This window comes from Pleurodeles waltl, chromosome 3_1 (genome assembly GCF_031143425.1).
Source record: "Pleurodeles waltl isolate 20211129_DDA chromosome 3_1, aPleWal1.hap1.20221129, whole genome shotgun sequence".
NCBI classification, from domain to species: Eukaryota; Metazoa; Chordata; class Amphibia; order Caudata; family Salamandridae; genus Pleurodeles; species Pleurodeles waltl.
Genome location: NC_090440.1, coordinates 572,305,448 through 572,377,536, shown reverse-complemented (window position 1 = coordinate 572,377,536; position 72,089 = coordinate 572,305,448).

Below are 72,089 nucleotides of genomic sequence, written 5' to 3'. Positions count from 1 at the left end.
GCAGACAACACACACTCACACACGCACACACAACCCCCCACCCTCCCAATCCCTCCCCTGTCGGACGATCAACTTACCTGGTCCAGGAAGTAGGTCATCCGGCAGGGAACGGGAGCTTCCACCTCCCACAGCGCCATGCCATCAGGACACTGCCAGGCCGTATTATTGCACAAAATACGGCGGGCGGGGTCCTTCTGGTGGGGCGGTCCGGTGATAGAACTGCCCCAGTGCCTCCGCCCTCCAGCACGACTACTGCTGGATTTTCACCATAAATGTGGTGGAAATCCATCAGTACCGGTATTATGGTGGGTGGAAGACCGCGAGCACTGGTGGTCTTCTTGTACCATGGCTTTTGCGGTCTTCAAGGAAGACTGCCAAAGTCATACCGAGGGCCATAGTATGCTTCTGAGAAAAGGCCTCTTTTGTCATGGTTAGCCCCCACTTTTTACCTGGTATTTCATGCAGTCTCGAAGTTGTTAGAGCTGAGGGCCCCTGCTAACCAGGTTCCCTGGGCCAGATCTCTTTCCCTAAAACTGTTGTGATGCATTGGCACAGTTGGCAACCCCTTAAGCTGCTACTATAAGTCCCTAGTAAATGGTCCTTAGGTAACCAGGGCATGGGGTACTAAGGATAGGCCCCTGAGGGCAGGAGCACAGATTGTGCCCCCTCTAGGGCTATGCATCCAGGAGTACCCAGCAATGCCATAGGAGGCGTGTTCTGATGCAACCCTAAAAGACAAACTCAACATGGCACACAGCCTGTGGGCCCTGTCTACTACACAGTGCATACACTATAGGTAAGTCACCCCTCTGGCAGGCCTTTCAGCCCTAAGGCAGGGTGCACTATAGTATATGTGTAGGCATAGATGCATGAGCAATATGCCCCTACTGTGTTCTTGCCAAACCTGGTCCATAGTAAATGAACATGGCAGCCATTTTAATGCATGTGCTGGACATTGGTCGGTACTAGTTTTACAGCTACATGATAGATACCCTGAACCCTGGGTTGTTTGGTATCAAGCAACTCAGAATGATAAATCCAAGCTCGTACCAGTATTGTATTATAAAATGTACCTAGGGGTCACCTTAGAGGTGCACCCTGCAAAAGCTAACTACCCAGGCATGGTTGCTAGCCAGTCATAACCAACCTGCCACCACAAGACAAACTTCTGAGCCCCTGGGGTGAGAGATGTTGCTCTCCTGTACTCTGAACAAAGCCTTTCCTTGGTGGAGGTGCTAACACCCCCTCCCTCAGAAATGTGCACTGCCCTGCTAGCTAGCTTCAGAGGGCTTACCGTCCTTGAAACTTTATCCCCAGGCCTGCTGCTAGCAGCAGATGGCTACCCCTGTTGCAAACCCCCATTTTGGTGGGAGCAACGCCAGGAAACCAGACAAAGGACAGGAAAGAGTGGTCAATCCTAACTTTCACCATCCCTGATGTGTTGCGGCAAGGTGAGCTCTCCATTTCATTTCCCTCCATCTTGCATGGAAGGAAAAAGCCAATCAGGTGTAGGTCAAGACTGATTTGCATATGGCTGGGTCCAAAGTGGGGTGGCATGGTGAGCAAAAGAACAATTATTAAACCCAAATCTGTGACTGGGGGTGAGTGTTTGCATTGTTCAGCACTCCGCCCATCATCCTGTTTTGTTGTTGAAGTATACAAGGAAGCATTTGACCTGGATTCCCTCCCACCCTCCTTATGGTAAGCAGTGATCATTACACTACTTAAACTTAGCAAACCTACTCACCACTTTGAATTATATCGGCCCTTTGACTCATAAACGTAGATAATAAAATATTAGCCAAAAGTCCCAATAACCACCTGCTCCCACTGCTGCCTGACATGATCTGACCAAACCAATCCAGCTTCATCCCTGGCAGATCTACTGCTGACAGTCTCCACAACTTGATCTCGATCTCGCATCAGATAGATGTCAACTTGCCAGTAACTGCAGCTTTTCATAACACTGCCAGAGCCTTTGATTCGATTGGATGGAATTACATGGTGACTGTGATCCAGCATATGGGAGGTTGAGAGGAATTTTTAAAATGGCTAACACTACTCTACTCCAGACCTATGGCTAGGGCTAGAGTCAATTCCCACCTCCCAGAACTGTTCTCTATTAACTGGGGGAACCACGCAGGGATGCCCCCTTCCTCCCATTACTTTCACCTTAGCAATAGAATACTTAGCTGCTATTCTCCACAAGTATCACCACCAACACTTGGAACATGGCAAATATTGTTGTTTCTGAACCTAGAAGATATATCACAATTCAGTGTTTGCTCTGCACTACAAACAAACTGGGCAAATCCTTTTTGACACCCCTTACATCACATACTCAACAGCCTATGTTACACTAACCACTCCAATGGAAGTCAGATCCAGTTTGATATATGGGGATACACCACCACACTGACATCACATTCCTCACCTGAGCGAATTATGGAAGACGATTGGACTACATAACTGACATGGTGGACCACTGGATCAAACCACCGTTACCCATAGCAGCAAAGGTGGCTTTTATGAAAATGGTGATCATCCCCAAGTTACTCTACCTCATTCAGAACATACCAGTCCCGCTCACCAGAGCATTCTTTGACCAACTAAAAACGCTCATGCTGAGACTGGCATGGGCTGGCCAACAACCTAGAACTGCATGGTCGAAAATACAACTTCCAGTGGTTGCTTTTCTGCTCCCAACGTGGAACTTTATTACTTAGTGGCACAAGTGCAGTGTGTACACCACTGGCTTCATAAGAAGAGACACCCTTCCTATCTGAACGTGAAGGCCGGGTTGGTACATCCACAACACTTGCTTAGCAATACAATTAAAGCTCCCGTGATTATGGGACGAAATACACAGGGCCCAGTGCACTCTCAGGGCATGGACCAGATTAGCGGATCTTGCTGATGTTGTAGCATGGTACTCCCCACACATCCCACTATATAAGAATCCTCTGCTGCCCGTATACAGCGGAATCAGGAGTGCAGAAGTAGCTGCGTGGGCTAGCACTCCACACTATGGGAGCCCAATTCATAAATAACACTTTTCTATCATACACTGATTATCTGTGCATCAGTAGCAGTAACCACCTGCATATAATGATATAACATAGGCTACACTGTGCTATACAACACCTATATTGTTCATTTCCGTAGGAACCACTGGAATGTCAGCTGCTCACTATGCTTTTCCCATGCCCACCAAACTAGTAACCAGAATGTGATTCAGTTACATCCATTTTCCCATAGCTTTCTGTGCTTATTCAAACTAGATGGGAGCAGAGGCTCAGACACAACCTCACCAAAACACAATGGGCATACTGTTGCGAACAGAGTTAAAGGATATCCTCCAATGTCCAGTTCAGATCTATACACCTTAGATTTTGTCATCGGGCATGTTATACCCCTGTAACTATGTTTAGATACAGTCTCTCCCCTAGTGCTACTTGCTGGAGATGTGGCACTCCTAATGCAACATTCCTACACATGACCTGGACATGTCCTGATATATTTTCTTACTGGCCCAAACTCACTACCGAACAGAAGGCTATGACTGTTGAAGATCTACACATTACACCTCTGGATGCACTACTTGGGTATGTCAAAGAGGTTCCAAAACTCCACCGCAAACTTGTACCCCTGCCACTACGGTTGTGGAAACATAATATAGTCATGGAAGTACCATACCCCTCCCCCTAGATATGTTCAATGGCTGTGAGAGCTCACCACCTGTTCTGAACATGCAGAGAACTATAGCTTGCTTCCATTTGTACTTAGGGAGCCTACTCTTGTAATCAAACATCCTTCCTTAGTGAGTAGGAGTCAGGTAGCCAATTCATGTAGGACACAGGCTACAGATATATTTAAAAGGTTACAGTATATGTTACAAGTTACTTAATAAGGAACCCTCATCAGGAGCAAAATCCTCTCTGCTCAGCCCACTCTATCTAATGGTCACACTCCTCCAGTCACTTACCAACATTCCATGACTTCACACACTGGCTGAGCAAAGCAGAGAACAATGGAGGTGTGCAGAGAATGCATCACAAGCAAAGCAGATTATAACACCTACCTCAAAGTCTTTAGTGACCTGCATCAATTCCTTTAACATGGGATCACCTTGACTGTTGGAGTTGTATTCTAAGGATGCACCCTCCATCAAGAATGTTGCCTGATTATAATGCTGTACACCATGTGATTGACTGTCCCGCGAATGTGTTCCATACAGCTGTATCTACACCAACTACACTTTGTTTATGCCTGTACTGTTGTCATTAACATGAAACTAAAATTGAAAAAAGTACTATCCTGGGGTCTTGTAATCAAATTTTGTTCTTTTAAAGCAATTAGACCCAAAAGCTAAAACAGTAAGATCAGAACTAGTGGGGATCTTGTAGAGATACATACATGTAGTTCGGTCAGATTTTGAAAAATTAGATTGGCAGAAACTAACACGCTAGGTATTAGTCCCAGAATAATTCAGATGACAGAGCACAGAAAACTTAAGCATTAGAGCAGAAACGTGGAAAAAGAAAAACCAATATACCTTCTCCAATCTTAAAGGAACACATTTTCGCCAGATGCAATTTTACACCAAATGGTTATTGTATTGAGTAAAATAAAATGAATTCATAAATCCCAGTGCCACTGCTTTTAATACTCAGTGCAAGAGGAGTACAACTGGACACATATGATATGGTGTTGACATAAGTTAATGGGCTATTCGGAAGGAATACAGCAATTTTGTCAAGCTACACCACATATAGACTTCCCCATAATTTCCAAATAATTTTACTGGACTACTTGTCAGGTTCAGGATTAAGTCATAGGAAAGAGATGTATACAGACATGCTTGTAGTAAGGTCCATAACACTGCAACATTAGAAAACAACACCAATACTGACATTTTACCAATAGAGGATAAAAATGTTGAAAGTGAAAAAAATCGAAAGGCGTTTTGCATTAAGAACGGGTTCACTCAGGAAGCTTTTGACACTTTCAGATTTTTTTTTATAAAACAAGATTGTTTTGAATTTTAATTTAGAAATAATATCAGGTTAATTTAATGTGGTTTGATGTAATTTGTAAAAGTACGATTTAAATGGATAGATGATCTTTTAGGTTATGAATGTTGATGTATGTAAATTGATTCTGTGCTTCTCTTGTAATTGTAATTTGTGGAATATTGTAATGAATTGAATGGATGTGATTTTTCCCAATAAAAAAAGAGAAACACAGCTTGTCATAACAAATCATATATTTAAAAGTGGGTCGCCTGTATAATTGGTCTACAGTGTTTCGATCCTCAGCAAATACCAGGATCATCATCAGGGCTCAAACATCTGTCATGAGCCTGAGACCATCTAAGCAGGCACTGCAAACTGAAATTGAAGAAAGCCGAGCAAATAAAACAAATTATTTAGAAGTAGAGTCTGGGCTCAGAAAAGGGGGAAAGAAGGTGAGCTCATGTGAGAAGCATAATATTCCCCAGCAGATATCCATGGAGAAATAATTTGTCAGAATAGCCTGGCAATGGTCGGAATAGCAAAAAGGAAATTGAAGGGGTCAGTGTACTATGAAAGCAATAAAGTGAAAACACAACACAAGAAAAGTCCCATACCAATTTAGAAAAATGGGATGAAATGTAATAAATTATTTGACATCAAAACAACAAAAATGTGATCACTATAATGTAGCTTAATGTAAGTATAGTGCCTAAAAACACAAAGCGCCACTCGCTGTTATCTGGTCATGTCAGACTGGGTGAAATTCACAAGTTTTGCCCAGCTGTGATGGAGCGTGGCCAACTGCGATGCAGCATCTACAAATTAATCCCACTGAAAAGGTTACCTTCTAAATTCCACAGTGAAGAGTTCTATTTGCAGTCGAGGGGCTGCGAGGAGAGGGGAGAGTGTTGCAGATAGTCATCCCATTGTTGTAGTACAAAGAGCAGGTCAGGCATCAAGGACAGTCGGCGCTGTAGCTCAATGATCCAGTTGGGCATTTTGGATGGTCGTTGCTGGAGCTTCACATTGGCGGTTATTGTGGGCTGTTGATGCTGTAGAGCGAAGTCCAGATCTTGCGTTGGTGATCACTGCTGGCAGTTGTTGTGTCACAAAGGGTCAGGATCACTGGAGCTTCACTTTGGTGGTTGGAGCAGTTAGCAAATCTTGGCATGAACTTGCCCGTTTGCAATCCCAAAGGGCCCAAAACCGCAGGATTTTTCCTTTTCATTTAGGAGGAGCCCAACTGATTCCACACCAATGGTCCAGGAGCTGATGGGTACCTCTAATAGATCAGGAACTCCCTCCAGCAGAAGCCAGCAGGTGCTCAGGCAGGTACAGTTGCATGTCCAGGCAGGTCCAGTACAGCAGGTGAGCTGGGCAGTTGCAGGGAGAACTCTAGAGCTTGTTGTGTCCATGTAGCTCAGAAGAGATGATCAGTCATCTGACCCTTGTATTTACTTCAGCCTGGAATGAAAGGTGTAGGTCCAGTCTTCCTTCTCAGCCAGCAGAGCTAGCCTCAAGCAGGAGGTTAGTCCTCTGACAGTAGAACAGTCCTTCTTCTTTAGTATCCATGTGTCAAAGAGTATACCAAAGAGTGGGTCTGAGGGCCCCCTTTTTTTTTATAAGTGATGCTCTCTTATGAGGTGGAAGAAACATCTGGAGTTTTTCCCCTGTAGAAGTGTCTGGAAATGTCTGCCTCCCTGCGCTGGTCCCAGTCTGTCTGTAGGCACAATAAGCTATTGTGAAGTCCTTTGTATGTGACCTGAGGGAGTACCTTTGAAGTGTAAGTGGGACAAGTGACATCTACTTCCCCCTCATCAGGTCAAGATGGGCCTTCCTGCCAACACCCAGATGCTCAATTGTGTGGCTTTCTGGGAGGAATACACAAAGACCTACTGCCCTCTACCCATATTCATGTGACCCAGGAACAAGTTGCAGGCACCAAATTGTTAGGGCAGAAAATGCCACATATTGAAAATTGAAATTTTCAGAAGTGTGTCTTGAATTCCAACTTTACTGTTAAATAGGGTTTTAAATTACAATTCAACAGACACCAAACATGACATTCCAGCCGCATTTCGCCCAAATGTTATCACTTAAATGTAATAAGGTAACCCATATTATCTTACAGAAGAGGTAAGCCTTGCAATTGTGGAAGGCGAATTTGAGAGTTTTTCACTATTAGGACATGTAAAACTTAAAAGTAAATGTTCAACTTTTTAAATGCAATACACCCTGTCCTACTGGCTGGTTAGGGCCTACCCTATAGGTGGCTTATCTGGATTAAAAAGGAAGGATTAGGCCTGTCAAAAGGTTTATTTTGCCTGCTCAAAATGGCAAGTTATAACAGCATACACAAGTCCCTGAGTCCTCGTGGTATGCCCAAACATGAGTCCCAGGCTCACTGTGCCACTGGATTCACGTTAGCCTGGCTGATGAGGGGTGATATCCTGAAACCGGTCCCAGGATGCTTGTTTCTGGTCCAAGGAGAATCTGACTGCTAGTGCAGGCTAGACTGTTCCCATGGGGAGCAGGGTCAAGACTGATTCGCATACGGCTGGGTCCAAACTGGGGTGACATGGTGGACAAAAAGAATGGTTTCGGATGCGGCCTGAGCGATTGCCAGTGGCTGTGATTAATTCAAGCATTCCATCCATCACTTTCTTGTTTTTGCATTTGCCACCCTAAGTCTTCCTGGTATGCCCAGAAATGGTTCATGCTAGCCTGGCTGATGACGAGTGATACCCTGAAACCAGTCCCAGGATGCTTGTTTCCAGTCCAGGGAGAACCTGTCCTGTCCATAGGGAGCAGGGTTAAGACAGATTTGCATAAGGCAGGGTCAAAAATGGGATGGCATGGTGGATTGGGATGCGGCCAGATCGATTGTCAGTGGCTTTGATTAATTCAAGCATTCCTTCCATTAAGTTGTTTTTGCATTTGATACCCTAAGTCCACTTGGTATGCCCAGACATGAGTCCCAGGCGCACTGTGCCACTGGATTGATGTGTGCCTGGCTGATGAGGGGTGATACCCCAAAACCGGTCCAAGGATGCTTGTTTCTGGTCCAGGGAGATCCTGGCCTGGCCATGGGGAGTAGGGTCAAGAATGATTTGCATAAGGCTGAGTCCAAACTGGGGTGGCATGGTGGGCAAAAAAACAATGGATTGTGATGCAGCCTGAGCGCTTGCCAGTAAAGCAAAGTACTGGCTGAGATTAATTCAAGCATTCCATCCATCACAATTTGTTTTTGTATTTGACGTCGAGAATAAAATAGGGAGTATGGGACAATGGCATAGATAATATTAACAATATTGCAATTGGAAAGTGCTTAAAGTGTACTGTAATGCGATTGTGAGTAAACACTTTTGCCTCAATAATGAATTAACAGATGCTGCAACCATCACAGTTATAATGGCCCATGATGTGGGAATGCCCCAGTGGGTTTTATAGTAGGAATGGCAGCGCAAAAGAAATTATTTTTCAATTTTTTTCCTTTTTATATTCCAGGTTAAGTCCCTTGTTGTAATGTGGCATTACAACAAGGGGCTTAACCCAGAATTTAGCTCGTCGACTCTCGGAATTCTGAATAACCCCAGACTGAATGAATTTTCCGACCAGCCAATACGTATTCTACAACAATGGATTTCTCTGATGACTACTTATTAGCCTTGAAAAAGCCCTAGGCAGACCCACCAAAGGGGACAAAACACGTGTTGGCTCTCTGCTCATATGGCATACAATCTCCTGTACAAAAGAGCTTCAATAAACTACTCTGAACTGAACACTTTGATTCCATGTGATTAATTAATATTTTCTACATTACTATACGCGACAAGCTTGGTATACTCGATTTAGACGCACTCTGAGGTTTGCTGCTCTCTTCAGTTTCATAACCTTAACTGGGGCAAACTGGTCTATACCCCACTCGATAACTTACATTTGATTGAGAAAGGGCATTTTGAAGAATGACAGAGTTGGACCATATGAACAGTTTCTTGAAGGATGGGATGCGTTTAAAGTGTCTGATTCTGTCATTCAGGAATCTGTCAATGAGTGATCCATTGAATCTGTCAATGAGTGATCCAGTGAAGTAAGAAAACCTGTGGTGTCTGTGGAGAGGACTCAGATAATCGAGAGGCGGTAACCACAGAAAGACTTATTCCAATTTTATTGAGCACCAGAGACTGATTTTGATAGTGATCGGCACAACCACAAGACAGGTAGGAGCTTGGTTGAGGATAAAGGCCACGGTACTGCAAGGCAAAAATAGTTGTCTCCCAATAGCTGTGGTGCTGCGTATGAGCACCATGCACTCTTCATTCTGCAAGTGAGAGACAGCCCACATGTCAGTGACATGCATTTCCCCAACACATCAGGAGTGCCATTTTAAATTGGGGCACAACAGGAACAAGAGCACATTGGTGATGCGCACACCTCAAAGTTGCGTATTTGTCTGTGACACGCACACCTTTTAAGATTTAAAGTAGCGGCACACCTGTGAATTAAATTATGATTATATAGAGTCTAATTACAATTTTCCTTCGTGATTCACCGATGTAAAGGAACATAAAACCTACATACACAGCATAAGTAGAGAGAAGACTAAATTAAGTGTACCTGAGCAACCCAAAGGCCATGATAGTTTGGGAAATAGAATGAACTACCTTCAACTTGATATTACACAAGTACATGCATGCTAAACATGATTACGATGACTCTTTATTTGTGTTAATTAGTTATTTGTTTTTTCAAGTAAAATTGTGCATGACGACAGTGACAACTTTATTTATACTTTTTGTTGGGTGGGGACAATATTAGGTAGTTAGTAGTTTGGTACAGAGTTAGTGGTTGGTAATATTCAAACTAATATTACAACTCAGACTACCAATATTGAAGTTAGTGAGTGTGTACACTCATTATAGTGATGATGCAGTCAGTTTCTCTTACACCTATATTCTTAGCTAGTCCAAATGATGCTATAAAGTTATGGGAGCATCATGAAGTCTTTGAAACATATTTAGAATCGATGGGTGAAGATATCTTTACAAGAAAGAGAAAAGTAGCTATGTGAAAACATAGTTTAGGAGTGGAGGGTAGGAAGGTGCTGAAAACATTGCCAGCAGTAAGACATTTTGAGAATGGCGGAGAAGAGAATTCTGACATGGAAGAAGAATTAGAAGATGAGTATGTTTATATAATGAAAGTGTTAGAAGAACATTTTGGAGGTAAAGTAAGTGTGGTTGAGGAAAGAAATAAATTGTTTGCTCAAGCACAAGGTGTGAATGAGTCACTGGATCAGTATGTGCGGTACTGCGTAATTTAGCCGTTACATCCAAATTTAAAGAATTGCAGGATGAAATAATATGGAATTAATTGATAAATCGGATAAATAATATCAAAATACAAGAGAAAATATTGTGGATGAAAGAGCCAACAATAGGCAATGCTATTACAGCAGCCAAATGAGAAGAGAACACATTAAATGTGTAGAGAAATTAAAATCATATGATAATGTGTGCAGAAAAAAGGATTTGGGGTATAAGAATAGACCCAAAGAAGATGAAAAAAAACAAAGTTCCAATTAAAATCTTAGTAGAAAAACATAGTAGAGGTGCAGGAGTATAAATCACATTGCTACATAAGGTAATTGTCCAGCAGTAACGTTAAGATGCTACAAATGTAAAATGGCGGGACACTTTGAGAGAATATGCAAACGTGATGGTAGTAGTAGTAGGGTATATTCAATCAATGTAGTACATTATGATGTGGATTCTAGAAGGGATGCAGAGAAAAAATCAGACTCTGATGATGAGGTTGAAGTATTGATGGTGCAAGATTTTGTGAGTACATTGAGTTTGGAACCTAAGAGTTCCAATCATGAGTATCACCCTCCCAAGTGTCAAGTGTATATATGTGGAGTTGATGTATCGATGTGGGCAGATTCATGGCCTCCCTAAATGTTAATTGATAAAGAAATATGGGAGAGCTTAGGGAGTGTATGTTTGAGTAAAACACATATTGAGCCAGAAGGTTATTCTGGAGGCATGTTACCGATTATTGGTTGTTTCTAAACCAAATTGATGTTTAAGGGCAGAAGTGCAATATGTGTGGTGTACGTAATTTGAAATGTAAGAACAATGCTAGGATGGAAAGACAAATGTGCACTTGGTATATAAGGTTAGATCCAAATGAGAAGAAACAATAATTATTTACAGCAAATAATGATGCAGACACATGCAAACATGAATTTCTCAGACTATTTAGGCAGGAACATGGATGTTTAAAAAAAAATTGTACATAAGATAATTTTGAAGGAAAATCTTACACCAGTGGATGATAAAAGGTCCCATGGCTTTGAGAGTTCCTTTGATGGAAGGGTTAGAAAGATCATGTTAGAACAACAGTATTGAAAGTATTGAAGCGTCAGATTGGTTAAGTCCAATTGTAGAAGTACGCAAGCTGAATGGCAAAATAGGAATGTGTGTAGATTTGTGAGACTTAGAAAATAATATCTGGATTGGCTGTCATCCCTAGCTGGAGTGACTAAGGGACAGTGCTTTTCAACCATTGACTTGCCCAGTGCGTACCATCATGTAATGTTACATAATGATTCTTGGCATTTGACTTCATTTGTCACACCTGAGGGGCATTTTGTTTCATAAGGATGCCATTTGGATTAGCCTCAGACATTTTCCAATGAGTAATGCAAAACTGCTAGGAGAATTAGGACAAGTAAGATTTTTCCAAGACAATGTGTTGGTGTGGGGCATTGTCAAATGACAACATGATGAGACTTTAAGGAAAGTTTTAGAAAAGTTCAATGATGCAGGTTTGATTGTAGAATTGAACAAATGTAAATGTGTAGCACAAGAGGTGGCATATTTTGGACGTAAGCTCTCCTCTCAAGGGATCAAACCTAAACCAAAGTTAGTAGAAGCTATTGAGAAGGTCCTAAGTCCCACAGATAAAGACCAGTTATGATAATTTCTGGGAGTAGCAGAATTGCATGTAAAATATGTTGATCATTTTGCTGACAGGGTACAAACAATGAGAGAAATATTTGTGGTCAATAGAATGTCAAAACACTTTTTGTGAAATTAAGAAGTGTATAGTTAACGTGGTAGCATTGTTACCATTTGATTCACAACAAAATTCTATTGTTGTGACAGATGTAAGCATTCATGGAATGGGTGCTGTACTCATGCAGAAGAAAAAGATGGACAAGAAAGGGTGACTGCATTTGGTTCTAGAACATTGAAGGGAGCAAAATTAAACAACTCTACTATTGAGAAAAAAACTGTGGCCTTCTGATGAGTATAGAACATTTTAGGGCTTTTGTGTGGGGTGCCGAATTTGAACTATGGACCAATCACAAACCTTTAATTAACATATTTACAACTAAGGGACCAGGAAAAGCAACTCCATGTTTTGCAAAATGGTTATTTCCATTGTAAGAGTATATGTTTGCAGTTAAATATGTATCGGGAATAAAAAATGCAAATGCTGATTTGTTAGCATGGTTATCATTACAAGAAGATTGTTGTGAAGTTGAAGAGGATTGGATAGTAGCAGAGGTAGAAATTGCCACCCTTAAAGCAATTTCTGAGCAAGAGTAGAAAGCCAAAATAGAGATGGATGAAATGGGTCAGAAAATTATTGAATGGTTGCTGAATGTTTGGAATAGTGAGTGGAAAAAAATGAATGTGATTACAAATTACAAATTGTTTGGTCAGAGTCATCCTGTATAAATGGCATTTTAAGGAGAGGAGATAGATTGGTGGTGCCTATAGTTTACGCTCTAAATTACTTGCTGCATTATATAAAGGACATGGAAGTATTCAAATTACGTGTGGAATTTTGGTGGCCAAGATTAGGAAGTGGAGAGCCATGGAATATCCTGAACATGCATGGCAAAGAGTAGGCATAGATGTGAGTGGCCCATATGAAATTTTGGGAACGCACAAGAGACTTGCCGTAGTATTAATGGACTATCATTGTAAATGAACGGAAATTACTTTTGTTAGAAAAGTTAAAGCCAGTCTGGTGATTGAATTTTGCAAAGAAGTGTTCAGAAGATAATGATATCCTGAAGAATTAATTTCTGATGATAGATCTCAATTTGTAGCAAACAAGTTTAAAGAAGATTTGGAACAAAGTGGCATTATTCACAAGAAAACTGCTGTATGTCACCCACGTAAAAACAGCCTTGTTGAGAGGTTTAATAAAGTATTTGGAGAGAACATAAATTGTCTTTACAAAATGGATTACATGAGAAAGAAGAAATCAAGAAGATGGTGTGGAATTATAGGGCTACTCCACATACTACAACAGGCGAAACAGTTTATGTTGTTAAAGGGTAGGAAAGCTAGTGCAGTAGCTGTGCCAGCCTGGATGAACAAAAGTGAATTTCAAAAATGAATGAAGAGATGATAATGCAAAGTGTGTATAGGAAGCAGCAAAAGTATGGTCTTGTGAAATGAGATGGAATTGCATGTGGTGCTACAAAATTTAAAGTTGGTGACCTTGTAAGAGTAAGGAAATGTTATGCATCCAAGAAAGGAAAGCCCAAATGGTCAGAACCAAAAATAATTCAGGAAGTAAGGAGATGCTCTGTCTGTGTGGAGGATGGGAAGAGATGGAATACAAGGAATGTGGTAAAGTGTAGTGAAACAGGGTTGGTACATTCTAAAGCATTATCAATGCAGACAAATGCAGAATTAAAAAATGTTAAAACTGCAGTGACTACATTAAAACAAGTTGAAAGAGAACCAGTGCACAGGAGTAATCACCAAAGGATTATTCCCAAAAAATTAAGTAATTATGTATAATGCACAAAATTGTCATGAATGTTTAATTTAGATATGTTAAATAAAGTTTTAAATATTTGTTGAGTATAATTAATTTCATTTGTTGTATTAAGGGAGATATGTTGTATGTAGGTTGATGTAGCCATTACAATGATCTTGTCATGGGAATGATGTAATAAAAAATGGAAAATGATGTGGGAGGCATTTTGAGATCAGACCAGTTGAGTCTGCCTTCATTATGGGCTGGATGCTATATGTATTACTGAATAAATGCATACATTGACATCCCAATCTCAGTGGATTGTTTATGGAAAAGTAAGTCGTTTTAATAACCACAGGCTAAGAGTTTATTAAAGTATCTCTGTTTCTTTTTAAAACTCTCGTTTACAATTACAAATATGCCTAAAGCGTAATCATTGGCTACAGGGAAGCGAATCTCGTAGTTAGTGTGGGTGGAATCTATTGTATGCCAGAAGTGTGTTCTCTTCAGTCGTTTTTTTATAGAAGGAGATATTTAAATGGTTATTATCTGTTTTCATAATAAGGTCTAGAAAATAAATCTGTGTACTGTGACTTTGCATGATGAAACGTAACCCCCTACAATTGTGGCTTAACCAGGTTTGGAGTTGTAGTAGGAGGAAATGTAAGCCTTGCCAAATTAGAAAAATACTGTCAATGTGTAGTTTCCGAAAAATAATGTTCTGACTGAATGGGCTTAAAGCAGTAAGAATAGTATTACTCTTTACATCATTCATGTATAACATTTCAAAATTGGGAGTGTAAACTGTTCCCATGGAAGAACCTTTTACTTGTAGAACAAATTTGTTACCAAATGGAAAGAAAGTTATTTTCAATGCAAGGTCGAGTAAAGAAATGATGAAAGATGTGGGGACTTTGTGTAGGTTAGGTCTTCTATTGAGGACAGTCTGCATCACACTAATACCTTCAGATTGTATTATATGTCTATACCATGATTCTATGTCTAAAGTAGGTAAAGGAAACTTGGGGATGCAAATGACAGGTTTTTAATTGGATTAATAAAATACATACTGTCCTGCGTGTAACTGTCTTCAGCAGGGGGAAAGGTTTCAGAAAAAAAGTGAATATATTGTCCTATTGGTTCTAACACAGACCCACATCCCGACACTGAAAAGGCACAGTTTGCACACTAAAAAAAAAAAATATATATAATTGTGGCTATCTCTGCAAGCACCCATGTGGAAGGTCTGGCATGCTCAGCACACCCTACAAATCTTGGCTCATTTCACGAGTGACCCCCAGGCCTGCGGAAAATCCATTAGGTTTTGCCACTTCATTTGAAAATGTTGTTTCCAATCCTTCCCTGGCCTGGGGCGTGAGGTCAGAGGTAGCAATCGTAGCGGAAACAGCAGCAGCATTCCCACTATGGTAGCTACACACAGGACCTGTTGACCTCTCAGGTAGATATCTGGGTGATATCAGGGAGGGGGCGAGAGCTTCAAAGGCAACAGCGTTAAGTGTAAATGGCCTCTGTGACCAGCGCCGGTGGAGATGGCTCACTGCAGGCACAAGCTGCACCAGTCTACTTCTGGCAACCTCAGTGTGCAGCACTGCTGCAGACGCCGTCAGCGCCAATTGCACACTCGGCACAGCACACCGCACTGTGCCTGCTCACTCCCACCTTGTTTTCTTGCCGCCTCTAGCATCAGCTGCCTCCTATACCTCCTGTGCTTATGCCTTTGTTTTGTGACAGAACAGCAGTAACTCGAGCTGCTACATCCTCCGCATCTTCCAATCCAACTCCCAGCCCCTGTCTGGGAGAATTTCCCCCAAACTCATTGGAGGATCAGCCTTACTTGCTTCTCTCACCTTGGGCAATTTGACACAGCGAAGTTAGCGCGACTTCCTTAGTTGCCAAGTGGGACATATGTCATGTATGACACCTTAATCCAGTCCTTGCTTTTTACCTTGTAAAGTTTTTGCATGATTGGATTTTTGAGTCTTAATGGACAATGTTGAAAGTGACACTGCAAGTCCCAGCATGCAATATGCTCCTGACTAAAAGAACAAAACTGGTGGAAACTGCAATAGCTGCCTCTGACTGTTCGTTTCCCTGCACTGTGACTTAGGACGTCGCTGTGGCTAGAATTTAACTGTGAGAAGGGCAGCTGGAGTAATTCCAGCCCAATACCAGAACTGTGCAAATACACAAAAATGCGTTTTAGTTATAAGGGGGTTAAAAGGCATATTTTACTTTTATCATTTTTCCCGAACCCTCATGCAAGCTGCCTTTCATCCTGGCCTTTAACCTTTGCATCATGTCCTACCCAACCTCAATCACCACGATAGTATTTATTTCCATTTACACCACTACTTTATTGAAAAGAATCACAGCTGTCAGATGGTCACGTGTCATATATGATACCTTCGGTTACTCCTGTCCTTTCAGCAAAAGACTCCTGGCATTCCGGCGCTTTCAGTTTTAATTTTAACACGGTGGGGTTGAGTTAAAAATAATCTGGCAAAGAAAGGGTTAGGAGTAACACTGAGCCTTACAGAATCTATGAATTTTGGATTTACAGAAGGTGTATGCATAGATTATGACTGTGCCTACGGCGGGTTTATTTTTTAAAAGTAAGAAGTCACAAATAGGGTGACCACCTGGCATTGAGGCAAATTCTGGACAGGACTGTAAAAAATTCAGGACAAAGGGTCAAAATTCAGGACAAAAATTCAGGACAAAGGGTCAAAATTCAGGGCAAAAATTCAAGAACAAACGTCAGTTTTACAGACACACGCAAGAGAGGCCATGCCTCACTATGTTGTCAGTGCATTTATGTACTCTTTTTTAACATAGCTCTATTTATTCACTGTGGACCTTTTGTGATTGCCTCCTGGTGTGCTACATTCAGGTGTCACATTACGTCCTTGTTCAGTAGTAAATTAATGCCCTTCACGGCAAGGCCATCACCCCTACCCAAATCTACCCGATCTTTCCTGAAGAGAAAGTAACAGCAAAATTTTGATTATGTTTCTGAACATTTCAAAACCCCTGGCAAACAATTTGGGAAACATTAAGGTAATTAACCTTATGCTAGTTTAAACAAATTGAACAAAAACATCTGGCTTACCCAAGCGCCCATGGACTTTCAACCTAATTTTTTTTAAAGAGGCAGGGCAGGGGGTGTGGGTGACAGTCTCACACCTAATGACAGGATGTGATGTACCCATAACTTGTCTGTAGTCTCACTGCACTAGAGTGTATGTTTGGGACTCTACATTTATCTCAGAAATGGGAGCCCGGACTACCAATCAAAGATCATAAAAGAGTAGGATGAAATCGAGATCAAATGGAAGATCCAGGGCAAGTAATTCAAAGGGTTGTTGCTAACAACTGGATAAATAAAGAAGAGAAGAACAAGGTGGGACAATTCCTAAAATCAGACAAGATGGGTCCACCAAGACTATTTGAAGGTATTGGGTACCTGGGGAGTTGTCTGCACACAGGAGCGAAACAGAAGAGGCACTGTCAAGTGGTTGAACAATCAACACCCATCCACCTTGGCAAACTCTTCTGGTGCAATGGTCCGCTGTTAGTGCTTGTGAAGGGTGAGCAGGGGCCAGACGCCTTGCAAGGTTGTGCAAGACAATTGCCCGCTTTGTCTATGTCTTTATATGGTTTTGAAATTGAGCAAAAGCCAAACTAGAGATCTGGGTTATCCCTAAGTGTCAAGTAGACATAGAATCTTCAAAATATTTGGGATGTAAATTGCACAAACAAAATTTACAAATTTTAAAATTTTATTAGTGTTTCTTTAACATATGGCACTGTTTTCGCCTTCATGCACAATTAGATCTCAGATTGAACTGGGAACCAGTTACCTTTTGATACCTAATGATTAATATCTACCATTCTTACACGGATTTCCAGGATGAAAATCTCGGCAGAGCGAACGGTCCCTCCAAGCCCAGTTTGCTTTTTGGTCTTCTATTCTGCTTTCTGTAGAGGCCATGTGGCACTAGCGAAGATGGTGTGCTACCCCAATGATAGTATTATTTTGCAAACCTTCCCCTGCTCGTCCTTCATTCCTTCTTCAGACAGGCCACACATCTGATTTGGTCGCTGCGGCGCCATCAGGAGCTCTTTCCACTCTAAAGCTAACTGTGACTGCGGGTGGATTAGATTTTTTGGACTTAGAATGCTTTTATTCAGCTGCAGATTTCCAATGGGTGGCTCACTGGCTTTCTGCCCACCTCCCTGCATGAGATGGGGTTTACCAGTAAAGACTTTTAAGGAAGGCTTAATGCATTGCTCATCGTTTCCTACTGACCATTCTATGGATCACCATCCGGGGTTATCATGCATGGCTTTCTCTTGCCTTGCCAGAACCTGTAAACTCACTGACATGAAGAAACCCTATGCTCCTGCACTACCTTTGCTAAGCCTTCCCACTCGCACAGGATGGCTGTGCTCAGAGCAACTCCATCAGTGGCATGTTGCAGGTGTCTTAAAATTGGGGACTTTGTTTCTGAACAGTGAGCTACTAAATTTCCAAACCCTTTTGGCAGACTACCATCTTCACCCCGGTCAACTCCTTACTTACAACCACCTTAAATAATCATTAAATGCCCTATTTCATGTCTGCTACCTAGCACTAACCCTACAAGCGGTGTGCCAGAAGCTCTGTATCATAGGAAATGGTGGCAAACTGATAGAATGGGTGCACAGGCCTATCCTGCAACATGGAAACCACTCCAGGTCTTCTTGTCATACTGCCTGGGTGATTGATGTAGCCAAACCTCTGCAAGATATGGACTAAAATACTGGACTTTCCCCACAAAGTATCCCACAGCTGTCACTTTAAGTAAATTCATAGTGCTTCCTTGTGAATGCATTCTGCCTGTTGCTTGCCATTGGCCTTGTGGTTTGTAACTCACAATTTGTTGGCTTTATTTGTTTTAGGCTATGCAGCTTGAATTCGTCCCTTCCCTTGCCAAAACCTTATTTACAGTATCCTGCCGAGTGCTCCCTTTCTGTAAACAGGCCTGTAAATCTTGTTCTTATCTTATCATATTTGCTGTGCATTCAAAGAACAAAGTCAAATGTCAGGCTCTGTCTTCGGTGGGAACTTAGTGTTTACTTTCCTTTCTCTGACTTCAAAGTGAGAGGATTTATGCAACAATCTTACTGGATACTGGGGTTAGGAAAGAGTTTTTTCTATCACATGACAACATTTAAATAGACTTCAGAATATATCAGAATTAGAAGTACAAATCAAGCACATTTTTGTTAATTCTGAACTGTGCTGGAAACAAATACCTTTACATGATTAAAACAAATCATTGCATTAGGTGATGCAATTTCCACATATCATCGTCTGCGTACAATATAGTTTGATTTGAAAAACTGTATATCTGTGCAAATGCAATGGTCATTTCAATCAAAAATGTGTTGTCTATAATGGCAGTGTGTTACCACACCATGCATGCTCCACTTCACTCTGCTCTGCACCACTCCACACCACTGCACCCTACTCTGTATCACTCCACTTTACGCCACTCCATGCCACTGTTCTCTTCTCCATTCGGAACCACTCCACATTATGCCACTGCTCTCTATGTTACTTCACACTATGCCTCTCTACTCTACTCTGTACTACTCTACTCTAAGCCACCGCACTTTGCGCCTCTCTACACCACTGCACTCTGCTCGTCAGCACGCCATACCACTCCAGTCTAGGCAACACCAATCTAATCCGCACAACTCCACTCTCTGCCACGCTGCAATGCTGCACTGTACGCCACTGCACTCTAAGCTAATACACTCTATGCTAATGCACTTTACTCTGTAACACTCAACTCTATGCCACTGCACTCTACATCAATACACTGTACATCATTCTAATCTACTCTGTACCTCTGCACTCTATGCCACGGCACTCTACACTACTTTACTCTATGCCATCACACTCTATGCCACTTTATGCAACTCCACTCTAACCTGCACTTCTCCACTCTAAGCCACCTCACTCTACTGTGAAATAATCTACTTTATGCCACTGCACTCTGTGCCACTGCATTCTATGCCACTGCACTCTACCCTGCACCTCTCCACTCTATGCAACTGCACTCTACTCTAAAACAATCTATTCTACACCACTGTACTCTATACCACTCTGACCACTGCACCCTAGTTCAATGCACTCTGCACCACTGCAAGCTGACACTCTGCAACACTGCTCTGGCCGCCACTATACTCTACACCACTCTGCTCTGTACTACTGCATTTTGCACCAATATACTCTATTCAAATGCATTCTATGCCACTCTACTCTGCCCAGTGCCACTCTATGCAACTGCACTCTACACCAGTGCACTCTAAACAACTGCACTGCCCTTTACTCTGCACCACTGTACTCTATGCCACTGTTCTCTGTACCACTCTACACCACTGCACTGACACTCTACTCTGCAACTCTACACCACTCTACTCTATGCCACTGCACTCTAGGTACTATACTCTACTCTACACCACTTTACAATACTCCACTCTGCACCACTACACTCTATGCCACATGAGTTTACTCTGCACTCTGACACTGCACCACTCTGCATTACCTCACTCTCTGCTACTCTATTGTATGCCACTCTACTCCACTGCACTCTATGTAACTCTACCCCATGCCACTCTATGCCACTGCACTCTGCTCCAATGCACTCTAAACAACTGCACTGTACGCCACTGCCCTCTACTCTGTACCACTGTACTCTACGCCACTGCTCTGTGCCACTCTGCATCACTGCACTGACACTCTACTCTGCAGTGTTGCACTCTCCACCACCGTAATATACACCAATGTACTATGTACTACTGCATTCTATGCCATTGCACTCTATGCCACCCTACTCTGTATCACTCCACTCTACAGCACTTTGCCCTACTCTGCACCACTCTACACTACACCACTGCACTCCCTGCAATGTGAGTCTACTCTGCAATCTTTGCCACTGCACCACTCTACATTACTGCTCTCTCTGCTACTCTATTGTATGCCACTCTAATCCACTGCACTCTATGCCACTCTACTCTGTCCCATGCCACTGCACTCTAAACCACTGCACTCTACGCTAATGCACTCTAAACAACTGCACTGTACCCCACTGCACTGTATTTTGCACCACTGGGCTCTACGCCACTGCTCCTATGCTACTCTACTCCACTCCACTCCACACCACTATGCCACTAGCTTTAAGCCATGCTAAACAGCAGCTACTCTGGTGTATAACATGGCAAATGGCTAAAACACATTAGCAAAGCCAATAACTCTTTCGTAGACTAGACCTATTGGCTTTGCCAATGTTTGTTAGTACTATGAGGTACCTGAAAGAACTGTGAAAAATAAAATTACATCATAATAAAGGCTGCTACAAAATGCGCAAATACATTTCGGTTAAATAAAAAAAAGTGCTTCTCAAATACAGATTTGAATAATATACAGTTTACACCTAGTGATAAAAAAAAATTATAACGCTCCACTAAAACCACACACTCCACAGCTCACCTTGGAGCACCATTACAATACCTCTCTGAAAAAAATATCTTTGCCACCAGAAAACTTAAAGTGACTCCTTTTAGTAAAGTCAATGCAGGTTTTCAAGCCCCTTTGTATTTGCAGATTTACCAGTTGCCCACATTTGCATGTCTTTAGGGAAGGAGACCCCCTGGCAAGAAGGCCTTTTCTTATCTGTCTGCCCCTCCCTCCCTCAGAGCACAGGAGACCCCCTGCCTTCCAGCCCAGCTGGGGAAACAACTCTGCCCGTAATTTCACCCTGCCTCCGTTGCCCTTTAGGCTAAAATTACAGACAAATGCCATCAGTTAAAGCTTTCATTACGGACAACGGACAGCAGGGCGAAATTACGGACAGTCCGTGAAATTTACGGAGGGGTGGTCACCCTAGTCACAAAGTATAACACATTTGTTTCTTTGTGAAGCAATATCAGACCCTCTGCGTGCTAACCAGTGCCCCCACCACCTACCCTATCAACATCTGTCTGCCACTCCACCCAACCCTCATTCTATTAATCAGTCGACTCCCAAGAATTGCGCAAGGGCTTCTTTTGCTCTCCTGTCAAACCGAAACTCACATCACCCACTGTCCCCACCCCGCCTCCCCGCACCCGCCCCCAGCTTTGTCGGGACTTATTGCCTACTGTACTGCTGTATTTTCTCTTCTGCTAAATTAAACTGCATTTTCCTTAAAACGTTGCTGGGCGGTTAGGCGCTCAAGGACCTTGGCATGCATGAAACGCTGCCATGTGGGTAGAGAGTAAGGGTGATGATTATTTGGTGAGCAATTTTCAACATAATGCTACAATTCTTAATTCAGATTTCTCTGCTGTTTGTATTCCACGTGCAAGTTCTGGACCCAGTCAGGTTTTTTTCCTCTGAATTTTGGAAGTTGTATTCCAGTGTATCCTATCTGAATACACCACAAGCACCAAAATACAAAGAAGAAAACCTAGGCAGGACGCCCACTCACTATTGAACCCAAGAGGCGCGAGGTCGCTCATAAAGACAAACAAATGATGCGTAACTGTTGCAAGAAGTAGCTTGGTGTTAAACTGTATACTTTCTAAACATTTCTAAAATGTGAAAATGTGAACATTTCTAAAATGTGAACAAAATTAGCTTGGTCATGACTATATGCATGTGGGCTGGTGTCCTGTACGAAAGAGGATGCAGCATTACGGCCACAGCTGCTGAGTAAGACACTGGGCAACCAAGTTTGAACCGAGGCTTTGGAGTCAGCTCCTTGTGATTGTGGGTAGATCTCTTAATTTCCCTGTGCCTAAAAATGAATGTGACCTTGTCTAATGTAACTTGCGCTCATGCAAAGTTCTCCAGTGTCTTCAGGTAGAGTATGCGTTATGACACTGCAGAAAAAAAAGCAAAGTCATATAACTCTATAACTTCAGGATACTTCAGTTTGGGGTGTTACACCTCCCCAGTAAATGTATTTTCTGAAAAATAGTTGGGTACAGGTGCTTCCAGGGTCAGGCTCCTACCTATACACAAGGGTGAAATGAACATGACAAAAAATACCCTTGCTCCCAAATAGCCAGACCGTTCAGGAGTCGCCCTGACATCCTGGGATGAAGGGATGAATACTGGTGAACCTCAGGCTGCCACCTGCTACTTCTGAAAGGTCTGGCGTCTTATCAGCATCTATAAAATAAATACCAACATAAGTATCCTGTACTTTTTAATAGCAGAAGTTGTTTAAACATGATTATATCACTATATTTACCTAATATCCCTTCTCCCTCGTTTTAGCAGTGAAAAGAACAGCAAACTCTGATTCCTGAATCTTTTAAAGAAACTCACAAGGTGAATCCATCCACTGATACAAATGTGATAGCTAATGTATGTAAGAGAAGGATTAGCACATGTACCTAATACACTCAGCAGAGTAGAACTGCTCCAGTTCAGACACCCAAGGAAATGTTTAACACCAATTCTCACTAGGAGTTCATATGATTCTTATATGGGTCAGAAACATTATTGCTAATGTATTCTGGACCTATATTGCCCATCAGGACATATGTATATATCAACCAGGAGTAGTACATCATGCCCTTTGTAAACATTCTTGTAAACATAATTTCTGCATGCCCATATTCACACACAGGGAGTCATTTTCAGTTTGGCAGACGGAAAACCCCATCTGCCAAACTCCTGACAGAGTGGCCTACGCAGCGACCTTCCCACCTGAGTTATTAAGGGTATCCTGCTAGGTTGGCAAGTGGAAACCTACGTTTCCACCCGCTAGTCTAGCGGGAAACAGGATACATCATTGGCTCTGGCTTGTAATCGAGTCACCAGCAATGCTTAGCCAGCAGGGTGCACTAGCACCCTCACAATGAACATTGAGAATGTGCTGGACAGGGGACGCCTACACCTGTTCTTTGCAACCTTTTTCATGATGGTGTTGCAGCTATGAACAGGCTGGCAGAGAACAAGGTCATAATCCCCATGGCAGCGCTGCTTGCGAGATCCTGGCAGAGCTGGTGGTCCAACTGCCAGGGCTGTTCTGTGGCGGTCGGACCGCCGCATAGGTAGTGGTCCAGACCGCCACCGCTAGTGTGGCAATCGTAAAACCGCCACACTTGTAATCAGGCCCCTAGTGTTTCCAATATGACAAATATTCCCTATTCACAGAGTTCATGGGTAGTTTATTTAATTCATTAATCTCATTCCAGTAGTATCTTTTTGAAGTTCACGCACATTAAATATAGTGTTTTGTTGAACGTTTGAACAGTTTCTCAATATTTTATATTACCCTCGTTTTATTGCAGATATTTAAATCAAACATCACAAATTGCCAAGAAGGAAACACCGGAAAGATGAAATGCGGGCAACATAGGAAACAGGTAAGAAGCAAGGATGCAGAATGCAGTGTCCAACAGGTAAGTGTTACGGGCAGGGAGAGACTCTGAATGACGAGCGGTCGTACATGGTGCAGTGTGTAGCCTTAAAGTCTACGTGCTCCACCGCCTTAAAGGGACCGCTCCTCAATGACATCAGAAACACGGCGCGCCTGACATTCAGTCAGGTATGGTGAGGTGTCTGATGGATTTCACAATGATGTTTCCATATAAACAGACAAAAACACATACACACTCTCACCCTCTCTGCTTTAAAAGTCTTCAACAATGTTAGTTATTTTACACAATCTTTGTTTGTTCTCCCTTGGTGCTTCTACCAATCTGTATTCATCTACCTTTCCACTTCTCCTTCATGGACATAATTTAGGGGCTCCAGGAGTCGCAGCTATGGCCCCTGGCTTACCCCTTGTGATCCCTGACACTGCCTTTGTGGCTCCTGGCCACAGAGTGGGCAAAATCAGAGCCAAAACACAGTGGCAGCTTGTCCTTTTGCACATGAGATCGGGCTGCACTCTTTGTATTTCTGTCAATTTTTTTAACTAATAGTGGATAGTATATATAGTATGCTAGACCTGGCATCCTTAGCGTGGTCATCTCTGTCTTTTTTGCCTCTGCTTCCCTTGTTTTGACTGTGTGCTGGACTCTGGTTTTGCTGTTTTTGGTACTCTGGGCACTTTACCACTGCTGACCAGTGCTAAAGTGCAAGTGCCCCTGTGTAAAATGTAGGTGTAATTGTCTTTTCCATGACTGGCACATTTGACTTACTAGTAAGTCCCTAGTAAAGTGCACTAGAGGTGCCAATGGCCTGTAAATCAAATGCTACTAGTGGGCCTGCAGCACTGGTTGTGCCGCTCACATTAGTAGCCCTGTAAACATGGCTCAGACCTGCCACTGCAGTTTGTGTGCAGTTGTAAACTGCCAATTCGACTTGGCAAGTGTACCTACATGCCAGGCCTAAGCCTTCCCTTTTTATACATGTAAGGCTAGGTAGCCACCTGGGTAGGGAGCATTGTATGTTAAAGGTGGGACATGTACTGATGTGTTTTTTATGTCCTAACAGTGAAATACTGCTAAATTCGGTTTTCAATGTTGCAAGGCCTATCTCTCTCAAAGGTTAACATGGGGGCTGCCTTTAAATATCCTTAAAGTGCAGTTTCCCTTTGAGAGCAGATAGAAATAAAGAGTTTGGGGTCTCTGAACTCACAATTGAAAAATACATCTGTTAGTGGAGTTGTGTTTTATATTGTTAGTTTGAAACTACCACTTCTAGAAAGCAGGCATTTTCTTGCTTAAACCATTCTGTGACTCTGCCTGTCTGTGGAATCCCTGTCTGGGTCAGACTGTCAGTTGGGCTGTTTGTGAATCTCCTTTACACAGCGACACAAAGGGAGCTAGGGTGTAGCCTACATATCCTGATGAGCCATCTGAGCTGGAGTGGAGGAAGAAGCGGTCACTTACACCTGAATGTGCTGTGCCTGCCCTCACACAATGCAGTATCCAACCCCCTGGTGTGTGTATAGGGCCTGACCTGGGCAAAGCAGGATCTTGTAAACAATAGAGACTTCCCTTTGAAGTTTGCTTACTTCAAAGGCAGAAAGGGCTATAGGTATTGGACCCAAAACCCCAGACTTTAGATGACCTCAAGAGCACTTCTGGAATCAAGAGGAACCTCTGCCAAGGAGAAGAGCTGAGAAGTGCTGCCCCTGCCTGTAACTGTGCTTTGTTGGGCTATCCTGCAGTTTCTGCCTGTGAAAGGAGACAAAGACTAGACTTTGTTGTGCATTCCTGCTTGAGAGGTATCTCCAAGGGCTTTGAGTAGAGCTTGCCTCCTGTTTTGAAGCCTCAGGGACAGCAAAGGCTTTACCATCCAGTTTTGAGTCTACATACTGTAGACATTAGCTTGCCAGAGGGTGCCTTTCCAGTTCCTGGGCCCCTGGATGCTCTGCAGACTGTGCACATTGCAAGGGTGCTGTTGTGTGACAGACTGGCCTCAGCTCCCTTAAGGGAGCCAAGACCAATGCCGTGGCATTGTTTCCATCGGAGTGACCGGCAGAAATGCCGTAATACAATGGTTCTGCAGGTTAGCCTAGTGGAAACATCATAATACGACTGGGAGTGAGGCCGCTGGTGTGACAGCAGCCTCACCCCTGCAAGTTTGGTGGTCGGACCGCCAAACTCATAAAAAGGCCCTTAGTCTTTTTGGAAAAGTGGGAAAACATGCTGTGCAACACAGTGTATGTTTTTTTCTTCTAAAAATGACATCAATTAAACATTTGCTTTACAGCTTTGAGAACAATGCAGTGTTTTAAAAATGAAACAATGTTTCTTCTACAGTTTTTGCATTTTTTCTAATGGTATTACATTTTCCCAATTTTTCTGCTTTCTAGCTACTTGTAGTTTGCTGTGGACATGGGTGTGAAACCCATGATTGTTTGCCAAAATCTATACATTTCTGAAAATTAGACAGAATTCCAAATTCAACCACTTTTCACTCGCTCTTGGTTTACTCAAATAACCTAATTGTTGTCTAAAAAATATAAAATATAGGAACTAACAAATAGCAGACAACAATTTCATCTGTCATATTTTGCCTGATGGATGGATACAAAACCAATATATGATTACGGTTCTTCAAACACTTCTGACCACTTGTTGGTAAGCTAAACAATGCAACACTCATAGCCAACAACTTTACAAATAACTGACAACATTTTCACCTGTATTTTTTTGCCTGATGGGTGAATTATAAAAGCAATATGCTGTTATGTCCATCAGACATAGCTTGTTGGTAATCTACAAACACACAACACCCATATAGGACATCTATGATTTTTTTAAAGATACCTAGTTTCAGAATAGTAAATATTTATACAGCTCTGAATATGGAGTTACCTATAAAATCATGTGATTCGGAGGGCATTTTGGATGATGTGTACCAACCTACAAAACAGTAGCTCATTGCTTTTCATAAACTGCACTTATAAAGTTACTACAGCCAACTCAGAGTGGAAGTAGGTCCAGCATCACACAGAGACAACCGCTGGTGCTGTAACACCTTCCAGTTGTAAATAATAGAGGTTGCAAATTCAAATAAAACTGTTAAATTATTTAAAATATTTTAAAAAATATATAGATATAATGGATTCATAAATAAAAATAAAAATAAATAATTTCATTCATAATTATTAAATACTTTAGCAGCATTTTTGAATTTAAACATTTAGCATTATATTTGAAAAGAATATAAAAACATTACTTTTGATTAATTAATTCTGCACACTACTTTAATAAGAAATAATGCATGCTAACAATATATTTTTTAATGTGGGTGGCAATATATTTCTTAAACTTTGGTAAAAGAATTTCAATTTAATTTGATATATTTACTTTAATTTACTTTAAATAAAATCTATGTTAATAGTGCTGTAGCATTTTTAGGTCTAGACTACGCTGCGCATGTGCGCTGTCTTTGAGACATGCTGCATTCACTCTGTGGGCTTACAGCCCACCCACAACCTTTTGTTGGTTTATGTCAATGTCCTTTAAAAAGGCTGCAACTAAGTTGTTAATTTTTTATGGTTGTCCCATCTTTTTCACAATTGTTAACTCCCATGGAGTATTGCCACATGACTTGTCCTCTTCCACTTATGCCTATGTATTTCATGTCTTCTGAACTTTTTTTTTATTGTCACTGCAATGACTCTGGTATAGGAAGCCTCAGCCCCGGGAGCCTACTTGCATGCACCTTTTCTTAAGCTACACTAGGCAAGAATATTTCAGACAGTGTTTATTTGCGGAATGGTTTGCCACTGGGTTAAAGGCCAGGCTTGCTTGTGACACTTGCCCAGAGGCTACCCAGCTTTTATTTTTTCAACACAGCACTCGCTTCACAGACATCGCGCTACATTTTGCAGCCATGCGCCCAACTTTTTCTACAACACTTTAAGCCATTCTCTGCAGAGGAGCTTTTTTTAATGGGGGAATGGGAGGTAGGGGGGAGCAGTAACCTGCACCATCACAAACTAACCAGTGCTACCGTGTATGTGAAGAGGTGTCAATAGTTGTACACATATATGGCTATAGAACTCCGGTGGCCATTTATCGAGTTCAGGATGTTCAGGTTTTCTTCAATCTGCTTTCTCAAGCTGCAACAGAATAACTAACAGGGCAGCGGTGTGGTGGGCAATGAAGATGCTGCCCTCTAGTCTTTTGTTTTAGCACCGTAAAGCCTTCCTATATACACATATAGCTATATAATAAATATGTATATTTGTTTTATATATTTATATACATGTGTAATATTCACACATTAATAAATATATGTGTGTCTTATTAAATACACAATACAGTGTATTTCTGTTTTAGGTGTAAACATGTCTGTATGTTGTGTAGTTGAAAGTCATCACATCTGTTGCTTCTTTTAAGGCAGGGTCGGGTTACAGTTTGCACATGTGCTCATATTGGATGTCTGTGACCTCTTTTCCTTGTCCTCTCACCATATAAGTGTCAGAACACAATTGGGTATTCAACATGTGTGTGCCGTGCTCCCGTCAACCTGGGCTTCAACTCTTGAATTACCTGACCCGATGAGCTTCAGCCACCTGGCACAGGTTAGAAACCCTCAGTGAAACTTGTAGCACCCAAGAGACCAAGCAGAGCTTGGCATCCACCGACCACGCTACCCCATATAAGTCACACACCTGAGGTGCATGTTCAAAATGAACACAGCTCTGTGAATTGCAGGGCCCTTCAGTCTAACAGCAAGTCACCCGCAAGGGGTCCGGTGTGAATATTATACTTACAGCCTGACATCTCACTGAGGGCCCTTCTACTTTAAAACAATCATCTGCAATGGATGGGTGGGAATAGTATACCTACAGCCTGACATCTCACCAGGCACTCTGCTGCCTTACAGAACTTCACCTACAAGGGGTGGGTGGGAATATCATGCCTACAGCCTGACATCTCACAGAGGGCCCTCTTATCTTACAACACATCACCTGCAATGGATGGGTGGCCATACCATACCTACAGCCTGAAGTCTTACTGGGTCTCTGCTGCACATATTGTGGTATATTATATGATATAAACCAACACGTTTTACCATGTCAGAAAACACTATTATCAACCAGATATTTTACTATGCTATAGGATATGACCTACATGTGCTTGTTTTACTTTGTGTTAGGATATGACATGCATGCACAGAATTGTCCACATCATACTACATTCATAAAGTCCTTTTAATGGTTTCATGTTGTGAACAGTATTACATCTCTCGATCCACCAGCTCTCTCATGTCAATGCTCATAATGCGAAACACTCCTGTGTCTAGCTTACTGGCCACAGGCTTTCCAGGATACATGTATACCTACTCTGTTTCTCAAAATATTCTTATTATCTGCAACAAAGCCTGCATGTCTGCTATTGCACAGCTTCAGCACTAACGCCATGAAGCCTTGACGTCTAAGTGTACAGATAATTCATGCAGGCATAAATACTAGTCGAAGACATATACCCTTACACTGAAATGTCTTAAGAACCATGGTAATTGTCTCAGAATCTGGTGCAATCATCCCCTGAGGGGCGTGAATCTGAGACCCTACTTCCTGTCTGGCGTTTATGGCCGTAGGACCAGGGACTTCACAAGTAGTGATGGTTCCGGCACTAAAGAACCACTGCACGCTACACTTTTGAAAAAACATTTTGGGTGCTATTTATTTTTCCACATCACTTAGGAGAACATACACACCTGCAAAAACTGTAAAGTTAAAGCTACATTTACAGCAATTCCTTGACGTCAATTCTGAACACCATGGTTAACACTGCGTCCTCATTTTTTTCACTATTTACAATTGTTTCTGGGTGCAATGCTCCTTTGTTTGCTTACAAAACTACTGGTGCTTCCCCACCTGAGATCTGATCATAACTTTTATATGAAAATCACTGTTAAAGATTAAACATTAATAACTGTGCTGAGTGCTCAACCCACCCACAAGAACCCATTCTGGGAGACAATCCTATGCACAAGGCCCCCATCCTGGACCCCTGGCCCTGCCCATCTCCCTCTCCCCACAGGCTGTACTGGGTGTGTCCTGTGAAACATAAAGCATACCAATTTCTCAAGAATGGCTGGGGTCAGTCATAGGGCAATTAGGTAGTAGTAGTATTAGGGAGTCAGAACTCTGCTGCCAGACTCCTCCTCCTTGTAAAGCCACAAGAAACCCCAACTACAGCAATTAGCTAGGTGTAATGATCATGTGTGATCTTTCTGCACAAAATTCGTCCTTTCTAGAGTTAGGTATACCATAGAACTTACCTACACTGGACATATTACAAAGTAGTCTTGCTATTTATCAAAATTAAAAGAATAGGGACAATAATTGGTCATAGAACTACTCACCCAATCTTTCACACCAAATGTGTAGTAATTGTATAGCTCTCCAATCCCTGGCGGCACAGCATCCAGGCTAATGTGCCGCTTGGCTAAAAACGTATAAGGTCCAAAAGGTGAGACCAATTGGCTATGTCAATGCTTATTTTCTTTTGTTCTACATTTTAAATAAATATGTAAAATTAGTTTACTTGAATATTAACATACATTTTTTTACTACTACTTGTTGTAGTTAAATACCTTTTTTTGCATTTTCCTATACTTTACCGTAGGGACGCTCTGCAGTCAGCAGTACTAGTAATGTGTCTATACACTCTATTTCTAGTATAGGCACCAGGAAGACAGTCAAAGAATACTAATAGCCTTCTGCTAATCACTGCTGTTACGTTTCAGGCAGGCAATGTTGAAAAATTGATAAATTGCTTATGTTATAAAAGCACAATAGATGCATTGATCGTGCCTTATTGAGTTACCTATGCACTACATATTTTAATTTTTTTCCTAACAGACATTACTCAGTTGGGGATTTTTATATCCATGTTTCACTTTTAAAATCAGTCTTTTCCAGCTTGCTACCGAAAGCCTATTTTTTTACTGTGTATATGTGCAGGTAGGAAATTATTCTCTTCACTCCTTAGAACTCCATTATAAAACGATTGTGTGGAATTACAGTTGGAAAAACGAAATGTATGTTGTGACAACTATTTATTAAAAATAACTTTTTTTCAGGACAGAGCACATACTGTGGGGCCCTGGCGAACATGCCTTAGCTACTCCAAAGGTCAAAAATCTAATGCCCAGAGGAAAACAGGTAAAAATAAATTGAGGACATTACGGAAAACGATAGATTTCCTTACAGAGACAATACTGACCAATAATGAAAATACATTAAAATAACTTCAGCATGTAGGAGGAAAATCTTTCCACGTCCCTACTTAAAAGCCCTACCGTTTATATTGTGAGACAAACTATTTTAAAACATCCCCATTGGTATAACATACCCATTTCTCAGGCTACCTTTAGGAAGATCGTCACAATGTACCTGCCAAACAAACGCCAAAAATCAGCAGCCAACAATGTGCTCAGTTTCATTCTACCCCATATAAGGAATAGGGGTACCTTGCGTCAAATATAAGGCTATTCCGTCTAACATCGTTTGCTTTTGCACCACTAGATTGCAGAAATCTTCAAGTTAATCTTTCAGGGATGAAAAACCTATTTGCTTTTTCACAGAGGAACATTTTAATATACAGGTAATAAGAACTATGAACACTTCTACACACTATTTCTCCCTTAAAACACTTCCAGACGTCTGAGAAGTGCTGCTTGTAATATAGGAATAGAGAAATAAATTAAATAAATGAACACGTGATACAACACAACATGAGTTCATCTATTCTAGATGATGATGTGAGCCATGGTAGGAAGCTCTCACTAGAAGATTTCAGTGAAGTACTATTCAAACTGTATGTCAATAGACCATTTTCCAGGTTCATCTTTGCAGGATGTAGAGAGAACATGCCTTTAAACACATTACTCCTATGATACGTTTGTCAAAACGAGATGCCATCTTAGGAGAAACCATGACACTGCAGAGTTCCCTGATTTGAAAATCTAACATTCTGTGGAAAGTTCTAGAAAATTTACTTGTTAGCTCTCTGAATCTGGAGGGTGTGTTCTTATTGCATAATCCACAGGACAGCATGCATGCTTACTTTTTCATTCTGATGGTGGCCTGTCCTGGGAATGGCGTGGATGAATCTCAGATGAGCTCTACTCCATCCCCACTTGACTTTGCTTCAAAAGCCCCTAAACCTAATGATGTGTGCCACGCTCTGGCTCCAGCATGCCAGAATCCAATATGGGTCAAAGACCACGTATTGTTCAATTGTGTCACAGAGGCAATGAAGAAATATTGGAAACACAGGCCAACTTTTTGTGAGCTGTGTCTTTAGGGGCGTAGGCATTTCTATTCTATCTTAGCAATACCTTGCTATGTGATAGCCTGTTTCACTCAGACATACATACATCCATAAAAACCTACATGATCGAAAATGACATAGATAAAACGACAGGGCCAGCCTTAGCGCTGGTGGTGCCCTGTGCGACAATGATTGCTGGTGCCCCACCAATGACCAACTTTATTACAGATTCTCTCACTACCACCCTTTAACAGTACCTCTCAAGTCTCCATAACCACTCTCTCTCAGATGCATTTAACTACCTTTGCAGCGCCATTTATTCCAGTGTAGGGTGTCAGAGCACTTCACATCACACACACATTACACAGAGACAGTCAATCATAAGTGTGTAAATCAGTGTATAGGAAATGTTACATGAAACAGAGGACTACAAGGTGTAGGAGTCACATATCATCCATACTGGTAGGCTGTATAGTTTAAGAGTGCAACCTCAAAATTTCCACTGGAAAAAACTCCCAACTCTCTCCAGGCAGAACATTAATCACCAGTGTTATCTTGACATTTTTATGGTGGTACGAAAATTGTGGAGACAAGGAATGCTGTGGCAGGTGCTTTTAAATCTATAATATACCTGGAAACATGGCACCCTCTCCCACAGTCAGCACCCGGTGCAGTGGAACCAGTCACACCGCCCTAGAGCTGGCCCTGGATATAGAAAATATGTTAACAAAATATTAGGACAGCTCATGAGAAGCCCTTAAATATAAGGGGATTCGGGGAATGAGAGGAAGGGATTGGCTGTCTACATTTGCATCCAGCTTAAAAATTAAAATCACAAGTGGCAAACACAACTATTTAAGACTATAGATCCTCAGTGTCCTTTTTGCAGGAAATACTCTTTTTGTAATCCCTTGTATGCCTTATTGACACAGGAAGGACCCAAGAATTACAAAAAAGTGTAAGGTATGGCCTCTCACACCACCCTGGGTGTCATGTTTCGTCATGGGCCACCCACACTCACCAGACAATCCTTTAGTGGCAGGTGGGCTGTCTGAGTTCACAGAGAGGACTTTTACAGGGGAGTGAGGAAGAGGATCCAAAAGGAATAGAGATAAGGATTTCAGTGGCCTTCCAGAGAAAGCTTCCTCTTTTCATAGTGGGATGACAATTAGATCCCATTGCAATAAAATGGGATGCATGGAAGAGATTACTCCCACATCCAGCAGGACAACATATTTCAACCCTCTAAATGGCTTTCAGCATGGAGTCCTAGGATTTCCTCTGGAGCGCAATCCCTATTCTACCTATTTTAAATTCCTGACTTCGTTCATACACAATGAGCATGCATCCATTCAAAAAGTTGTTACTGCTGAGCAAAATAATGCTCATTCTGCAAGGTTCATGCTGTCCCATGGCATATAAACACAAAGAGTTATTGTTAGAAATGTGGTTACTGGTTGAGTGGGGTGAAACCCTAGTCAGGCAGCAACCACAATCCTTGTCAGGGTAAAGTCACAAGCAAACCCCAAATTGCCCTAACTTGGCACAGAGCAGTAGGCCTTAGTTTAGAGGCAATGTGTAAAGTATTTGTGCAACACTTCAAGCAGAAGCAATATGAAAACATAACACAAGACAAATCCCACACTAATTCAAAAACATAGTGTAGAGTTTAATAAATAAATAAATCAAGACCAAAACAAAAATCCAGTCCGTAGAATCAGAGTTATGCAATTTTGAAGATTTGAATGAAAATAGCGCCAAAAAGCACAAAGAGACAACTATGGGTGTCTGGTTGCCACCAGACCGGGACAAAGTCACAAGTTCAGGTAGATTGTGATGAACCACAGACCAGCTACAGGGACCCACTTAGGCCCGCAGAACAGAGTAACATAATCCTGGTTTCAAACAGATGTGGAGTCCTGTGTTGAGGATGTGTTATGCAGCAGAGGCAATCAAGGTCCTCGAATGGAGATGCATCACACAGTGGCAGATCCAATGGTCTGCGATGGGCCAAATAAAGTGCTTGCATCAGGGAAGTCCGAGCAGCAGAGGTGATGCATTGGTTCCAATGGTGAGGGGTCGAGCAGCAGAGACGATGAGCCGTTTCTGTTTAAGATGTGTCGTGATTGCAGAGGATATGCATCAGTTCTGCTGACTACACAGAGGGCTGTTAGAGCACCTTCAGGCCCATTTCCAAGGCACCACTTGGGAGGAAAGGACTCACATGGCAGAGTCCAGGTGCTGGTTTCACGGTTGTTGGAAGCCTGTTCTGTCCCAGAGTCTTTTGATCAGGTGGCCAGCCAACTCACCTTTAGGTCACTCCAGGGTCCTGACTTTAGAGATGCAGGTCCAGTCATTCTCACCCAGGCAAGATGTCAGCAGGTCAGCACAGGAGGCTAGCATCCTTCCGGGCAGCAGTCCAACAGAGTGCCAGTCCTTTCAGCAGCACAGCAGGCCTTCTGCCACAGGTCCAGAAGTGTACTGGGAAAACAAATGTGAGAGTTTTTCAGTACCAGGAGATGTAAAACTTGAAAGTACATGTCTACTTTTTGAATAAACTGCACCCTGTCCACTGGGCTATTCAAGGCCTACCCTGGAGGCCTTGAATAGCATATACATATGTATTTAAAAGGGAGGGTTGGGCCTTCATTTTGTCAGATTGCAATAGCAGCTTAAAACTGCACCCACAGGCTGCAGTGATGTGCTTGAGGCATGTTTAAAGGGCCACCTAAATGGGTGTCCAATTAGTGCTGCAGGCTCACTAGTAGCATTTACTTTACAGGGCCTGGGTACATGTAGTACCAATTTGCAAGGGTTTACACGCAAGCAGTGCTTTAAATGGGCCGGTACTGTCCAGTACTGACTACCGGCACTTTTTTATTTTGAGAGGGAGAGTACCTGCACTTCTCAGGGAAAACTTAATACTTTTAATTAGAGAGTACCAGCACCGCCAGGTGTTACAGTTCCTGCAGGGGGAGGTGTGAAGCACCTCCACCCAGTGCAGGCTTTGTTCCTGGCCACAGAGAGTACCAGGTACTCAGAAACCTGCACTTCTATCTTTCCATTCCAAGCACTGCACGCAAGTTAATGTGCCAATTGGGTGTAAGCATGTTTAAAGGAGAGAGCACAGCCACTTTAGCACTGGTTAGCAGTACTAAATTGTGCAGAGTCCTAAGGGCCAAAAAACAGGCCCAGAAAACAGGAGGTGAAGGCAAAACGTTTGGGAATGACCCTTCATATAGGGCCAAGTGCACCAATTATTAAAAACACTTGTCCATTACATACTGCTAAAGACAGAAGAGACATACATAAAGGAGGCAAGAATCACCTCCTATAATGTGCTGAATCCAGCTGTGTGTCACTGCAATCAAAAACACGGTGGTAGTCACTGCAAACCATTGAAAACTGTGGAAAGACATGACAAATTTTTAATCATGCCAAACCGATACATACATACTCCCTTACCCTTGCCTTTGGTCAAAGGGACTATATGGTGGAGTTAACAAGGGGGGCCTTCTAGTCACACTCTGAAAGGGAAGTGTGAACTCTATGAGTGCTTCAAGGGAGACAGCTAGGAAACAATTATAAACTTAGTTAAGGTCCTGCTAGATTACTTACTGTAGGAAGTTGGCTCTGTATATGCCATCTCAAAATGAGAGATAGTGTGCACAGAGTCCAACGGTTCCCCTTAGAAGTTGATAGTGGCAAAATGAGATAATACTAATGCTCTATTTGTGGTAGTGTGGTCGAGCAGTTAGGCATATCAGAGGGTAGTGTTAAGCATTTGTTTTACACACACAGGACTTAACTCCAGGCCAATGGGTTTTTTTATATAGAAAAATATTCTTTTCTTAGTTTATTTTAGAACCACAAGATACAGAATTCAAGTAAGTACATAAATTGTAAGGTACTTGGCATAGTTAAATATGGAACTTTGAATTAAAACAGTAATGTACACAGTTTGGGCAAAAATGGCAATAAGCTACTTTAAAAGTGGACACCGCAAAAATTAACAGTTCCTGGTGGAGGTAAGTAATAGTTCGTTTTTCAGGTAAGTAAAGCACTTACAGGTTCAGTCTCTGGGGCATACGTAGCCCACCATTGGGGGTTCAAGTCAACCCCAAACACCCAGCACCAGCAACACACGTCCAGTCAGGTGCAGAGGTCAAAGTAGGGCACAAATAGCATAGGCGCCTATGAAGACCAGGGGTGCTCCGGTTCCAGTCTGCTAGCAGGTAAGTACCTGCGTCCTCGGGGAGCAGACCAAGGGGGTTTTGTAGAGCACTGGGGGGGGATTACGAACAGGCAAACAAAAGACACCCTCAGTGGCACCGGGGTGGCCGGGTGCAGTGTGCAAAGTAGGTGTTGGGTTTTACGCTAAAAGGAATGGAGGGACCCGGGGGTCACTCAGGCGATGCAGGCAGGGCACAGGGGGGCTTCTCGGGCCAGCCACTGATTGGACAAGGGTAAGGGCCGCCAGCTGCTCACTCCTGCACCGGTAGTTGGTATCTCCTGGGCCTGGGGGCTGCGGGTGCAGTGCTTCTTCCAGGCGTCAGGTTCTTTGTTACTGGGCAGTCGAGGTCAGGAGGAGCCTCTGGATTCTTTCTGCATGAGTCACTGGGGGGGTGCAGGTAGTTCATCTCAGGGTGTCCACGTCGTTGGAGTCACCTGGGGGTCCTCTCTGCAGTGTTGGTTCTTCTGGACATGAGCCGGGGGCGTCGGGTGCAGAGTGTTGGGGACTCACGCTTCAGGAGTGAGGCTGGAGTCCTTTAACTATGGTTTCTTTTTTGCTGTTTTGGACAGAGCCGCTGTCCACGGGAGTTTCTTCGTCCTTTGTTTGCAGAGCAGTCCTCTGAGTCTTCAGAGGTCACTGGTCCTTCTGGATGCGTCGATGTGCAGGTTCTTTGAGTCTGGAGACAGGCCGGTAGGGCTGGGGCCAAGTCAGTTGTCATCTCATCGTCTATGCAGGGCTTTCAGGTCAGCAGTGCTTCTTCTTGTTGTAGGTCTTCAAGAATCTGGTTTCCTGGGTTCAGGGCCACCCCTAAATACTCAATTTAGGTGTGTGTTTAGGTCGGGGGGTAGTGTTGCGCCGCGCAGCGCGTTCTCAGGACGCGGCGCGCCCCGAGTCTTCTTTGTACAGCGCGAGGCCCCAGATATTATTTTGGGCCTCGCTCTGCCTTCTGTTGTGTCCCTGTTCTCCCCTGACCCCTCCTTACCTGTTTCTTTTTCTTTCTTCTTCTTCTTTTTCTTCTTTACTTTTTCGAGGCATTTTTCTGTCCTTTCTTTATGTCTTTCCCCCTTCCCATGTTACCTTTTTCTTCCCAGCATTCCTTGGTCCCTATTTTCTATGGTTCCTGTTCTATTCTATCCTATGTACTTTTTCCCTATCTAAAATGGTGTCTTTTTACTTCCTGTTGGTCACTTCCTGTTTCTTGGTATATAAGGGCTCTGTTTTCTCCCTTTCCTTGCGCTGCATCACTTTCTGCTCAGATTGTGTCTTCGCTCCTGATTCTTAGCCTTCGGTTCTGAATCTTTTCAATTTTGCATTTACCTGCATTTTGTTCCTGTTTGATTCCTGGTTTTGTTTTCGTTTCAGGAATCCATTTTTTTGGAGGTTTTTTCCCCTTTATTGGGGTTTTTCCCCCTCTGGCACTAATTCTAAAGGGCACGGTCTGTTCTTGGCGTTTCCACTGCCTGCAGCACCGTGGCTACTAGAAAGAGTCGCCCTTTTCTGGGCCAAAGCCGAACCCTCAAGACCTACGCCACTAGATCTGCGGTTTCCAGGCGCCAGCAGCACGTGAGTCGTGACAGAATGCAGCGCCAAACCATTCCGACATCTTCTGACACTATGGATGACACAGTGGCGGCGGCTGCAGATCCTGATTCATCTTTTTTTACTACTATTCAACAACAAGCTCAGGAATTGTGTTAGACCTGACAGCCTTAGGGTAGTCACCCCTAACTTTTTGCCTGCCTCCCTCCTCGTTTTGGATACTGTTCTTGCTGGTTTTTAGACTCTGCGCACTTTACCACTGCTAACCAGTGATAAAGTGTATATGCTCTCTCTCTGTAAACATGGTAACTTTGGATCATACCTGATTGAACTATTTAATCTACTTATAAGTCCCCAGTCATGTGCACTCCAGGTGCCTAGGGCATATAGATTAAATACTACTAGTGGACCTGCAGCACGGATTGTGCCACCCACTTAAGTAGCCCCTTTTCCTTGTCTCAGGCCTACCATTGCTAGGCCTGTGTGTGCAGTTTCACTGCCACCTCGACTTGGCATTTAAAAGTACTTGCCAAGCCTAGAACTCCCCTTTTTCTGCATATAAGTCACCCTTAATGTGTGCCCTGGGTATCCCCTAGAGCAGGGTGCTGTGTAGGTAAAAGACAGGACATGTACCTGTGTAGTTATATGTCCTGGTAGTGTAAAACTCCTAAATTCGTTTTTGCACTACTGGGAGACCTGCTCCCTTCATAGGCTAACATTGGGGCTGCCCTCATACACTGTTGAAGTGGCAGCTGCTGATCTGAAAGGAGCAGGGAGGTCATATTTAGTATGGCCAGAATGGTAATACAAAATCCTACTGACTGGTGAAGTCGGATTTAATATTACTATTCTAGAAATGCCACTTTTAGAAAGTGAGCATTTCTTTGCACTTAAATCCTTCTGTGCCTTACAATCCACGTCTGGCTAGGTTTAGTTGACAGCTCCTTGTGCATTCACTCAGACACACCCCAAACACAGGGTACTCAGCCTCACTTGCATACATCTGCATTTTGAATGGGTCTTCCTGGGCTGGGAGGGTGGAGGGCCTGCCCTCACACAAAGGACTGCCACACCCCCTACTGGGACCCTGGCAGACAGGATTGAACTGAAAGGGGACCTGGTGCACTTCTTAGCCACTCTTTGAAGTCTCCCCCACTTCAAAGGCACATTTGGGTATAAAACAGGGCCTCTGCCCTACCTCATCAGACACTTGCTGGAGAAGAAACCGGAACCAGAAACTACATCCTGCCAAGAAGAACTGCCTGGCTGCTCAAAGGACTCACCTGTCTGCTTTCTACAAAGGACTGCTGTCTTGCTGTTGCCCTGCTGCCTTGCTGAACTCTTGTCTGGCTGTGAAAGTGCTCTCCAAGGGCTTGGATAGAGCTTGCCTCCTGTTCCTTGAAGTCTCAGGACCAAAAAGACTTCTTCCTTTCACTTGGACGCTCCGTGCGCCGAAACTTTCGACGCACAGCTTGTTTCGCGGCGAGAAAAACGCCGCACACCGACGCTGATCGACGCGACGCCCTCGGGGCGATCGAGACTTCGACGCACAACCTCGCAAGGACAAAGCCGCTCGACTTTCCAGGAGAAATCGACGCGACGCCCACCGTGAGTGCGAAACTTTGACGCACGGCCTCGCAAGGACAACGCCGCCCGACTTCCAAGGAGAAATCGACGCGACGCCTGCCGTAAGACCAAACTTTCGACGCACGGCCTCGCAAGGACAACGCCGCCCGACTTCCAAGGAGAAATCGACGCGACGCCTACCGTGAGATCGAAACTTCGACGCGCAGCCCCGCAGAACGACGCGCAGCCGGAAAACAAGCAGGAGAATCCACGCACAGACCCGGGACATCTGGTAATCCCCGCGATCCACAAAAAGAGACTGTCTGCGCGCCGGAAAACGACGCCCGACTTCCCCGCGTGGAAAAGACCGACGCAAGTCTGTGTGTGCTGAGGAGAAATCGACGCACACACCCCTTTTTCCACGCATCTCTTCTCCTGTGGCCCTCTGAGGAGATTTTCCACCAGAAACCAGGTACTTTGTGCTTGAAAGACACTGTATTGCATTTTAAAGACTTAAGACACTCTATATCACTTCCCTGTGATATTTCTACAATTTTCCATTGCAACTTTATTCTTTTTGACCTACAATTATCCTGATAAATATTATATATTTTTCTAAACACTGTGTGGTGTATTTTTGTGGTGCTATATGGTGGTATTGTATGATTTATTGCACAAATACTTTACACATTGCCTTCTAAGTTAAGCCTGACTGCTCGTGCCAAGCTACCAGAGGGTGGGCACAGGATAATCTTGGATAGTGTGTGACTTACCCTGACTAGAGTGAGGGCTTTTGCTTGGACAGGAGGTAACCTGACTGCCAACCAAAAACCCCATTTCTAACATTGGTGATCAGCGGTGAGGATAGGACTTGTATTTGTGCAGTGACATACAGTAGCTAAGTATTTCACTACATACCCACAGTTGAAGGTCAACTTGGTTTTTATCTCTTTTTGAAAATCCGTTTTTTCCTGACAATTTTCAAAAACTAAATCCTCACTCAACATGTCTCTGACTGGGTCTCAGACAGGGGACTTTGACCTAGTCCAGTTGGATACATACACGGTCAAACAACTAAGAGGATTCTGCAGGGCATTAAGGGTACCCACCCAAGGGGCCTCCAGAAAGGAGGACTTTCAAGTGGCGCTGAGGGCATGGGCAGAAGCCCATTTAGAGGATGATGAGGAAGAGGAGCCAGAAAATGGCCCCTCAGAAGGATTTCCACTATCTATGGATGGTGTTACCACTGTAATTGTGCACCCTTCCAGACCAGGGAGCAGTGTCTCCATGCAAAGCCTGACCGCAGAGGAAAGGAGAGAAGAAAGGGAGTTCCAATTGCAAATGGCAAAACTGAAAATTGAGGCACAACAGGAGGAGAAGAGGGCAGAAAGAGAAGCCAAACAAGCTGAGGCTGAAAGAGCAGCCAAACAGATTGAAGCTGAAAGAACAGCCAAACAAGTGGAAGCTGAAAGAGCGTTGGCTGAAAAGAAACTATTGTTGGCTCATGAACTGAGTCTCAAGGAGCTGGAGATCAAGGCAAGACAGTCTGAATCCAGCAATAATGGTGGCAGCATACAGACAGGACCTGCTGGAGAAAAGAAGGTTCGTATACCCAAAAATGTGGTGCCCAGTTTTGTGGTGGGAGATGACATAGACAAATGGTTAGCTGCTTATGAAGTTGCACTAAGGGCTCATGAGGTTCCTGAAGGGCAATGGGGGGTAGCTATGTGGGGTTATGTGCCGCCATTGGGGAGGGACACACTTCTCACATTGGATCCACCGGATCAAAACACATACCCACTCCAGAAAGCCACTTTACTTGCCAAGTTTGGGCTGACCCCTGAGGGATACCGTCAGAGGTTCAGGGACAGCACCAAACAAACCACACAAACATGGGTAGATTTCTTTGATTTCTCTAGTAAGGCACTGAATGGATGGGTGCGGGGCAACAAAGTAGCAGATTATAAAGGTTTATATGACTTGATCCTGAGAGAGCATATGCTTAATGTTACTTATACCGATTTGCGCCAGGACCTAGTGGATAGTAAGCTGACTGATCCCAGGAAGCTTGCTGAGGAGGCGGACCTCTGGGTTAGCACCAGAGTGTCCAAAAAGGTACCTGGGGGGGACTCCCACAAAGGTGGTCAGGGTTCCCAACAGAAGAAAGAGGGGGGAGATAAACTTACAGATAAGGAACTCTCTAAAGGCCCCCAAAAGAATTCCCAGGGAGGGGGTGGCAACCCTTCCTTTTCCAAATTTGGGAAGAAACCAGGGACATTTGACAGGTCAGGAAAATCTAGCCCCAAATGCATGGAGTGTTACCAATATGGTCACTACAAAGGCGATCCACAGTGCCCCAAGAGGGCACCGTCCACTACCGGACAGGCACCTGGGTTGACTAGTGTAGCACTCGGGGGGGAGATGGACCCCACTAGCTTTGGGGAGCAGGTAGAGATTTCCCTAGTGTCCCTGGGAGAAGGAGAAATGATGTCCAAGGTCCACATGCCTAAAAATACTTCCAAGTACCGGCAGTGGGTCCTCATTGATGGGCAGAAGGTGGAGGCTCTGCGTGACACAGGAGCCAGTATGACTACTATCAAGAGTCAGCTGGTGTCCACAGAGCAGATAATCCCTAATACATTCCACCAGGTCATAGTCGCTGACAATCGCGAGAGTCACCTACCGGTGGCTCGGGTTCCCTTTGAGTGGGGGGGGGTCTCTGGTACTCTGAAAGTAGCTGTGAGTCCTGCCATGCCTGTAGATTGTCTGTTAGGCAATGATCTAGAGCATACTGCTTGGAAAGAAGTAGAGCTCAGATCTCACCTGGAGATGTTAGGGTTACCTGAGTGGGTCTGCATGACCACCCGGTCCATGGCTGACCGAGAGGGAAGTCAAGGGCATCTGGAGCCTGGGACGATGGCCCAGGGAGCTGCCAAGAGGAGGGACGAGGGGCGCGGGAAACTGGCCCCAGAAGTTCCCACAGTGGCTGACGGGGCTCCTGAGGAGGAGACTCCCGAGCCAACTGGGGAAGACATTGCCACCCTAGGTGACTTACCGGAGCTTGCTGGCTGGCAAGTTGAGGGTGGACCCACCAGGGAGGAATTCTGCAAGGCGCAGAAAGAGTGTCCCACTCTAGAAGGGTTGAGGAAACAAGCCTTAAACCAGGCAGCAGGTGACGCCTCTGGCACTCACCACCTATATTGGGAGAATGATCTCCTCTACAGTGAGCTTAGGGTTCCGGTCTTTGGGGCAGCACGTGTGCTGGTGGTCCCCCAATGTTACTGAGCCTTCCTACTGGGTCTGGCTCACGACATTCCCCTGGCAGGACATTTGGGACAAGACAAGACCTTCAACAGGCTTGTCACCCACTTTCACTGGCCCAAAATGAGGACACACTCAGACAAATTCTGCAGGGCTTGTCCTACCTGCCAGGCTAGTGGTAAAGCAGGAAAGAGGGTTAAAACCCCCCGGATTCCACTTCCTGTCGTTGGCACCCCCTTTGAAAGGGTGGGCGTCGACATTGTTGGCCCCTTGGACCCCAAAACTGCCTTAGGCAACAGGTTTATCCTGGTTTTGGTGGACCATGCCACCCGGTACCCAGAGGCAATCCCTCTGAGGACCGTAACTGCATCGGTGGTAGCCAGAACCCTGATGGGGATATTTACCCGTGTGGGATTCCCCAAGGAGATAGTGTCTGACAGAGGCACTAACTTCATGTCCGCGTACATGAAGCATCTGTGGGATGCGTGTGGTGTAACCTACAAGTTCACCACACCCTATCACCCCCAGTCTAATGGGCTTGTGGAGAGATTCAACAAGACCCTGAAAGGCATGATTGGTGGCCTCCCTGAGGCCATGAGGCGTAAATGGGACGTCCTCTTACCATGCCTTCTCTTTGCTTACAGAGAGGTCCCCCAGAGGGGGGTAGGGTTCAGTCCCTTTGAGCTTCTCTATGGGTACCCCGTCAGGGGACCCTTAAGCATTGTCAAGGAGGGATTGGAGAACGCTCCAAAGACACCCCCTCAGGACGTGGTCAGCTACATGTTGGCCCTCCGCAATCAGATGACCCGCTTCTGGAAAGAGGCCCAAAGTAACCTGGAGGCCAGTCAAGAGGTGATGAAACAATGGTATGACCAGAAGGCCACTCTGGTAGAGTTTCAACCTGGAGACAAAGTGTGGGTAATGGAGCCAGTAGAGCCCAGAGCTCTCCAGGACCGCTGGTCTGGCCCATTTGAAATAAAGGAGCGGAAAGGGGAGGCCACTTACCTAGTGGACCTCCAAACCCCTAGGAACCCCCTAAGGGTGCTCCACGTGAACCGACTAAAAGCTCATTTTGAGAGGTCGGAGATCAACATGCTTCTGGTCACAGATGAAGGAATGGAAGAGGAGAGTGAACCTCTCCCGGACCTCCTCTCTGCCCAAGAAGGTGATGGGTCCGTAAGCGGGGTCATTCTGTCTGACTCCCTGACTCTAAACCAGAAAGGAGACTGCTATGAGCTGTTGGAGCAGTTCTCCCCCCTCTTCTCCCTTACTCCGGGACTGACCCACCTCTGTGTTCATGATATTGACACCGGTGACAGTCTCCCTGTGAAGAACAAAATTTACAGGTTGTCAGATAAGGTGAAGGCCAGCATCAAGGAGGAGGTCTCCAAGATGTTGACGCTAGGGGTTATTGAGAAGTCCAGTAGTCCCTGGGCCAGCCCAGTGGTGTTGGTCCCCAAGGCTACTGCCCCAGGCGCGAAGCCAGAACTCCGGTTCTGCGTGGACTACCGGGGTCTCAACTCAGTCACACGGACTGATGCTCACCCCATCCCCCGAGCTGATGAGCTCGTGGACAGGCTAGGCGCTGCCAAGTTCCTGAGTACATTTGATCTTACTTCAGGGTACTGGCAGATCGCCCTGACTGAGGGGGCTAAGGAAAGGTCCGCCTTTTCCACCCCTGACGGCCATTACCAGTTCCGGGTGATGCCGTTTGGATTGAAAAATGCCCCCGCTACCTTCCAACGGTTGGTTAACGGGGTCCTGGCTGGCAAGGATGCCTTCTGTGCAGCCTACCTGGATGACATAGCTGTCTACAGTTCCAGCTGGGAGGAACACCTGCTCCACCTCGAGGAGGTGCTTCAGGCCCTGCAACAGGCAGGCCTGACCATCAAGGCTAGTAAGTGCCAGATTGGGCAGGGTTCCGTGGTGTACTTGGGACACCTAGTAGGTGGTGGCAAGGTGCAGCCACTCCAGGCCAAGATCGAAACTATCAAGGCCTGGCAACCACCTCGAACCCAGACTGAGGTGAGAGCCTTTTTAGGCCTCACCGGATACTACCGCAGGTTTGTCAAGGGCTATGGTACCATTGTGTCCCCCTTGACAGAACTCACGTCCAAGAAGCAACCTAGGTTGGTGAATTGGACAGAGGCTTGTCAGAAAGCCTTTGACGCCCTAAAGGAAGCCATGTGCACGGCCCCCGTGCTCAAGGCCCCTGACTACTCCCAGGAATTTATCGTGCAGACAGACGCTTCAGAGCATGGCATAGGGGCAGTCCTAGCACAGCTAAATGAGGAGGGCCAAGATCAACCGGTAGTCTTTATTAGCAGAAGGCTATTACCACGGGAACAGAGGTGGAGTGCTATTGAAAGAGAAGCTTTTGCTGTGGTCTGGGCACTGAAGAAGCTGAGGCCCTACCTGTTTGGGACTCACTTCCTAGTTCAGACAGACCACAGGCCCCTCAGATGGCTCATGCAGATGAGGGGTGAGAATCCAAAACTTCTGAGGTGGTCCATTTCCCTACAGGGGATGGACTTTACGGTGGAACATCGCCCAGGGGTTGACCACGCCAATGCTGATGGTCTCTCCAGGTACTTCCGCCTTAGCGATGAGAGCTCCCAGGAGGTCGGGTAGCTCTCCCCACTTTCAGCTGGGGGGGACACATGTTAGACCTGACAGCCTTAGGGTAGTCACCCCTAACTTTTTGCCTGCCTCCCTCCTCGTTTTGGATACTGTTCTTGCTGGTTTTTAGACTCTGCGCACTTTACCACTGCTAACCAGTGATAAAGTGTATATGCTCTCTCTCTGTAAACATGGTAACTTTGGATCATACCTGATTGAACTATTTAATCTACTTATAAGTCCCCAGTCATGTGCACTCCAGGTGCCTAGGGCATATAGATTAAATACTACTAGTGGACCTGCAGCACGGATTGTGCCACCCACTTAAGTAGCCCCTTTTCCTTGTCTCAGGCCTACCATTGCTAGGCCTGTGTGTGCAGTTTCACTGCCACCTCGACTTGGCATTTAAAAGTACTTGCCAAGCCTAGAACTCCCCTTTTTCTGCATATAAGTCACCCTTAATGTGTGCCCTGGGTATCCCCTAGAGCAGGGTGCTGTGTAGGTAAAAGACAGGACATGTACCTGTGTAGTTATATGTCCTGGTAGTGTAAAACTCCTAAATTCGTTTTTGCACTACTGGGAGACCTGCTCCCTTCATAGGCTAACATTGGGGCTGCCCTCATACACTGTTGAAGTGGCAGCTGCTGATCTGAAAGGAGCAGGGAGGTCATATTTAGTATGGCCAGAATGGTAATACAAAATCCTACTGACTGGTGAAGTCGGATTTAATATTACTATTCTAGAAATGCCACTTTTAGAAAGTGAGCATTTCTTTGCACTTAAATCCTTCTGTGCCTTACAATCCACGTCTGGCTAGGTTTAGTTGACAGCTCCTTGTGCATTCACTCAGACACACCCCAAACACAGGGTACTCAGCCTCACTTGCATACATCTGCATTTTGAATGGGTCTTCCTGGGCTGGGAGGGTGGAGGGCCTGCCCTCACACAAAGGACTGCCACACCCCCTACTGGGACCCTGGCAGACAGGATTGAACTGAAAGGGGACCTGGTGCACTTCTTAGCCACTCTTTGAAGTCTCCCCCACTTCAAAGGCACATTTGGGTATAAAACAGGGCCTCTGCCCTACCTCATCAGACACTTGCTGGAGAAGAAACCGGAACCAGAAACTACATCCTGCCAAGAAGAACTGCCTGGCTGCTCAAAGGACTCACCTGTCTGCTTTCTACAAAGGACTGCTGTCTTGCTGTTGCCCTGCTGCCTTGCTGAACTCTTGTCTGGCTGTGAAAGTGCTCTCCAAGGGCTTGGATAGAGCTTGCCTCCTGTTCCTTGAAGTCTCAGGACCAAAAAGACTTCTTCCTTTCACTTGGACGCTCCGTGCGCCGAAACTTTCGACGCACAGCTTGTTTCGCGGCGAGAAAAACGCCGCACACCGACGCTGATCGACGCGACGCCCTCGGGGCGATCGAGACTTCGACGCACAACCTCGCAAGGACAAAGCCGCTCGACTTTCCAGGAGAAATCGACGCGACGCCCACCGTGAGTGCGAAACTTTGACGCATGGCCTCGCAAGGACAACGCCGCCCGACTTCCAAGGAGAAATCGACGCGACGCCTGCCGTAAGACCAAACTTTCGACGCACGGCCTCGCAAGGACAACGCCGCCCGACTTCCAAGGAGAAATCGACGCGACGCCTACCGTGAGATCGAAACTTCGACGCGCAGCCCCGCAGAACGACGCGCAGCCGGAAAACAAGCAGGAGAATCCACGCACAGACCCGGGACATCTGGTAATCCCCGCGATCCACAAAAAGAGACTGTCTGCGCGCCGGAAAACGACGCCCGACTTCCCCGCGTGGAAAAGACCGACGCAAGTCTGTGTGTGCTGAGGAGAAATCGACGCACGCACCCCTTTTTCCACGCATCTCTTCTCCTGTGGCCCTCTGAGGAGATTTTCCACCAGAAACCAGGTACTTTGTGCTTGAAAGACACTGTATTGCATTTTAAAGACTTAAGACACTCTATATCACTTCCCTGTGATATTTCTACAATTTTCCATTGCAACTTTATTCTTTTTGACCTACAATTATCCTGATAAATATTATATATTTTTCTAAACACTGTGTGGTGTATTTTTGTGGTGCTATATGGTGGTATTGTATGATTTATTGCACAAATACTTTACACATTGCCTTCTAAGTTAAGCCTGACTGCTCGTGCCAAGCTACCAGAGGGTGGGCACAGGATAATCTTGGATAGTGTGTGACTTACCCTGACTAGAGTGAGGGCTTTTGCTTGGACAGGAGGTAACCTGACTGCCAACCAAAAACCCCATTTCTAACAAATTGCAACAATTGCGCAACGAGAATGCGGTCTTACGACAGGCTTTGGCCCTCCGCAGTGGCGATGTTCCGACTATCTCCGCCTCAACGCCTCGCTTCTCTGGTGAACCAACTAAACTGCGTGAATTCCTGGATGCATTAACGGTTTACTTCGCCTTCAGACCTACCCAATTCTCTCATGACAGGACAAAGGTGGGATATCTTATTAGTGCATTATCCGGTCCTGCCTTGGCCTGGGCAACCCCGATGGTGTCATCCAACGATCCAGTATTGTCAGACTATTCTGACTTCGTGACCCGCTTCAAACAAATGTTTAGTCGCCCAGGATTGGAAGCCTCGGCAGAGGAAGCATTATGTGATATCCAGCAAGGTTCCCAGGATGTCCTCCGATATATTACACGTTTCCGTCAATTAGCGGCAGAGACCACTTGGGTGGAGCGTACCCTGGTAACTTTGTTTCGCAGAGGACTTAAGGAAGAAATTAAGGATGAATTAGTACATTCCACCAGAGTTGAAGATCTTCGTGGCCTCATGGATCAAGCACTTTCCATCGAGTATCGTCTTCAAGAACGACGAATGGAGAAGAGAAGGAGTAGAGGATCGTCTCAGCCAAGCTCTTCACGGATGTATCCACCTCATCCTGAGGAATCTCGTCCTCCTGCTAAAGATATAGAAGGGGAACCCATGCAAGTGGATACTACTCGAGGGCCACTCTCTGCTAGTGAGAAGGAAGACAGACGGAAGAAGGGATTGTGCCTCTACTGTGGTTCTGCTGGTCACATGCTTTGTACATGTCCAGTACGTCCACCTAGACCCTTGGGAAACGCCACCTCCCGTCCTCTGTAAGAAGGGAGGGGACGGGATCATCGGCTATACCTTCTATCAGTTCATTCAACGACAATACAACTTACTTGTTCGTGTTACCAGTCATATTACAACTACCTGATGGCCGCCAAGAAAGAACTATGGCATTATTGGATTGTGGTGCTAGTGGTATATACATGGATAAGACATGGGCCACTAATCTGCAAATTCCCACTCAACCCAAAGACATTCCTGAACAAGTACACACCGTGGATGGATCTTTAATATCCTCAGGTCCAGTCGATACTACGACCTTGATGTTAAATTTACAGTTTGGTAATCATCAAGAACACCTCTCTTTTGATCTCATTTCATCTCCCAACCATACCATTATTCTCGGAATTCCATGGTTTACTAGACATAACCCATATGTGAACTGGGTAACCCGGACAATTTCTTTATCCTCACAGTTTTGTCAAGAAAATTGCTTTGCTTCTGATAAATATTGGTCACCAAACAGATTAACACCTATGAAGAGTACTACGGAGTATTCCATCAACACTGTCCAAGGGGTTCCTGAACATTATTTAGAGTTCCAAGACGTGTTTCAAAAACCATCCAGACCTGTATTACCTCCACATCGAGAGTACGATTGTGCTATTCCTTTGGAACCTGGAACAGTCGTTCCCTTTGGGAGGATGTATTCTCTCACGGAACCTGAAAAGGAAGTTCTTAAGGAGTATCTGGAGGAAAATGTACAGGGTGGTCTCATTGTTCCATCTTCTTCTCCAGCAGGGGCTCCTCTCTTTTTTGTACCTAAGAAGACCAAAGATCTTCGTCCTTGCATAGACTTTCGAGGCCTAAACAAGATAACTATTAAGGATCGGTATCCTTTGCCCCTCATTAAGGATATTTTAGAGGCAGTCAGAGGGGCTCAACGTTTTACCAAGTTGGATCTTCGGGGAGCTTACCACCTTTTACGTATAAAAGAAGGAGACGAGTGGAAAACAGCATTCAGGACACCGTTCGGTCATTTTGAATATAAAGTCATGCCCTTTGGTCTTACGAACGCTCCTGCTATATTTCAAAGGTTTATGGACTCAATATTTTCCGATCTCTTGAACCAGACACTCGTAATCTTCTTGGACGACATCCTTATTTTTTCCAGACACCCCGAACTCCATTCTTCTCATGTGAAACAAGTCCTTCACAGACTCCGAGCACATCAACTATTCTGTAAACCCAAAAAGTGTGAGTTCGATGAGACGGAAGTCAAATATCTGGGTTATCATTTAAGTTCCACCGGCATAGCTATGGACCTAGAAAAGGTACAAGCAATTCTAGAGTGGCCTTCTCCCTCTTCTATCAAAGAAACACAATGTTTCCTAGGATTAGCAAATTTTTACCGACAGTTCATTCAAGACTTTGCTAAACAGACCAGCCATATAACCCATACCTTAAAGAAGGAAAATCTAAAACAGGGGTTTGTCTGGACCAAGGCGGCTGAAACAGCTTTTCAAGAATTAAAGAAGGCATTCACTCAAGCTCCCATCTTGAGACATCCAGATACCAATAAACAGTTTATCGTAGTTACCGATGCTTCCGAAAAAGCTATTGGAGCAGTCTTGCTTCAACTTCAAGAAGATGATGGTCTTGAACATCCTGTTTTCTATTTGTCCCATATTCTCTCTTCAGCTGAACAACATTACTCAGTACTAGAAAGAGAGTTGTTAGCTCTGAAGACAGCCTGCATCGAATGGAGACAGTTTCTGATGGGATCCAAGGAGCCTTTCGAGGCGAGAACAGATCACCGTAATCTGCAATGTCTACGTAATTTTGTATGCCAAAATAGTCGCCAGGCGCGTTGGGCCTTTTTCTTTAGTCAGTATGACTTTTACATCACCTATATTCCTGGATCTCAAAACATTCTGGCTGATGCTCTGTCTCGACGCAATCCAGATTCTACTCCTTCCCCATCTCAGTTTCTACTGGAGCCTAGTAAGATCATTGGAGTTGCTCAATCTTTTCTGGATGAGGTACAACTGGAGTATTCCAGCCTGTCTAATAGCGAAATAGAGAAATTAAGAACCTTTTTATGCAAGAAGGAAGGATTCTTTTTTCATCAGAAGCTGTTATTCCTCCCTACTAACAGAGTGCGAGACAAAGCATTACAGATGTGCCATGATTCACCGGTTGCTGGACATAGAGGTATTAAGGCCACACAAGAACTTCTTTCGCGATCTTTCTGGTGGCCTACCTGGAAATCAGATGTCGAAAGATATGTTCAGGCTTGTCCCATATGTGCCCAAGTCAAGATTCCCTGTAGCAGACCTGCAGGATTACTACAGCCTTTGCCAGTTCCACCAACGCCATGGCATACTATTTCCACTGACTTTATGTGTTCACTTCCGCCATCAGCTGGAAACCAGGTTATCATGGTCACTGTTGATTCTTTCACTAAGATGGCCCACTTTACTGCTCTAAAGAAATTACCAACATCCCAAGAATTGAGCCAGATATTTATCGACCATATTTTCCGTCTCCATGGACTTCCACATACCATTGTGTCTGACAGGGGTCCCCAGTATATTTCCCGGTTTTGGAAACATTTTTGCAAGACACTAAATATCAATATAGCACTATCATCCGGTTTCCATCCTCAGACCAATGGACAAACTGAGCGTTTGAATCAAGGACTAGAACAATACCTTCGTTGTTTTTGTAATTCCACCCAAAGCAACTGGAACACTTATCTTCCTATTGCTGAATATTCCTACAACAATTCTGTCCATAGTGCCTCCAAGGTCACTCCCTTTTTCTGTTCCTATGGCTATCATCCGACCTCTTTTCCTACTGCTCCTCAATCTACCTCTCCTCTGCCTGCCATTACATCTTTTTCCAAACGTCTCCTGCAACTCCATAAGCTAATTAGATCTAATTTATTGCACACTAAGAGATATACTGTATGAAGAAGATCGCTGATAAGAAACGTGGACCCACTCCTGATTATCACCCTCAGGATAAAGTCTGGCTTTCTTCCAAATTCTTGCCCTCTCGCCTTTCTCTGAATAAGTTCACGCCTCGCTATTATGGGCCTTTTCGTATTCTTCAGTTGCTCAATCCTGTCACTGTTCGTCTTCGCTTGCCTCATACTTGGAAAATTCATCCGGTCTTTCATGTATCCCAACTCAAACCTTATGGCCCTGATCCTTTCTCTCGTCAGTTTCCTTGTCCTCCTCCTGTGTTGGTGAATGATGTCCCTGAATATGAGGTTCAAGAAATTTGTGACTCTCGCCTTTTTCACCGGCGTCTTCAGTATTTGATTCACTGGAAGGGTTATCCTCTTAGTGAATGCTCTTGGGAAGATGCTTCTTCTGTTCACGCCCCTCTTTTGATTTCTCGTTTTCATTGTTTGTTTCCTTTCAAACCTAGACCTTCGGGGGGGGGACCTACTGTTGCGCCGCGCAGCGCGTTCTCAGGACGCGGCGCGCCCCGAGTCTTCTTTGTACAGCGCGAGGCCCCAGATATTATTTTGGGCCTCGCTCTGCCTTCTGTTGTGTCCCTGTTCTCCCCTGACCCCTCCTTACCTGTTTCTTTTTCTTTCTTCTTCTTCTTTTTCTTCTTTACTTTTTCGAGGCATTTTTCTGTCCTTTCTTTATGTCTTTCCCCCTTCCCATGTTACCTTTTTCTTCCCAGCATTCCTTGGTCCCTATTTTCTATGGTTCCTGTTCTATTCTATCCTATGTACTTTTTCCCTATCTAAAATGGTGTCTTTTTACTTCCTGTTGGTCACTTCCTGTTTCTTGGTATATAAGGGCTCTGTTTTCTCCCTTTCCTTGCGCTGCATCACTTTCTGCTCAGATTGTGTCTTCGCTCCTGATTCTTAGCCTTCGGTTCTGAATCTTTTCAATTTTGCATTTACCTGCATTTTGTTCCTGTTTGATTCCTGGTTTTGTTTTCGTTTCAGGAATCCATTTTTTTGGAGGTTTTTTCCCCTTTATTGGGGTTTTTTCCCCTCTGGCACTAATTCTAAAGGGCACGGTCTGTTCTTGGCGTTTCCACTGCCTGCAGCACCGTGGCTACTAGAAAGAGTCGCCCTTTTCTGGGCCAAAGCCGAACCCTCAAGACCTACGCCACTAGATCTGCGGTTTCCAGGCGCCAGCAGCACGTGAGTCGTGACAGATAGTGGCCAAAGGCTACTGTCCTTGAGGGTGGCTACACCCTCTTTGTGCCTCCTCCCTGTGGAGGAGGGGGACACATCTCTATTCCTATTGGGGAGAATCCTCCAAAATAAGATGGAGGATTTCCTAAGGCAGGGGTCACCTCACCTCAGGACACTTTAGGGGCTGTCCTGGCTGGAGGGCGAATCCTTGTTTTTCTCATTAAGTCCTCTGGACTTGCCGCCAAAAGTGGGGGCTGTGTCCGGCAGGCGGGCATCTCCACTAGAGTGCCCTGGGGTGCTGTAACTCCAGACTTGAGCCTTTCAGTCTCACCGCCAGGTGTTACAGTTCCTGCAGGGGGAGGTGTGAAGCACCTCCACCCAGTGCAGGCTTTGTTCCTGGCCACAGAGTGCACAAAGGCACTCACCCCATGTGGCCAGAAACCTGTCTGGATGTGGCAGGCTGGGAGAAGCTGGTCAGCCTAGCACTAGTAGTCGGACTGGTAGACAGGGGACATCTCTAAGATGCCCTCTGTGTGCATTTCTGAATAAATCCCACACTGGCATCAGTGTGGATTTATTGTGCTGAGAAGTTTGATACCAAACTACCCAGTATTCAGTGTAGCCATTATGGAACGGTGGAGTTTGTGTTTGACAGACTCCCAGACCATATACTCTTTATGGCTACCCTGCACTTATAATGTCTAAGAATTGGCTTAGACACTGTAGGGGCATAGTGCTCATGCAACTATGTCCTCACCTGTGGTATAGTGCACCCTGCCTTAGGACTGTAAGGCCTGCTAAAGGGGTGACTTACCTATGCCATAGGCAGTGGGTTGTGGGCATGGCACTCTGAGGGGAGTGCCATGTTGACTTAGTCTTTTTCTCCCCACCAGCACACAAGCTGTGAGGCAGTGTGCATGTGCTGAGTGAGGGGTCCCCAGGGTGGCATAATACATGCTGCAGCCCTTAGAGACCTTTCTAGTCACAGGGCCTTTGGTACCAGGGGTACCATTTACAAGGGACTTATCTGTGTGCCAAGGCTGTGCCAATTGTGGAGACAAAGGTACAGATTAGGGAAAGAACACTGGTACTGGCGCCTGGTTAGCAGGGTCCCAGCACACTTTCAATCATAACTAGCATCAACAAAAGACAAAACGTTAGGAGGCATCCATGCCAACAGTGGCATTTTCCTACACTTACTTTGTCAAAGTTCTCCCCCTGCTGTTCAGCCTATACTGGAGGGGAATCTGACTCCTTCTGATGATTGTTTGTTATTCTCTAGTGCTTGATTTAATGGTTTGGGGGGCAGAGCATCACAATGCTATTATGATGTCTATTGCATGACAGACTCATGGATGTTTTAGTCAAGACCGGCCTCTCATTAAAAGCAGAGCGTTAGAGTCTCTTCCCATTAGTGCAAACTATTAGCGCATGTCCGGGAATGCAGTCCCAAGTGCACCCATCAATATTAGAGGTGGATGTGGCAGCACAGGTTCATGGGGAATGTAGTCGGGCCAAGCCACAAGGAAGTGTCTGGGGACATTGAAGTAGCATGCCTGAGAAATGTATTCCCAAAGGCACCCTGCTCTCTAAAGGGCAAACAGGTTGTGAATTATAGTTTTATTAAAAAATCAGAGCATTGGAAGAGTAGAATGTCTTTATTAAGGAAGTAGTATAATATTATTTCCTTAGATGCAGCTCCGTCACAGTGTCTGCCTACTCATTAAATGTACGGATGTTGGAACAATCACATGTAACAAGTAGGTCCCTACCATATTTTAGGGAGTGTGCACAAGCACTTTAGCTTTGGTTAGCAGTGGTAAAGTGCACAACCTTAAGGCCAGCAAAAATGAATTTGGTGCAAACGTTTGCAAGGGTATTTAGATTCTAGCTCAAAACTTATTTTGCAGTAGAAAGGTACCCTGTTCTCAGTAAAAAGAGTACTTTGTGCTGCTTTACATCAAGGGAGCATTTCTTGGGTGGTTTAGCATAAGCACTCATAGTTTGTTTTTATTTTTGCACAAAGCCTGATCTACTAAAGGTACCAAGCCCTGGTTTAGTTTAAAAAAATAATGTCTCCTTGGAATAGGTGCTGTCATGGAATATGTTTTTATTTCTAAAAACAATTCAGACGTAGCATTTGTGCTCCACTGTACAGGACATATACTTCTGAATATTTGAAGAACGTGTGTACTCATAGGATTTCTACTGGAAGGGTATGCTACCAGCGCAAACACTGTGCTAGCCAGCATTCACATAGCTCTGCACTATGCTGCAAAGGCTGTGCGCTAGCAGAGGGGTAGTGACCAGAAGCAGGCAATGTTTTTAATATTATGGCTATGCACTGCTTTCTCCCCCTTGTGCAACTCAGTGCAGCAACTCTGGTTCCTGACTTTCATTGCACTAAAATGTAATCTGCCCTTTTGAGTGCATGGCTGGCCTGCCCTACCTTATTCCTTTCAAACCTAGGCAGTTGGTGGATTTTCTTAGGCTTTCTGTGTCATTTATTTCTCCTTACCTCACCTCACCACATCTCCCTTTACCCTGTCTCATAACCTCTCCCTCTAATATCAATTCACTATGCACCTTCATCCTCTCTCGGTCATAGCTCTCTCTGCCTCACCTTTGTCTACCTTACCTCTCTCTCAATATACCTAAATATATACCCCACTCAACTTCATCTCTACCTCTCTCTCATGACATTGCTCCCCTCTCTATTCCTCTCTGTGTCCTTAGCAATATCTACTCACTCTCATCCCTCTCATCTTCAGCACTCTCTCTACCACATCGCTTTCTCTTCACCTCACTGCACCTTTTCCCTTTGACCTCCCTATATCTCTCCTCCAACTACTTCTCACACAACCTCACCTTACTCTTTACATCATCTATCTCTTTTTCCATGCCTCTAGTACCTTCTATATTTCTTAACTCTTTATCTATGCCACTACCCTACCTCACCTCTCAATCTCATTTCACTTTCTACCTCACATCTCCCTTACTGCTTCTCCTCTCTAGACCCAATTGCTCTCTCCCACTACCCCACTACCTACTTCTAAACTTACTTCACCATTAGTTCACTACCTCACTTCACCTCCTCTTTCTCTCAGTCTACATTGTTTCCCTTTCCACCATCTCTTTAAATGTCATATTCCACCTCCATTTCTCTACCTCTTTGGTCAATCATCAACTCATTTGCCTCCCCCTCTCTGTCTTTCTCTCTCTCACACACACACACACACACACACACACTCACACATAAACCTATCTCTCTAAGGACTTCCTTTTCCGTTTCAACTCACCACTCCACCTCATCTCTCTCACCCTCGTTCTTTATGGATCTTTCTACCACATCATCAGTTTCTCTCTCACAATTCTTTACCTCTGTAAAATCCTCAACTCCCTTTCTCTATTTCTCATGTCTCTCAACTGCTTCTTTTCACTGAAAACCACATTTCTTATTTTACCCTTCACCCCTCTTGCTACACTTCTTTTATCCCGACTACTCACTTCACCTGATCTGTTTTGCATTTTGCTCTTTCATCTTTTTGTTTTTTTCCTCAATTCTCTCTGTCTGTGTCTTCCTCTTTACTGCATTTACCTCACTCTAATTCACATTTGTCTACATTACCTCTCTCTACCCCACCGCTTTGAGTATTGAACTCCCCTGCCTCTCTCTCTACACTGCCTTCTACCTGTCTCTATCTCTCGCTACAACACTTTGAAATCTTACTTATTTCACTGCCTCTTTCTGTACCAAGATCTTCCTCTTTCTACCTCTCCTTGTGTTTCCTTTTGGCTACCTCAGCTTCTTTTTTTACTTTACTACACTCCCTGTCTCGTATATATTTCTACATCATCTCTAGCTCTACCCCCGTCTCCCTCTATTTCAAGTTTTTCGTCTGTGGCTGTACTGTTCTGATGGTGACCCTGTAAATCTCTTGTATCCTGCCTCATTTCATGTCTCTTACTCAGCAGGGTCACGTATAACAGTCTAGGCAGGGAAGTGCACACAAATAAACAGAAGAGGGACAAAACAGAGGAACAGAAATTAGCAGAAAGTGTTTCGATTTTTACCAATTGAATGATAAAAATCCTCAGAGCAGCGCTTTGATTGTAACTGTAGCATGAAGAACACCAGTAATAGAGGAGATATTGCTGATTGCAAACATTCATAAATTAAAGCAACAGTTTCAAGCGCTATATGTGTATGTCTTACATTAGCATTGTCCTCTAATCCATTAAAACGTCTAACAAGTCACCCTTAGTGTTTTTTTACTACAATTAGAGTGCCAAGAAGGTCTGGTGTCACATGAGTCAAAAAGTGGGAATAAATTCATAGGTTGCTCCAAATAGGGCCCCCCAAAATATATCTTGCCCAGGGCCCCACCAGTCCTTAAGATGTCCCTGACAATAATCATGCCACTTAAACATTGCCTTGAGGCAAAGAGATGAGTATTTTTAAAGTATAAAATATATTTATATGTACTTATAGTGAGAGGGTTGAAAGAGAGGGGGCGTGTAAGGCTTCAGTTTCCAAATCAATGTGAAAGCGCCTCCTGTCCGGAGGAATGTAGGTGATAGTATGTGTACATAATCTTAAAAAATGAATAAAAACAGTTAATCCTAAATGTTAATTCAAAAACATTTGTAACAGAGCAGACCGAAGTTTTTACTGCACAGTCAGTGAAACTGTGTACCATGGTATTGTTTATTTTACAGTCTAATTTATTGGCCACTATGAGGTAACACTTCTGTTTTTCTGTCAGATCTCCCTGACCTCATGACACCACATATTAATTTTATTTTTACACCAGACCGCCTCGTCCCAAAAGATCGGGCGCTCGTCCAATGGTTCATTGTGAAATATTTGTTGGAAATAATGTTCAATTTGTAGACAGTTTAACAGTGCTTAATTTGTGCTTGTTGTTTCCGGTGCTGAGCACCGGCACTTATTGTTGAGGGCCGGATTTGCTGCGAGCAAAAGACACATATGGGAAAGACGGAGGAAGAGAAAAACGAAAAAGCGTCACAAAGGGAGAATGTAGAAAGCTGCTAGAGTGAGCTGAAGGGGCAGGAGGTGGCTGTAAATGCATTGAAGGGGTCCGAGGTGGCTTCAGGATCACGCAGCTTCAGTATTCCGTGTTCGCAAATTTAATTGCAGCAGTCGCGTATATAAGAGGGGGGCTTTGGGCAACGGAAGGTTTTTATTCACAAATTAAGTACTGCAGTTTAAGCCTTTTGAACTGTTTTAATCATAGAAATATACCACGATTTATGCCTCTAGTATGTATTAGAAGGTCTACTTCGCAGCATTTTAACTCGTTTTATGTTTTGTTCTCTATACTTAAGGAGAATATGAATGTGCTCAGAACAATTCGAAGACAGCAACTGTAGTTAGTGGCACCATCCTGCTTACAAGACCTGCTGGAATATCATACAGGCCATTTGGTTTTCACCGGGACACTAGGCATGGAAGCAAGCAAAATGTCTGATTAAGATTTCGACAGAAAACAGAGAAGATCCAGTGGAAATCTTTGTGGAAACGTAATTTGATGCGTGTTATTCCCCATGAACTTGTAACCGAGTGTCCATGGTATCGGTAGCATCAGAGAGGAGAGAAATGCGCGGCTGTAATGGATCTGCTTGTAAAGGCCTCCTTCTCCTCCTATTAGAAAATTATTGATTCAGAGTTGATTTCCCATCATTTACTGGCCTCCTGTTTTATTTCTTTGTGAAGCAATGAACAATGGAAGAATATCCAGATATATGTTCTTTTTTTGTCACAGAAGCTGAAGTACAATTTGGTAATCTGGACAAATGGAAATGTGAGATAGCCATTCTCTAATCCAGTTCGACATTCAGCTATGTGAGAATACAGCGTTGAATTACAAGCGAATCTCCTCCCTCATGAAATGTCTGTCAATGACTCAAGAACTAAAAGTCTGAAGCATACAGGGCTAGATGCAAGAAAGGCTGAAATAACAATTCCTTAACAGCAATGATTAAGGGTTCGTTATTAGAGACTTGTTATCTCGGAAGTATACATATATGTTTCCTTAAAAGAGCGCATATGTATTATTTGCTATTTTGTAATATCGAATCGGTAATTGGGAATCATTCGGAGTTGCGAATTGGAACTGTCACAGGATCAGTCACCGATGACACCATCAATTCCAGAGCTGCTGGTGTCTGTACCGCCAGAGAGCAGATGGCAACTGGAAAGAAGGTCAGAACACCAAACACTGAAAATGGCCTCAGGATTCACATGGGCGATAAAAACAGCAGAAAGTTATAAAGGATGTTCACTGGCGCTGAACTAGAAATCTTATTTGAAGAGAGTGTCCAGGAACACGACCCATCGTTTAGAAAATATCCCCACTCAGTCTCTGAGGCTACAAACAATAGGATACAGACATTAATCCAAGAGTCAATTAATGAGGGTGGTGTTACAACCAGAGGTGTCTGCAAGATCAGGAAACATTGGTGCGATGTTCGACCTTGTACCAAAGAGAAATTGGTCATTAGCAGATGTGTCTTTTTCCAGTTAGTGGCGGAAAAAGCAGAAAACCTTCACCAACAACCATGCAGCAAATATTACAATCCATATTCCAGCCTGAAACCATATCTGGTGTTGCAGTCATAGATACGTCTGTGACAACTGTCAGTTAAGACTTTAATATTTCTATATAAATATTTACTTATATAATATATGTTGGACCTGGCTTTTTGACAGGGACATCCCCAAACTTTTTGCCTCCTTCCTCCTATTTTTTCTGACCTGTTGTTGTTGGCTTTTGACCTCTGGGCACTTTACCACTGCTAACCAGTGCTAAAGTGCATATGCTCTCTGTGTAAATTGTACTACTGATTGGTTTATCCATGATTGACTATTTAATTTACTTGTAAGTCCCTGGTAGAGTGCACTACATGTGCCTAGGGCAGGTAGATTAAATGCTACTAGTGGGCCTGCAGCACTGGTTGTGCCACCCACCTCAGTAGCCCCTTAACCTTGTCTCAGGCCTGCCATTGCAAGGCCTGTGTGTGCAGTTTCACTGCCACTTTGACTTGGCATTTAAAGGTATTTGCCAAGCCTAGAACTCCCCTTTTTCTATACATAAGTCACCCCTAATGTGTGCCCTAGGTAACTCCTAGAGCAGGGTGCTGTGTGGGTAAAAGGCAGGACATGTACTTGTGTGGTTATATGTCCTGGTGGTGTAAAACTCCTAAATTCGTTTTTACACTACTGTGAGGCCTGCTCCCTTCATAGGCTAACATTGGGGCTGCTCTCATACATTGTTGAAGTGGCAGCTGCTGATCTGAAAGGAGCAGGAAGGTCATATTTAGTATGGCCAGAATGGTAATATAAAATCCTGCTGACTGGTGAAGTCGGATTTAATATTACTATTCTAGAAATGCCACTTTTAGAAAGTGAGCATTTCTTTGCACTAAAATCTTGTTGTGCCCTTCAATCCACGTCTGGCTAGGTTTAGTTGACAGCTCCTTGTGCATTCACTCAGACACACCCCAAACACAGGGTACTCAGCCTCACTTGCATACATCTGCATTTTGAATGGGTCTTCCTGGGCTGGGAGGGTGGAGGGCCTGCCCTCACACAAAGGACTGCCACACACCCTACTGGGACTCTGGCAGACAGGATTGAGCTGAAAGAGGGCTTGGTGCATTTCTTAGAGACTCTTTGAAGTCACCCCCACTTCAAAGGCACAACTTAGTATAAAACAGGGCCTCTGCCCTACCTCATCAGACACATGCTGGAGAAGAAACCTGAACCAGAAACTACATCCTGCCAAGAAGACCTGCCTGGCTGCTCAAAGGACTCACCTGTCTGCTTTCTACAAAGGACTGCTGCCTTGCTGTTGCCCTGCTGCCTTGCTGAACTCTTGTCTGGCTGTGAAAGTGCTCTCCAAGGGCTTGGATAGAGCTTGCCTCCTGTTCCTTGAAGTCTCAGGGCCAAAAAGACTTCTCTCTTTTACTTGGACGCTCCGTGCACCGAAAATTTCGACGCACAGCTTGTTTCGCGGCGAGAAAAACGCCGCACTCCGACGCTGATCGACGCGACGCTCTGTGGACGATCGAAGATCCGACGCACGGCCTCGCAAGGACAACGCCGCCTGACCTCTAGAGGAGAAATCGACGCGACGCCTGCCGTGAGATCGTAATTTCAACGCGCAGCCCCGCAGATCGAAGTCTAGAGGAGAAATCGACGCGACGCCTGCCGTGAGATCGTAATTTCGACGCGCAGCCCCGCAGACCGACGCGCAGCCGGAGAACAAGCAGGAAAATCCACGCACAGACCCGGGACATCTGGTAATCCCCGCGATCCACCGAAAGAGACTGTCCACACGCCGGAAAACGACGCCGACTTCCCCGCGTGGAAAATAACGACGCAAGTCCGTGTGTGCTGGGGAGAAATCGACGCACACACCCTTTTTCCACACACCTCTTCTCTTGTGGCCCTCTGAGGAGATTTTTCCACTCCCAACCAGGTACTTGTGCTTGAAAGAGACTTTGTTTATATTCTAAAGACTTAAGACACTTTCTATCACTTTTCAGTGATATCTTTACAAATTCGTATTGCAACTTTGATCATTTTGACCTGAAGATACCCAGATAAATATTACATATTTTTCTAAATACTGTGTGGTGTATTTTTGTGGTGTTATGCTATGGTGTTGTATGATTTATTGCACAAATGCTTTACACACTGCCTTCTAAGTTAAACCTGACTGCTCGTGCCAAGCTACCGGAGGGTGAGCACAGGCTGATTTTGGATTGTGTGTGACTTACCCTGACTAGAGTGAGGGTTCTTGCTTGGACAGAGGGCAACCTGACTGCCAACCAAAAACCCCATTTCTAACAATATAGTAATAAAATTATGAATATATCATAAATAGTTTTCTGTACATTTTTGTATTTTTCAAGGTACACTTTATATTGTATACTCACATAACTATTGTATCATAATGCGTGTAGTATTTTCTTTAATAAATTAAAAACATTGTGCTTAATTGTTGTTTTGTTTGGTAAAACAATATTAATTTTCAAAATGTTGTGCCAAATATGTTTTTATTAAATTACTACACCCTATATGTTACTTGATATAGAATATGTAATTTAAATATAAAAACCTAGCCATAACTTGTTACAACACAATCTGAATGATTAAAAGGAATACCAAATAATTGAGATTATTGTACAAACGTACAATCTGTAACCTCGGAAAACACGAGAGTTACAAATGGGACAAGAATTAAAACCAGCAGAGCCAAGTAAGTTGCATGATTCTCTAACTAATTAAACTGTAACATCCTCTACATCAGTACAATCAACCCGACCTACATCATTCTTCAAAACCATCAGTACATCATCATCCTTTACAACAATGGTGATTCAAGCTGTTAGTAGTCCAGTCATGGCAACCCAACAACCGTGGACTACATTTAGAAAACCAAGAACATCTACCACAAGAAAAAAAAAACATTGGTTCAAGAATTAGAAGGTGCAATGGCTATTGCCTCATCATTTAAAAAATTGGAAGGATCAAGGCTAAAAGTACAGCAAAGACATATGGGGTCAATTCAAATCTTATGTAACAGTGTCAATATTAAACAATACCATTAGTGGTAGATTGCAAACAAAGACATATAGGGGGTCATTCTGAGTTTGGCGTGCGGCAGTAGCCGCACGCCAAACTACCCCTGTCGAAAGACCGCTCCGCGGTCAAAAGGCCGCGGGGGCCATTTCGACTTTCCCGCTGGGCCGGCGGGCGATCGCCAAAAGAGCGCCCGCCGGCCCAGCGGGAAAGGCCCTGCAACAATGAAGCCGGCTCCGAATGGAGCCGGCGGAGTTGCAGGGGTGCGATGGGTGCAGTTGCACCCGTCGCGATTTTCACTGTCTGCAATGCAGACAGTGAAAATCTTTATGGGGCCCTGTTAGGGGGCCCCTGCACTGCCCATGCCAGTGGCATGGGCAGTGCAGGGGCCCCCAGGGGCCCCACGACACCCGTTCCCGCCATCCTAGTTCTGGCGGTGAAAACTGCCAGAAACAGGCTGGCGGGAAGGGGGTCGGAATCCCCATGGCGGCGCTGCATGCAGCGCCGCCATGGAGGATTCTCCCAGCCGGGGGTAATCCAGCGGGAAACTGCCGGACCCGGCTGGGCGACCGCGGCTTTACAGCCGTGGTCGGAATCCCCAATGAAGCACCGCCAGCCTGTTGGCGGTGCTTCAGCCGGCCTCCACCCTGGCGGTCATAGACCGCCAAGGTCAGAATGAGGCCCATAATGTCAACTCAAATCTTATGCAACAAAAAGACATATAAGGTCAACTCAAATCTTATGTAACAAAATGTCAACATTAAAAGAAACTGTAAGTGATGGATTTCAGTCACATACAAATACAGTCAGCGAGATGTCATAGCCAGTTGCAGCTCTTTGTTCAATAATAAATGGACCAACTATATTAACGCTGCCTCCAGCACCAACACAAACATCAACTTCAACATGATGTAGAAAACTGTATTCAAGCCTTTGGTAGATATGCAGATTGATATGCAGCAAACCTGTGTGGACACTGTCAATATTCAGGCTGAAATTGCTCACTGCACTGCTGAGATCTCACGAGACCCACTTTAAGATACACTCTGGTCTAGAAGAACCTAAAATATCTTATGCTGCAATTATGGCATTCCTTCCAGTTGCAGAGTGAGGAGATTTCAAGTTGAAGCAGCACTTCCGGTAAGGTTTCTGTTCATCTGCCAAAGTTGCCAGCTGGAGGTGGGAATAAGTAGGGCATTTCTAGGGGCAGCAAGGTTTCTGATTTCTTTTTGGAGGGTCTTTCTCAATAACAAGCATTACTACTGGATTCTTTATTCGCAACATGATCATATGGGTGAAATTTAAAGAATGAGGCCACATTGAGGTGGACAGTGACCTATAATTTTATTTCTGCTATTACTCAGCACTCACAATACCTTTTACAGAGAGGGCCTGACAGATTACAAACACTTGTTAAAAGTATCCTAGTTTCAAATGTAGCTAGATAAGACTCACTCTGATTGATGTTGTTGGAAATGACCATCTGTTGAGTGGTGTATCCCCAAACGTTTGCCTTTAATGTGATTGCTAGTTGTAGAACTTTGTGCACTTTATCCCTGCCAATCAGTGGAAAAGTGCCTGTGCTCCCCCTTGCATGATAATGAAACTGGCATACCCCTTCTTGGGATATTTAAGTTAGATATATGTCTCTAGTAAATGGTACAAAAGGGTACCCAGGGCCTGTAAGTTAAAGGTCACAAGTGGACTGCAGCACCCATCATGCCATGCACTATAGTGACATTGTAAACATGACTTCAGGCCTACCACATGTAGCCTTGCTGTGGAGTTTTGCATCTGCAAATGTGACCTGCCAAAATAACCCCTTTTGACAGACTTAAACCTTTCTGTAAATATTAACGGATCCCTTTAATTTGGCCTTACTGTCCATAAGGCATGATGCACAGCATTTAAAGGCAGGTCATGTAAATGTTTCATGTTCAACATGTTGTTACAGTGAAAAGGGTACAAAAGCCATTTTCAATGTAGCAGTGTTGACTGTTCCATAAGAAAGCACTGGTGCACAGTATTAAATGTTACATCTCCGGCAAAAAAAATTCATTCTTGAACTTATTGAAATATTTATTGCACGTCCATCTCACTAGTAAAGTTAGATTTGTAAACATATGTTGAAAAGTACTTTTAGAAAGTTAGATTTTCCCTCCCTAAAGCCTATAGAAGCCCATTTGCATGAGCTTTAACTGTCACCTGGTAGCAGTTGAAAAGCCTATGTGATGAGGTGTGAAAACTACTCCTAGTGTTGCGTCAGCTACAACTGTAACATAATTCTACAAGGATTGCTTTCCCACCTACAGGTGACACAAATGAACTTAATTCAGTTCAACGGCTCTGAATGTGAAGGGCAGGTTATTGTAGCCCCCCCAGAGCACAATCCAATACATTGTTGAAATAGAGTTGTTGCTTCTGGGTTGCTAACAATCCCTACAACAGAAACAAACCTGTTTCACTGTTCACAATATCACACACACTGCCCTTATAATAGACCCATCTAAATACAAGCATTTATTGTGACAAGAATAGCCTGTTTCTCAGTATTTCAAAAACAATTACACCGGATATCATTGAAACAGCAAGAGCAACGGGAATAAAATGAACATTTCTAACATATTTAAAATGTAATCTAAAACCTAGCACCCTAAAACCTACTTCTATGCTCTACACTTAGAGAGAGCATGGAAAGCAGAGCAACTTGCAGACTAGAGTTTCTTAGGGAGAAGAGACACACCACATACCATGTTGACTGCTAAGAATGCAATTATTAGTAAAGCTGTGAAGGCAGTGTTCCCTGCGATGGGCAAACGTACTGTGGTAGCTTTATCAGCACTGAGCAAGATATAACATCATGTTCCAGATGGAAGTTGAGGTCGCCTAGGAGGATGTAGTCAGGCGAGGCGAGGGTGTGCGGGGAGACGAAGTCGGTGATGGAGTCGCTGAAAGGGGCGCGCGGTCCGGGGGGGGGCGGTAGATGAGGGATCCTCTGAGGGTGGTCCTGGGGTCGGTGCGAATCTGGAAATGCAGGTGTTCTGCGGCGAGGGGGGTGTCTTCGGTGGAGGTGGTGACGCTGATTGAGTCTTTGAAGGCGATGGTGATTCCTCCTCCTACTTGGTTGGTGCGGTCTTTCCTGGAAATCTCGTAGCCTCATGGACACTTCTTCTGCACAGTCTGCAGCCTTGCCCCGTTGGAAGAATCTAAACTCAAAGTGATTTAGACCACGGGTAGAAATCTTCATCAGGGAAAAGTGTCAAAAGTATATGGCCAGTGAAGAACCCTCTAAGGGTGTGAAATTCATATTTTTCCCACTCAGAGATTTCCTGCCAACGGTTAATGGCTTCACTGAGACCTCACCCAGCATCTATCTGACAATGTAGAATCCTGCTTGGCCATTCTGCTGCCTTGTCCCACTAAGGATTTATGACTTACATTTCAGAGCAGGTAACATTTCTAAACAGGTTAAATCTGTTTTTTGTATCCAACACCTGTTTTCAACACGGTCGGCCTTAACTTATGCCTAGTTATGAAGCAAGGGCACTCAAATGACAGCGATTGGCCCTCAACTCTTGATGGAGCTATTTTCACACTTACATTTTAAAAACGCATGGCTCAGTTTTCCCTTATTGCTCTTTTGGCATGTTGGTATTATTCTACTTAATAAAATGCACTTTATTTTTCTAAACTGCTTTGGGACTTTTCTTGTGTTGCATATTGACTTTATTACTGCTTTGGTAGTCCATAAATACTTTACACATTACCTGTAAGTTAAACCTGTCTGCTCTAGTTGGACTTCAGCTAAGGTTAATTTAAAGAGTTGTGGTTATTATTTGAAGTTTGTACTTACCCTCCTCAACTAATTCCACCATTTTCTACAGATGTGATCGTGTGTAATAGGTCAGTAATGTCAATAAATATTACAGTTAAAAGTATGAAGTTTAGGAAGTGAAAACCGACGTCAAATAATGTACGTGTTTGCTAACCTCCATGCACCGTACAATGAAAATGGGAAAGTGGTATAAATTAACTTTAACTATTTCAATGTGAAACAATGTGAGCAACCGTTAACAAGAAAGACTATGGAAATCATAGTTTTGTTGTGGAAAATGGTGAAAGATGTGAAAAATTGTCAACAACATAGGTCTTTTCAGTAGAACTTGTGCCAGTCGGGCTAGTTCACAAGTACACCATTCGGATAGGAATTGGACTGTTGATCTGGTAAAAAGAACAGAGCCCTAAACACCTCCGGGGAAAGGCTTGAGGATACATCACATCAGGACCTCACAAGGTCAGACATGCTGGTCGCGTTGCCCCAGAGATTAATAATAGAGAAAAGGTCCAGGCTGAGGAGTTGACGCTGGATTCAAGGTCTCGGGATGCTGTAGGTGGACCCTGCACTCATACAGGTACACCCCTTCATCATACATTCACACAGGAACACCACTCACCCTGCATTCACAGTCACACTGCTCATCGTACTCTAAATACGGGTACATTATTCACCATGTATTCACAGGGAAACATCTCTCACTTACACTCACTCAAAATACACATCACTCACCTTGTTGTCAGGAACATCACTCACCTTGCACTCACACAGGGACACGAGCCTTCATAAACTCACACAAGCGCACTCCTCTACCTGCATGCGCACAGGCACCCTTCCCCCTTTCCTCCCAGAGCCACAGCCCATCCTTCTGCACTCGTCATAGACACACCCTGCACTCACACAGGCACACTGCTTAATGTACAACCCCAAAGGCACACACTGCAGTCATATAATACACCTCTCTCCTGGCACAACGCTTACTCTACACACTTTTCACTATGCACTCAGACACATCTTTCGCTTTACACACAAAATAGCACACTGCTGAATGCACACTTACAAATGTGCACTCCTCCACTTGCTCTCATATGGACACATCCCTAACCCTGCACTTTCACCCCCTCATTGTTAACGTACACTTACATGTGCACAACTCTCAACTTACACACACTACCCCCTTGCCCTTATGGAGACACGCCTTTCACACTGCACTTATATAGGGATACCTCTCATTCTGAACTCAAAATAGACTCCACGTACCCTGCACCCACAATACACACATTTCACCCTGCACTCATGCGGGCACACCCCTAACCTGCACTGACATCGGAGCACCCCCACCCCACACTCCTACAGCCACACCCCTCATCCTGCACTCACACAGGCACATGGCTGAGACAGCACACATAGCAGGGATCCGCACCCAAACTAACACACTACACATACTGCACAAACAATACGCACGGCCATCATTGACTCATATAGGTATTCTCATCGCCATGCATTCATTCAGGCTCACCTTCATATAAGGTACATTAATATGATGGCCTTGCATGTGTTTCTGGCAGTGGCTCGAGCTCTACGGGAATTATTCTGTCTTTGATCGAATAGTTTCGGTCTAATAAAAGAACAGCACATTATAACTTTCTGAAAACATATTTAGTTTCTGGTTTGGTATCGCCATAATTACAGCTAATTTTTCAAAATGAAAATTAGTACCCCAAAATACTACAATGCAAAGACGAGCCTCCCTCGTGGATAAGCGTACACAGATTGTGTGACAACCTTTGTAGGGACCATGAAATTCGTCTAGCGATTTGATCTATCTTACTGAAATGATATGTATAATTTATTTATAGAGGTTTTCAGCCACACATCTTCATTCGTTGGTATTTTTGCTGTGTCATTCAAGTTTTTCTCCCTTACCACTAACCCATAAATCATGGCCAAAGACAGGGTCGGTTTGGGATCATAATTAGGCCTGGGCACTGCCAAATAAAAGTGGTCCACAGTCCTGAACGGCGCCCTTTCATGAAATACCACTTGCTTAGTGTCATTGACCTAATTTGTAGAGAAATGTTTTTAAAAATAAGCATCTTAAAACTTACAGAGCGAGTAACGTTGATTTAAACTAGAAGCACTGTATGTTCGCTGAGTGGAAGAGGTGAAAAAAGCTGCCGCAGAGCCACAACACCTGATGACTCTAGGGTTGCCAATGGTAGATATAGTAAGAAAGTGAAGAAAAGCACCCCACCTCAGAATTTGTACTTTTGATCACAGTCTACTTTATACTGTAGGCATAAGGCAGAATCACTTAAAAATGTGTTCTAAAGCTGCCGTATGACTATTAGTTAAACTCAACAAGGGCATAAAATCCATGTTATATAGAAATGCAAATGTTTTTAGTTTTTTTTTATAAAGAGCCCTCTTTAGTTATCCTGCTCTGGCCTTCACAGAATCCTAAAACATGGTCAATTAGTAGTTTAATTATTTTTTGTAGTTTTATGTGGCGTGAATGCAGCCCAACGGCACAAAGCAAATTATTTGTTATGTTACACAGGATTTTTTTTAAATTTAAAACTTAAAGGGGGTGATTCTGACCGCGGCGGTCGGCGGTCGCCGCCCGCCAAGCGGTTCCCGCCGAAAGACCGCGGCGGTCATTCTGGCTTTCCCACTGGGCTGGCGGGCGACCGCCGAAAGCCCGCCCGCCAGCCCAGCGGGAAACACCCTTCCCACGAGGAAGCCGGCTCAGAATGGAGCCGGCGGAGTGGGAAGGTGCGACGGGTGCAGTTGCACCCGTCGCGAATTTCAGTGTCTGCAAAGCAGACACTGAAATTCTTTGTGGGGCCCTCTTACGGGGCCCCTGCAGTGCCCATGCCATTGGCATGGGCACTGCAGGGGCCCCCAGGGGCCCCACGACACCCCATACCGCCATCCTGTTCCTAGCGGGTGAACCGCCAGGAACAGGATGGCGGTATGGGGTGTCAGAATCCCCATGGCGGCGCAGCAAGCTGCGCCGCCATGGCGGATTCCCATGGGCAGCGGAAAGTCGGCGGTACACCGCCGGCTTTCTGCTTCTGGCCGCGGCTGTACCGCCGCGGTCAGAATGCCTGGTGGAGCACCGCCAGCCTGTTGGCGGTGCTACCGCCAACCTCCGCCATGGCGGTAATTACCGCCAGGGTCAGAATGACCCCCAAAGTGTTTTGCCTAGAATCACAGGATGCTGAGCCAGCCTCAGGACTCATCCAATATAGTTCCTAATTTTAAAGTCAGCAGCTCTGACCTTAATTCCATTTCTCCCTCACCAACGAGGTCCTACATACTCCGATCCTCCTCGCCCACCATGCCCTGAATGTAATGGCCCAGCAGGGAGGGGAGTGGGAGGAAGGAAACGGCTTCTGGGCAGGGGTGGCCCCACAAGGGGCAGAGGTGAGAATGGCCCAAGGGCCAGAGCAGCACCTGGCTCCATCAAGGCTGCATCTCAGACTCAACACCTCCCCTGCCCATCATAGCCTCAGGGCGATGGCCTGGCACTGGGAGGAATGAGGAAAAGGGCATGCCATGGGCCAGTTGACAGAGGCCCTAAAAACCCGGCCCACGGGTCACCTTTTGGCACTGGCCATCAGCCAATGGCAGAATTCCCGCCTTGTCAATGTGACCCCGGGCAATGGGTCATCCCAATTCATTAACTTCACTGTGGTTGACAGAATTCTGTTAATCTACAATGAGCACATCAACACACAAAGTAGTTCACTTCAGTGCCAAGGAATATAATGGTAATGTGAGCCTTTCGAGACCGAAACAATTATTTTAGCTTTTAGTTAATGTTTTTTTCAGATTGCAGAAGCCGGCGCAGCTTCTCCAAAAATCAAGTTTCCATAAAACAAAACAATGGCAAAGACAAAAGGCTAGCAGCCTACGCCAGACCTACTCACTTTGCCAATGGTATTCAGCTATTCTAGCAGTGCAGTGAAATCAACTGAATTATTTGTTGTAACTTTTTATATAGCTCTCGTCACCGCTGTCGGTGGCCATTTATCCATCTTGAAAGAATGAAACTCTCAGTCTGCGTTACCATAATTTCAACAGATGTTTTGTAGATTTTTGCAATCAATGCATTAACCCACCGAGCCTCACTGCTTGCCAAGTCTGCGTTGCTTTGAGATAGTATATTTGTCATTGTCGCACAACTACTTGTGATAGATGAATATAACAAAGTAAATGTTGCATGCTTTAAACCGTTAATTGTGCGTGTACTTTGAATTTCGAAGTCGTTTTTTATTACATCTCTTTTTTGCTACCAACGCAGAACCTTACTTTGCCAGTTTGGAGAAGAAAACACAACCTGAGCCGACGGCAGACAGCCTGCATAGTCAACCATTTGTAATGAGATTTTAACATTTTTTAGTTCGACTCCCATGTGTATCACTCATACAATCAGGCCGTAGTGCTGGGAATAGACATGAACAGACACAGCTACCCCCGATGACATCTGCTGAAAGCTTAATTACGGTTTGGAATCTGTTTTCCTTTGCATTCTTCCAGGTTACACTGCAACTATAGATTGTGTATTCAGATAAAATTCCACCATTTGGAGCGGTATTTAAGAATTGCTAGTGTTAAATATATTGGAAGAAGAAGAACAGATGAAAATATGCTGGTCTCCCACCTGCTGATCTGGATGAGGCACGTGACAGCACGTCTAAGTAGAGGAGGGGGTGTCACTGAAGACTTGATCCAGGCTGGAGCCAGATGCCTGGCTCTGGCTCAAGCGTGAGGCACTCCTGGACTTTCAAGTACCAAAACAAGGTGAGACTTGCGTGCTTGCACCTGTTTTTCGAAGACCTAGACAGTCCCCACCACACCACTGTCATCATTCCCCCCCACACTACCATCACCTGTTGAGCAGATACTTTGTAGGTGTAGGAAAACAGGCTTTCTGATTGGTTCCCCCACTTTTTGCTCTCATCTGGACTACTAGCTGGTGGTTTTTGACTTTGAAAAGGCACTGAAGTCAGCTGACCAGGCTCCAGTACCAATGCTCGCACCCTGAATATGAATACTATGAATTGGTATCCCCAATTGGTAAGGACCTTAACCCCCTTAGAGGTCCCTAGTAAGTGGTACCAGTGGTATCCAGGGCATGAGAGTTAAAGGGGGTCACCAGGGCCAGAAGCACTATTTGTGCCACCCTGAGTGACCCAAGTAAATATGTGATAGCAGGTTGCCATTGCAAACTGCAGAAACAGTGCAAACTGCCCCATTTAAACTTTACCCCCACCATGTGTGGCAAAGTCACATCATTGCTTTTAAAATATGCCAGTCACAACTAAGGTAGGCCTCCTGTGCCCAGGAAGCAGGATACATTCTGTTAAAAGCTTAAGTGTATTCTCATATGGCCCTATAGTGTCCTTTCCTCTAAAGGCTACTATAGGTTGTTAGCGGGCCATAGGCTAACATGCGCTGGCACCTTAGCACCCCGAGGTTGCCAGCTGCATTATAATGCTGCTGAAGTATGTCAAGTTTGCTATCAAACAACTTGTCTCATTAAACCTAACTCAAGTACGATGTCAGATCTAATGTGACATGCACCCAG